Raw genomic sequence first — 72,089 nt, forward strand, 5'->3', positions numbered from 1 at the left:
TGCTTGCATGGAGGAGGATGGTTGATCTTGTGTACTTGGAGGCTCTTCGGGTTCCTTAGGACACACATCCCCGATGGACATGTTCCTTAGCGCGATACATGGAGCCTGTTCTTCACCTATCTCATCAAGATCAACCTGCTCCACTTGAGAGCCGTTAGTTTCATCAAACACAACGTCACAGGAGACTTCAACCAGTCCAGTGGACTTGTTAAAGACCCTATATGCCCTTGTGTTTGAGTCATAACCGAGTAAAAAACCTTCTACAGTTTTAGGAGCAAATTTTGATTTTCTACCTCTTTTAATAAGAATGAAGCATTTGCTACCAAAAACTCTAAAATATGAAATATTGGGCTTTTTACCGGTTAGGAGTTCATATGATGTCTTCTTGAGGATTCGGTGAAGATATAACCGGTTGATGGCGTAGCAGGCGGTGTTGACCGCTTCGGCCCAAAACCGGTCCGGTGTCTTGTACTCATCAAGCATGGTTCTTGCCATGTCCAATAGAGTTCGATTCTTCCTCTCCACTACACCATTTTGTTGTGGCGTGTAGGGAGAAGAGAACTCATGCTTGATGCCCTCTTCCTCAAGGAAGCTTTCAATTTGAGAGTTCTTGAACTCCGTCCCATTGTCGCTTCTTATTTTCTTGATCCTTAAGCCGAACTCATTTTGAGCCCGTCTCAAGAATCCTTTTAAAGTCTCTTGGGTTTGAGATTTTTCCTGTAAAAAGAATACCCAAGTGAAGCGAGAATAATCATCCACAATAACTAGACAGTACTTACTCCCGTCGATGCTTATGTAAGCGATCGGGCCGAATAGATCCATGTGTAGGAGCTCCAGTGGCCTGTCAGTCGTCATTATGTTCTTGTGTGGATGATGAGTGCCAACTTGCTTCCCTGCTTGGCATGCGCTACAAATCCTGTCTTTCTCAAAATGAACATTTGTTAGTCCTAAAATGTGCTCTCCCTTTAGAAGCTTATGAAGATTCTTCATCCCAACATGGGCTAGTCGGCGGTGCCAGAGCCAACCCATGTTAGTCTTAGCAATTAAACATGTGTCGAGCTCAGCTCTATCAAAATCTACTAAGTATAGCTGACCCTCTAACACACCCTTAAATGCTATTGAATCATCACTTCTTCTAAAGACAGTGACACCTATATCAGTAAAAAGACAGTTGTAGCCCATTTGACATAATTGGGAAACAGAAAGCAAGTTGTAATCTAATGAATCAACAAGAAAAACATTGGAAATGGAATGGTCAGGTGAAATAGCAATTTTACCCAAACCTTTGACCAACCCTTGATTTCCATCCCCAAATGTGATAGCTCGTTGGGGGTCTTTGTTTTTCTCATATGAGGAAAACATCCTTTTCTCCCCGGTCATGTGGTTTGTGCACCCGCTGTCGAGTATCCAACTTGAGCCCCCGGATGCATAAACCTACAAAACAAATTTAGTTCTTGACTTTAGGTACCCAAACTGTTTTGGGTCCTTTGGCATTAGATACAAGAACTTTGGGTACCCAAACACAAGTCTTGGAGCCCTTGTGTTTGCCCCCAACAAATTTGGCAACTACCTTGCCGGATTTGCTAGTAAGCACATAAGATGCATCAAAAGTTTTAAATGAAATGGCATGATCATTTGATGTATTAGGAATTTTCTTCTTAGGCAACTTGGCACGGGTTGGTTGCCTAGAACTAGATGTCTCACCATTATACATGAAAGCATGGTTAGGGCCAGAGTGAGACTTCCTAGAATGAATCTTCCTAATTTTGCTCTCAGGATAGCCTGCAGGGTATAAAATGTAACCCTCGTTATCCTGAGGCATGGGAGCTTTGCCCTTAACAAAGTTAGACAAGTTCTTAGGAGGGGCATTAAGTTTGACATTGTCTCCCCTTTGGAAGCCAATGCCATCCTTGATGCCAGGGCGTCTCCCATTATAAAGCATGCTACGAGCAAATTTAAATTTCTCATTTTCTAAGTTGTGCTCGGCAATTTTAGCATCTAGTTTAGCTATATGATCATTTTGTTTTTTAATTAAGGCTAGGTGATCATGGATAGCATCAACATTAATATCTCTACATCTAGTGCAAATAGAAACATGCTCAACATTAGATGTAGAGGGTTTGCAAGATTTAAGTTCTACAACCTTAGCATGCAACATTTCATTCTTGGTTCTAAGGTCGGAAATAGTAGCATTGCAAACATTAAAATCTTTAGCCTTAGCAATTAAATTTTCATTCTCTAATCTAAGGCTAGCAAGAGATGCATTCAATTCATCAATCTTAGCAAGCAAGTCAACGTTATCATCTCTAAGATTGGTAATTGAAACATTACAAACATGTGAATCAACCTTAGCATTTAAAGTAGCATTTTCATTTCTAAGGTTGTCAATCATCTCACGGCAAGTGCTTAGCTCACTAGACAGTTTTTCACATTTTTCAACTTGTAGAGCGTAAGCATTTTTAACCTTAACATGTTTCTTATTCTCCTTGATTAGGAAGTCCTCTTGGGAGTCCAAGAGATCATCCTTTTCATGGATGGCACTAATTAGTTCATTTAATTTTTCCTTTTGTTCCATGTTAAGGTTAGCAAAAAGAATGCGCAAGTTATCCTCCTCATTTTTATCATCATCCTCATCACTAGATGTTTCATATTTAGTGGAGGACCTTGATTTTACCTTCTTTTTGCCGTCCTTGGCCATGAGACACTTGTGGCCGATGTTGGGGAAGAGAAGGCCTTTGGTGACGGCGATGTTGGCGGCGTCCTCGTCGTCGGAGGAGTCGCTTGAGCTTTCGTCGGAGTCCCACTCCCGACAAACATGGGCATCGCCGCCCTTCTTCTTGTAATACTTCTTCTTCTCCTTTCTTCTTCCCTTCTTGTCGTCGCCCCTGTCACTGTCACTAGACATAGGACATTTTGCAATAAAGTGACCGGGCTTACCACACTTGTAGCAAACCTTCTTGGAACGAGGTTTGTAGTCCTTCCCCTTCCGTTGCTTGAGGATTTGCCTAAAGCTTTTGATGATTAGGGCCATCTCCTCATTGTCGAGCTTAGAGGCGTCAATTGGTTGTCTACTTGGTGTAGACTCCTCCTTCTTCTCCTCCGTTGCCTTAAAGGCCACCGGTTGTGCCTCGGAGGTGGAAGGCTCGTCAAGCTCGTTGATCTTCTTGGAGCCCTTAATCATGCATTCAAAACTCACAAAATTCCCGATGACTTCCTCGGGGGTCATTAGTGGATATCTTGGATTACCACGAATTAATTGAACTTGTGTGGGGTTAAGGAAAATAAGAGCTCTTAGAATAACCTTAACCACTTCGTGGTCATCCCATTTTGTGCTCCCGAGGTTGCGCACTTGGTTCACCAGGGTCTTGAGCCGGTTGTACATGTCTTGTGGCTCCTCCCCTTGGCGAAGACGGAAGCGACCGAGCTCCCCCTCGATCGTTTCCCGCTTGGTGATCTTGGTGAGTTCATCACCCTCGTGCGCCGTCTTGAGTAGGTCCCAAATCTCCTTGGCGTTCTTCAATCCTTGTACTTTGTTGTATTCCTCCTTGCTTAGGGAGGCAAGGAGGATGGTTGCGGCTTGGGAGTTGAAGTGCTCGATTTGGGCCACTTCGTCCGTGTCATAGTCCTCATCCCCTATTGATGGTACCTGTACACCATACTCAACAACATCCCATATTCTTTTGTGGAGAGAGGTTAGATGAAATCGCATCAAATTACTCCACATAGCATAATCTTCACCATTAAAAGTTGGTGGTTTGCCTAATGGGACGGAAAGTAAAGGTGTATGTTTAGGAATGCGAGGGTAGCGTAGGGGGATCTTACTATACTTCTTGCGCTCTTGGCGCTTAGAAGTGACGGAGGGCGCATCGGAGTCGGAGGTAGAAGTTGATGAAGTGTCGGTCTCGTAGTAGACCACCTTCCTCATCCTCTTGTGCTTATCGCCTTTCCGATGCGGCTTGTGGGAAGAAGATTTTTCCTTCTTCTCTTTGTGGTGAGAAGAAGATTTCTTCTCCTTCCCTTTGTTGGAGGAGCTCTTCTTCTTCTCCCTCCTTTTGGTGCGGGACTCTTCCGATGAAGTGCTCACGTAGCTTGTAGTGGGCTTTTCGCCGGTCTCCATCTCCTTCTTGGCGTGATCTCCCGACATCACTTCGAGCGGTTAGGCTCTAATGAAGCACCGGGCTCTGATACCAATTGATAGTCGCCTAGAGGGGGGGTGAATAGGGCGAAACTGAAATTTACAAAAATAATCACAACTACAAGCCGGTGTTAGCGTTAGTAATAATAAATGAGTCCGCAAGAGAGGGCGCAAAACAAATCGCAAGCAAATAAAGAGAGTGACACGTGGATTTGTTTTACCGAGGTTCGGTTCTTGCAAACCTACTCCCCGTTGAGGAGGCCACAAAGGCCAGGTCTCTTTCAACCCTTCCCTCTCTCAAACGGTCCCTCGGACCGAGTGAGCTTTCCTTCTTCTCAATCAACTGGGAACAAAACTTCCCCGCAAGGGTCACCACACAATTGGTGCCTCTTGCCTCGGTTACAATTGAGTGTTGATCACAAGAGCAAAAGAGAAAGAAAGAAAGCGATCCAAGCGCAAGAGCTCAAAAGAACACGGCAAATCTCTCTCGCTAGTCACTAAAGGCTTGAGTGGAATTGGAGAGGATTTGATCTCTTTGTATGTGTCTAGAATTGAATGCCTAGCTCTTGTAAGTGGTTAGAAGTTGGAAAACTTGGATGATCATGAATGTGGGGTGGTTGGGGTATTTATAGCCCCAACCACCAAATGTGGCCGTTGGGGAGCCAGTCTGCTCGATGGCGCACCGGACAGTCCGGTGCACACCGGACATGTCCGGTGCCCCTGCCACGTCATCAGTGCCGTTGGAATCTGACCGTTGGAGTTCTGACTTGTGGGCCACCCCTGATGTCCGGTGGCGCACCGGACAGCTCCTGTTCATTGTCCGGTGCGCCAGTATGGGCAAACCTGACGTCTGCGCGCGCTGCGGCGCATTTAATGCCTCTGCAGGTAGCCGTTGGCGCGGGATAGCCGTTGTGCTGGAGTCACACCGGACAGTCCGGTGCACACCGGACATGTCCGGTGAATTATAGCGGACGAGCCGTTGGCTTTTCCCGAAGCTGAAGAGTTCCTGAGGCCGCTTCTCCATGGCGCACCGGACACTGTCCGGTGTACACCGGACAGTCCGGTGAATTATAGCGCGAGAGCCCCTGGAAATTCCCGAAGGTGGCGAGTTCGAGCTGGAGTCCCTGGTGCACCGGACACTGTCCGGTGGTGCACCGGACACTGTCCGGTGGCACACCGGACAGTCCGGTGCGCCCAGACCAGAGGGCCTACGGTTGGCTCTTTGCCCTTTTGTTGAACCCAACACTTGGTCATTTTATTGGCTATGTTGTGAACCTTTGACACCTGTATAACTTATACACTAGAACAAACTAGTTAGTCCAAAGATTTGTGTTGGGCAATTCAACCACCAAAATTATATAGGAACTAAGTGTAAGCCTAATTCCCTTTCAAAAATCATGCATACTAGGTAAATCATATGGTAGGATTGCTAGTTTTTAAATTCATATACTTAAGCAAACCTACATGGCTTAAAATGTTTAGTTAAAGCACGACACATAGCTTTTATATCACTCCATAGTAAATGATGCATTAATTGAAAATTTTGATTTCTACAAAGTGTATCATTTAACTTATATGTGCCAAAGTTTGGATTATGGATAATTTGCCCCTCTTGATATCAAATCAAAGTGCATGTCTCCTACAAGTACTCAAAACTTGTATGCACACCTTTAGGGGGAGGTTACTCTATAATCTAACACTTTGAGACTAACACATTTTCAAGTCTATTTCATGTGATAGTCTCATTGTAAGGAAAATGAAGTCCCCGGAGAAAGACAACAATCTTCCACTGCAAAATCTCCAAGAACTCTCATGTCTCTCAAGCTCGCCATTGATCTTCAATTGGTATCTTTTGAGACTACATTTAGTATCATTTACATGTCTTCTCAAATATTTGATTAGACTATATTTCATATCATATGCTTCCATGTTGCTAAAAATGCATAAGTAGTTAACTCATATTTTGTTACCTATGCATAAGGGAAGTTAGTCTTTTCAAATCATGTCTTGCACCTCTAATTTTCACATGTTTTTCCTAAGTAGAGGATCTCTGTCAGGGGGAGTGTTTCTTCATCTCTAAAGGGGGAGAAAAACTCTTTCTAAAGGAGAATACTCATTTAGGGGGAGTAATCTTTTGAGGAACTCTTTCAAGTGGTATCATTCACATAGTTTAATTTAATATCCTTCTAGTGATATCATTTGATACAATTCTTGATGAGGGCAAGCTTTTATTTACTTCCTACATGCTTTTAATGTCTTCCTTTTCGGTGGTTGATGCCAAAGGGGGAGAAGTTTAGGGACCAAAGTAATGAAAACTATATCAAACACCAAACACCACCAATTTAAAATTTTATATCTACAAATGGCTCTTCAAGTGGTTTTGGTTATTTGGTCCAAAAATAGGAAGTAAGTGAATTATGGAGTTAGGGGGAGGCTTAAGTCCATAATATCACATTGTGGGGACAATCATGCATCTTAGCAAGTAAAATGCATATTTTCATTCAAATACTTGTATTATTTGCTTGCTTTGGTTGTGTTGTCATCAATCACCAAAAAGGGGGAGATTGTAAGGAAAATGGACCCCGGGCCTTTTGGCTAATTGAGTTTTGGTGTTTGATGAACAACACAATCCGTGAACTAATAAGTTTTCTAGTGTTTGTGTTTTGTAGTTCACAGGATGCGAAGAGAATTGGACCAAGGCAATGAGGATGCAACACCTCAAAAGAAGACATAAAAAGATGCATAGGAGTCCAATACTCAAGAACAAAGAAGCCCGAAGAAATCAGCGAAGAAATCCAAGATAAGGGCTGTCAGCCAGCGCCTGGTGGCGCACCGGACATTGGTGTCCGGTGTGCACCGGACTGTCCGGTGAGGCACCGGACAGTCTGCGCAGAGAGGCCTCAGAAAGGCGCTCTCTAGCTGTAGCACCGGACTGTCCGGTGTGCACCGGACTGTTCGGTGTGCCAACGGGCAGAAGGCAACGGTCGGATCCAACGGTCGACTGCTACAGGCGCCAACGGTCGGCTGACGTGGCGTGCACCGGACATCTACTGTTCAGTGTCCGGTGGTGCACCGGACTGTCCGGTGCACCCGACGACAGAAAGCTGCTGCTTTCTGTCCAACGGCTAGTTGAGGGTGTGGAGGCTATAAATACCACCCCAACCGGCCATTCTCATGTGTGGGAGCCCAAGCAACATACCAAGACACATAGTGCATATTTCCAAGAGCTCAAACACCCAAGTGCTTAATAGAATCACTCGGTGATTAGCTTAGGTGCTTTGCGAAGTGCTTAGGTTAGTTAGACCGCTTTAGCGCTTGCTCTAGGTGAATCCTAGTTAGTTGAGTGAGTTTTGTAAAACCACACAACCCCTCGGCTCTTGTGTGAGTCGTTGTAATTGTACCGAGTGGGGCGAGAGTCTTGCGAGACCGTGACAACCGCGTTTGTGTCACGGCCGCCACCGTGTACCGGAGGGAACGAGACCCGCGGCATTTCGGCCGGAAGCTCGATAGTGGAGACGGCGGGGAGCGTCCGAGAGGAGCCGGAAGCGGAGCACCACTTGCGCGTGGAGAAGGCCCGTGGCTCTCTACGGAGTTACTCGACCGTGGTGCTTGGCCCTCGCGTGGGCTTCCCTTTGCGTAGGGGCACCAATGAGGATTAGTCGGGACCTTGCGTGGTTCCGGATACCTCGGTAAAAATACCGGCGTCATCCACGAGAGTTTGCTTCTCTACTTAGCTCTTTACATTCCGCATTTATATTAAGCATTTGAGTTTCAATCTTGTAGTCATACTTATTTAGTGTAGATTGAAACTTAGCCTTTGCGGTAGAGATAGCAACACTTAGACAAAACCTAGCTTGCACATTCTAGTTTGATTATTTGCATAGGTTTTGCTCTAGGGATTTAATTGTGGCCTAGTTTAGTAAAAGTTTTAGAAGTCCTAATTCACCCCCCCTCTTAGGCGTCACCCGTTTCCTACAGTGGATGCGCTAGGAAGCCGTGTTTCCTTGCCGCTTTCATAATAAGGAAATACCTTGATTTTACTGTACTATGGAAATAATGTAGTGTTGATGTTACAAACAAATGGCAACTATAGTATTTCAAAACCATAGTATATAAAAACTTTGTTACTAAATAGGCCCCATGTATCTATCCCTATGCAAAGGGAAAGGGCGGCATGGAATGCCACGACAGTCGGCTGCTCGTCATCATTTCGTGCTAGCCGACGTGGGAGAAATCTCTACTAATCCTTAAGACGGTAGTGTAGACCAGGCACAACCGTGCCCCCCCCGTATCCCGACCGTCCAATCCAATTTCGTCATCACGACCGTCGGATCCCGCTACCGCAGCCGCCCGCTACCGCAGCCGCCCGCTACGCAGCCGCCCGCTACCGCAGCCGCGAGATCCTCGCCGCCCCCGCTGCCTCCCTCCTCGCCCCCGCGACATGCGCGCAACCCTCCACGCAGCGCGCTGCGCGCAGCCGCACCAACCCCCGCCTTCTTCCCCGCGCATCGCGCAGCTGCCAACCCGCGCCCGCGCATCAGCGCGCAAACGCCCCCGCCACATGCGCGCATCTGCCCGCGACATGCGCGCATCCGCCCGCGACCCCGCCCCCGCGCAGCGCGCAGCGCGCAGCCGCCCCTGCCTCCTTCCCCACGCCGCGCAGCCGCCCCAGCCCCCGCCTTCTTCCCCGCGCAGCGCGCGGCCGCCCCCAACCCCGCGCAACGCAGCGCGCAGCCGCAGCCGCCACGCGCGCAGCCGCCACGCGCGCAGCCGGCTCATGCGCAGCCGCCCCCAACCCCGCGCAACGCAGCCCGCAGACGCAGCCGCCACGCGCGCAGCCGCCTCCATCCTAACAACCATGCGAGATCCTCGCCGCCGCATGCGCATGTCTAGATTTGTGTCTGCCGCATGTAAACAACCATGCCCGCACCCGCCTCCACCGGATCCGCGACTGCCCTACAACATATCTGCGCGCTCATGCTTGACCCCCTCTAAATACACGCCCAGGAACTTGCCCCATCCCATTCACCACCTGCAACTCATCTTCTCCCCTACGAGTCTACCTACACATGATTGGTGTGTACTGATGCTACTTGTCCTCAACCGTTCTGATTTATGTTCTTCTTCTCTCTCAAGCGTCAATCGTGTGCAGCAGTGGAATTTGGAGAAGCTGAGGAAGGAGCCGAGGAAGGAGGAGCAATCCCCGCCAAGGAGAACCCGCCCAAGAAAACCTTTTCATTTCAGGTGTGTACTGATGTTACTTGCCCTGGAACGTAGATTCAATTTCACCAAATGGATAAAGATGTAGCAATTCAAATGAAGAGTAAGTCATGTCAAATAGTCAGTATCCATACTTCTTATTGAAATGTTGATGTCCACCCATTCATGTTAGTAGTTGCTCCATTTGAATATAATCCTCCCGTTGTTAGTGGACTACCATGTTCAATGCCACTTTGATTTAAAATGGACGTGTTCTCCAACAGCGTGGAAACACGTAAAATTTTAGGTGTGCAGTGATTAATATGGTTTATGATAGTAATTCTGTTTTTTTCTTTTCAATGTTTAATACTGAAAAGTACTTCACAAGCAGCTTACACATTTGCAAGTAACAACAGCTAACTCATTCTACACTTATGGATTCAGTCCGTCCACTGCTTTTCAGTCTGTTCATAGTCGACAGTAGCAGCTAACAATGTCCACAATTGTGCTGCCATTTCGATTCAGTGTCAGCCATCAATTTTGTTTTTATTAAAAGTACACCTACTATATGCAGGAGTGATATATCTCAGATATAGTATCCGTATAACCTGTACAGTTTACCAAATAATCATGTATGTGGTATAATTTACTCTGCTAATTGTTCAGTTTTAGTCCAGTTATACAACCATGAGGTCATCATTTTGGTCTAACAATGTGCTTCTTCATTGATCTATATATGTGTTCATAAGCTTTACACTTTCTATTGATCATTCCTATCAAATCCCAGTCACTTAGTTGTGTAAAGCAAATGCGGTTTTTTGTTAGGAGTACGGAATTGCTACATGTTTGATATTTTTTCCTATCAGTTTCTCAACTGCTTGATAATTGATCGTGTTATCACTTTGATCATTTTGGGTTTTTTCCAATCTCTACTAATGATACAATGAAGAACCATACAACAATGACTCAGGTTCATCAGACAGTCAGTTCATTATATAATATCTCTAAGTCTAATATAAGTAACCCAAACAAACTGTGATGACCTACTAAAATTCCTGAAGGTAATATATTTGAGTAGGAATTCACCTTATTGCATTTTGAATCGCTATTAAGATTGCTTGAGCCGCTGAACCATACATGGGTTTGGGTTAAGTTTTTTTTAGATAATGGAACAAGGTTCGAGTTGGGTTTGGGTTATGTATTACCATAACTAAAATCAGTTTAATAAAGGCCTACACTAGAGTATAGAGGGTGGGTACCATATGATTTACACAACCTCTTCTTGTGGCCAATTCAAACTTATATTGTTAATGATCTCAGTTCCCATCTCAGTTCCCATCTCAGTCTCCTAGACATGGGCGCAATAAGAAATTCCTTTAGCACCCCCATGGATAATAGTACGACCGTAGTAGTGTGCTTTTGTTCCAAGTGAGAATGTGAAGAAAATTGATGCTAACTGCAGTTGCATGAGGATAAAATCACTCAGAGCTGCACAGAAACCCTTTTCCAAACCTAGCTCCATCACCATAGGCAATCCTGTAAGCAGTCCTAGCTGGAGAAGAGACCATATGATTATGCTGACAATATTGTTAATGATCTTTTGTATATGATAATCATTTGTATGCAAATATTGTGGGCCTGCAACAGATCTTGTGATAATGTAATTAAATGGCACACAAAACTTACTGCTCAATGGGATTGATGGGGCAGGTATTTTATTTTTAGAATAATGAAAGTTCTGACCACAGTGCACGTTTTGTCCTCTTTTTGTAGGTAGGAACAATTTGACAACGACACATCATTATCTGGATATTGTGTTCTTGCTGAAAGATCCTGTTCAACATTCAGACTGTCTTCGATATACTTGCAACCCTTAACAGGTTTGATTTGCTTTCTTCATGCCTGGCCTTCACTGAAATCACATAAACTTTTTGACTTAACTCCATTTTTACTCTCTTTTTGAATCTACTGAAGTTTAGATGTCCTCTTTATATAATAACTTTTGGTCTTCCCATCGGTGAGTTTAGTAAGATATGGTAAAATTTGTAATTAAAATATGACATGAGTTAATTCCATTGTGTGTATTGGGGGTATTTTTGGGGTATAAAATTCTATATGCATGCTTCCTGTATATATAGGTTGATGCTAAACTTGAGATAACATGATAGTGGGAAGGCTTAGCTGGTAGTATACTTTGAGTACGGTGCGCTTGCATCCGTTCCCAACTCTCTTTCTCACTTGCTTCTCTTTCTGCTTCTTTAGCGGGTCTAACATTAAACACAAAGACAAAGACAAAGACCCTTTATTGCTCAGCAAATTTATCGTGCATTGGTGTTTAATAAACAAATATAATCAATGTACTAAACCTTGTTCTGCTTGCCCCCTCTACTCAATTATAAAAATTAAAATTTAAACATTGTTAAAGGATACAAATTTTCGATGGATCCCGTCGTATTGAAGCGTGAAAGAGCTGCAGCGGACCGCCCAAAAAGGATGCCTATGTAAGTTATATTAAATGGTTACACACGATTTATCTATCAAACTTATGACCCTATATTTAATCGAATGGTTAATATAGCTTCAGGTTGTTCGATGACTATCGTGATGAAGATTTTTATGGGCTACCGCGGAAGTACAATATTGTCGCTCGGGTAGAAGTTAAATTTCCTATTGAACCACGTTATCGAGACAACCAACATTTCATTTTGTCTGACATCAACGTAAGACAGCATTTTCATAATTTCCTTTTCATAAATTATATATGACCTTAATACCATTGCCTCTTTAACTATTAAAATAATATTAGGGATCCAAGATCGAGGCCATGACAAGTTCATATGAGACGGTCAAACACTTCGATAGTTTGATCAACGAAAAACATGTTTACAAGATGCACAATGTAGAGTTCAGCATTAATTTAGGTGATCGTTTTCGACATATAAGTGGTCCCATGGAATTGTATCTCACCAGACAAACTGTTGTGGAGCCGTACACTGTTCCATTTCAAATGCCGCCATTCCCAAAACATATATTCTTGAACCTTGCTGCTATTGCCGAACTGCCAAACCGGACATTAGTTGGTAAGAATGTGTATCAATCTCCTACTATTTCTAACACCTTCGCAGAAATCAGTATTAATCGATTTTTCACAATTTTGTAGACATTATGGCTATTGTAGTCCACTTAGATACAGTTCAACACACAATGTGGGGTAATGTCAGGAAGATTGTTGTCATGGATGCTAGGTGGTCTTTACACACTATTAAAGTTTGGGGTGACTTACTAAACAAAAATGCACTCCGCTGGGCGTTGGCTAATGAGAATTATGGCATAATAATTGGGACTTTGTTTCGGCGATTTAGAAGGCAAGGTACAATATTTACCTACGTCTTTTCATGCCCATATATGTCATTAGTAATTTTCGTTTAATGATTGGTAATGATAACTTTAATGTTCTACGCTAGAGTACCTCGAGTCATCTGATTATACAGCAATACACTTCAATCCGTACCATCACAGCACCCATCATTTTGAACGTAAGTATTTGAAAAAAACTCTTAAAATAAAATTTATGATCACATTATAACTTATGAAGTAAAATGTCATATACATGTAATCAAAATGTGGCATTCATTGCAGCTATTCGGAAAGCTTTGATGGAGCGGGGTCACGATCGTCAATTTGCTATTACATTCCTTGAAGAAAAGAGGTGTAGCTAGAGTGCAATTGTAAAGTGCCTTGAGTCTTCGGAACATACAACAATACACTTCCCCATCAAGTTTAGATCTTTTGCCAAATCTGTATTCTATGATACAATAATTGTCATGGTGTTATAATATGACATCAAACTTACATATGTCAAGAGTTGTCAATCCTGTGTGTTCTCCATTTAGGCTACGTTGCCAGGGGAGTTAAAAATAGTATAAAACAGAGATCTGGAACGACAAACTTCATTATGATATGTAAAATTCGTGTGCCATATTTTCAATGTAACACTAATATTTTAACGACGCTATTATACGTAATACTTACTATTATAAAATGCACCGAGGATCGAGGGATCAGCCTGATAGGCAGTCAAGGAGGAGGCGGTAAGTAAGAATGCTGGGAGCAAGCCTGAGGGTTAGGAACAATAATCCAGCCGCACCAGGCATTTAGTTATTATAAGTGGTTCAGTTGTCCTTGTTAATTATGACCCCATATATTATGCTGGTTAATAATGCCCAATTTATTCTCCCTTGATGGCCAATATGGTTAACTCATGTTTAATCTATATATTTGTTGGCCCTCTTGCATTGTTGTTTATATGCTCATATTTCCATGGCACTGTTGTGGTTATGGATCAGATGGGACATAACGCTGGTCACAAACCATTCACAGACATCTCAAACACCATCATTCGAGGTAAAATTTCAATTAGCACGTGTCAATTGATGATTGAATCGTAGTAAGTAGGGGAACATTAATAAGCAAACTTACATTATAGGTGATCAAAATGAATCAAACTCGCTTGGACCAATGGTCGATGCTAAGGAACGTAAGAGGAAGAGGGATAAGGAAAGATATGATGCGATGTCTGTTGAACAAAAGAATGAGAAAAATAAGAACCGTCGAGAAGCACGTCAGCGAAATAAAGCACTATCGATAAAGCCCAATTCATCCAGAGGTGATGAAAAGTTAAATTCCTAATTGTTATACCTACATGCCCCTGAATTACAAAGTTGACATGTACCCTTTTTATATATATAGATATATATGAAGAAGACATTAATACAAATCAGACACGTGAGGCGGTTAACGTTGAAATATTTGCAGATGTGCATCTTGGTTCAGGTACATGACAATTTTACCAGTAATTTTAATATATCATGAAGTTGATTAATGAGTATGTATTAACCCCGTTTTTGGCTTTCACCGTAATTCGCAGTTAGCTTTCCAGATAACTGTAGCACCATTGATTTCACACATTCCGCAACAAACCCTACTAAAAACATTTCACTGGTTGGTAATTCTATCAAACAAAAAATTCAAAGGGCTAGAGAAAGGCGTGCAACATTGTCCGTTGAACAAAGGAACATGATCAATAAGAAGCGTCGGGAAGCGCGTCAACGAAAGAAGGGACAAAATGTCCAGGCAAATGACATTGTCCCAACGATAGACCTTCTGACACCAGGTACATGACTGTTCACTTGACTAAATAGGCAAAAAAACACCTTATTTCATGCGGTTGAACGTAGACATGCCTCATTCCAGGTAGTGTGCATGAAACTGTTAGTGGCAGTGGGGAAACACATCTAGGCGTGGTGGAGTCTATGCATGAACACCATAGGTTATGTAATCAAACACCAAGGCGAAAAGAGGGGAAGTTAGAGTACATAAGGAAACGTAGAGCACTACAAGCTGACACTTTGAATCCGGTATCTCTCGCCATAGAGGACCCAACATATACCTCTGTGGTTGTACACCCAACAGCTTATGCAACAGAACATGATACTATCGGTGACGCTGGGGAAGGGGACGATTGGACACAACCCCATACAACTGCAGAGATCACCAACATTGGTAATTATAATTACTAATCATGCGGAGATGTATCTTGCACGACGTCAATAGTATGTAGCCCAATTAAACTTGTGTTTCCATCAGTACAATGTAGGAATCCATGCCAAGGTGGTACCGTGGCAACAAATGGGAATGCATGCATGTCCGAGCAAGGAAGTGGGGTGGTGCATGGCCAAACGAAACCTAGGGTCATTTCCAATGGTAATTCCTAAAAATATTTATTTTAGATTACAAATTTTCCCCACCTTGAATGTCCTTGACATTTATGTGGCAAAACTTTTCACAATCCAGGTGATGATGATGATGAGGGTATCATATTCGAAGAGGATGATGATGAGAACGAGGGATACTTATTCACTGGCCAATGTAACTATGGTATTTTTTGTTGCGATACAAATGCTTATTTAAATACAAATGTCTTAGTCGTTGTTTTCCACTAAAATATCAGATGAGGGTACTGACGAGGACATCAATATCCATGGTACTCAAGATGAATCTACTGCCACTGATGTGCATGATCCGTACGATAATGTGTACAATAACATCCCTGAAGAAACACATATGTTGAAGCCTGTTCCCGACTGTGGTTATTGCACTGCGAAGAAATTTGAGTATGAGCCACCTGGTTTTTGTTGTCGTGGTGGGAAGGTTGAGCTAGCACCACTGGAGACCCCTCCGCAGCTCAAAAGGTTATGGGATAGTACAGACTCTGATGCTAGGCACTTTCGTGATAACATTAGGTTTTTTAATGGCCATTTCTCTTTCACTTCCTTGTATTGTTGCCTCGATAGTATGACTACTAATGTGAGGGATTCTGGTATATACACGTTCCGGGCTCAAGGCATGATGTACCACAATATCAAGTCATTTGGTAGGGAAGGTGGGGCGGAGCATAAACACATAGAGCTTTACTTTTACGATGATGATCCCAGTCTTGAGCATCGGTACCGTAAGTGTCGTGCAGATCAGCTTCAGAGAGACAAAGAGGTTATTAGACAGATAGTTGGCATACTTCGTGGAAACCCGTACTCCGAGCACCTAAGGAGCATGGGCCATGTTGAGAATCTTGACGACTATTATATTGCATTGAACCTTGACCAGACGTTGAACCAAAAGACGTATAATGCGCCTCTCACTTCAGAGGTGGCCGCTGTCTGGATCGAGGGGAGCAAACGACGAGGCCAGTTCAGTAAGAGTGTTATGTTACATGGGAAGGATAGGTCAAACCACGGGATCCGCTCATACCATGGATGCTATGATGCACTATCATATCCATTGTTCTTCCCTAAAGGTGAGCTTGGATGGCATGCAAATATTCCAAAGGTTGGTGTATCTATGGACGAAGTGGATGCATACCGTGCGATACATAGGGCAAGTAATGCAAATGATGAAGATGCAGGTTAGTTGTTTCTTTGTAATTTATGATTTTTGCACATTGTTATCTATGCTTTCGGCATCACTAAATAATCAACACATGAATATGCAGAATCTCCTATCCATCTATGTGTGTCCGTACGTGACTACTACTGCTACAAATTCCAGATCCGTCCAGGTTTATTCAATCCAATACTTCATGGTAAGCGGCTGTTCCAGCAGTTCGCGGTCGACACGTACATTAAGATTGAGAGCTCCCGTTTAGATTTCATACGTAACAACCAGGAACGGTTAAGGGCAGACCTATACCAAGGCTTAGTGGATAGCATGGTAGATGGAGATATTAGTGCAGAGAAGGTTGGGAAACGAACTGTGCTGTCTCCGTCGTTCATTGGTGGTCCTCGTGACATGAGACGTCGGTACATGGATGCTATGGCTCTGGTGCGAAAGTTTGGTAAACCAGACATCTTTCTTACCATGACATGTAACCCCAACTGGGATGAGATAAGGAGGGAGCTCCTCCCTGATCAGACACCACAGGATCGTCCAGATCTTGTAGTGCGTGTCTTTCATGCGAAACTACAGGAGTTAAAGCATAGGCTGACTAAACAGGATATTCTCGGTAAGGTTCGTGCCTACGTCTATGTCGTGGAGTTTCAGAAGCGAGGTTTGCCACATGCCCATTTTCTACTCATCATGCAGAGGAAGTACAAGCTAACGTGCCCTGAGCAGTACGACCTTTTGATCTCAGCTGAGATCCCATCCAACAAGTATCCTGAACTGCGAAAGATGGTTATCAAGCATATGATGCATGGTCCGTGCGGTTCGCTAAACCCTAACTGCCCATGCACTAAGGGTCGTGCATCATGCAAGAATCAATACCCCCGGCCTTACAGTGAAGCAACCTTGCAAGGGAAGGATTCATACCCTATTTATAGACGCCGTGACGATGGGCGTAAGGAAAAGGTTCGAGGGTGTGAATTGGACAATAGATGGGTTGTCCCTTACAACCCTTACCTCCTTCGCCTCTTCAACTGTCACATCAATGTTGAGGCGTGCGGGAGCATTAAAGCTGTTAAATACCTGTTCAAGTACATATACAAAGGCCATGATCGCGCGTCTGTTGTTATGAGAGATGCGAGCAAGGCAAAAGATGATGTAGATGAGATCAAACAGTATAGAGATGCAAGGTGGGTTACTCCTCCAGAAGCCTTATGGAGGATATACGGATTTGAGCTAAGTCAAATCTCTCCACCTGTGATGCAGCTGCAACTCCATCTTCCAAACATGCACATGGTGACATTTCACGAGCGACAAATGGTCGAGCGAGTCGTCAACCGTAAAGGTGCTGATAGGTCAATGCTCACAGCATATTTTGAGGAGAATAGGATGCACAAGGAGGCTCGAAACATCTTGTATCGTGACTTCCCTAAGTGGTACACTTGGCAGCAGGGCAAGGTGTGGCAAAGGAGGAAACGAAATACGGGAGGAAAGGTTGGTAGAATAGTCTCTGCTCTACCAGCTGAGGGGGAGCGCTTCTATCTTCGGCTTCTCCTAAACCATGTGACTGGTGCTACCTCCTTTGCGGATCTAAGGACAGTAGATGGTGACATACTACCATCTTTTCGTGAGGCAGCACAAAGGAGGGGACTACTTGAAGCTGACGACACAATAGATGAATGTCTCAATGAAGCTGCTCTTTACCAAATGCCATCAGCGCTACGAAGGTTGTTTGCAACAATTCTGGTTTACTGCGAGCCGAACGATGTGGCAGAATTATGGCAGAGACACCTTGACGCAATGTCAGAGGACTATCAGCGTAGTACTCAAAGCAAAACACATGTGCAGCAGATGGTCTTGATTGACATTAGAAATATATTGCAGTCAATGGGGAAAGACATAAATACATTCCCCCTCCCTGCTATCATCGATATATATGACAATTCACATGGTACTGATAGAGAGATTTATGAGGAGGATTGTATCGAGCCAACGACAGAAGACATTGCTTTGAAAGAAACCCTAAACGAGGAGCAGCGGTCTGCCTATGATAAGATTCTATCTGTCGTTGACACCAATAACGGTGGAGTTTTCTTTGTGGATGGGCCTGGTGGGACTGGAAAGACCTATCTGTATAAGGCATTGCTTGCGGCACTGCGCAGTCAGGACAAGATTGCACTTGCAACAGCTACATCTGGGGTTGCCGCATCCATAATGCCTGGGGGGAGGACCGCCCATTCGCGCTTCAAGATACCACTTACTATTGATGATGGTGCAGTGTGTAGCTTCACGAAACAAAGTGGGACAGCAAAGTTACTACAAAAAGCATCGCTCATTATCTGGGACGAGGCATCAATGGCTAAGAGACAAGCAATTGAGGCACTAGACAATAGCATGCGTGATATAATGGGACGGACTGGGGTGCCCTTTGGTGGGAAGACAATTGTCTTTGGCGGAGATTTCAGACAAGTGCTTCCTGTCGTACGCAAGGGGTCAAGGGCTCAAATAGTTGCTGCCTCACTACGAAGTTCTTATCTCTGGGAATCCATGTGCCACCTAAAGCTTGTTCGCAACATGAGGGCACAGAGCGACCCATGGTTTGCGGAATATTTGTTGCGCGTTGGTGGTGGCACTGAGGAAGAGAACAACGATGGGGATGTTCGCCTTCCAGATGAGGTATGTGTGCCATATACTGGTAATGACCACGACCTTGATAGATTGATAGATGACATTTACCCCAAACTAAATGAGAATATGTCTAACACAAGCTACATCACTTCAAGAGCAATATTGACTACTCGGAACGACTGGGTGGATATGATAAATATGAGGATGATCGACCGTTTCCAAGGGGAGCAGATGATGTACCATAGTTTTGACACCGCGATGGATGATCCCAATAACTATTACCCATCAGAATTTCTAAACACCCTCACTCCTAATGGACTACCCCCGCATGTTCTGAAGCTAAAAGTTGGATGCCCAATCATGTTGCTTAGGAATATAGACCCGGGTAACGGACTTTGCAACGGTACACGACTGGTGGTTCGTGGTTTCCAAAAAAACAGTATTGAGGCTGAAATTGTTCTTGGTCAGTACGCTGGAATGCGGATTTTCTTGCCTCGTATACCCCTGTGCCCCTCTGATGACGAGATGTTCCCTTTCCATTTTAAAAGGAAGCAATTTCCGGTAAGACTAAGTTTTGCCATGACCGTTAACAAGGCCCAGGGCCAAACGATTCCTAATGTTGGTGTGTACTTGTTGGAACCAGTGTTCTCTCATGGCCAGCTTTATGTTGCTCTATCAAGGGCCACAGCTCGATCGAAAGTGAAGATACTTGCCATTCCAGTCATTGATGAGAAGAAGAAGAAGAATAACTGGGTGGAAAAGAATTCAACGATAAATGGTGCAACATACACAAAGAATATCGTTTATAAGGAGGTCCTTACATTGTAGCTGATATTGATTAATACATAGCAATTAACAACTTGTAATGCACTTTGTTATTTTATTTTTAATGGGAACATGTATTTTTTCCTTATATATGTTGTTTGTTTTTATGTAACTGTTATGCACTAATATTTCCTCGTATAATTCGTATGTCGTCGCAATATATGGTCATTGTACTATGGACATTTAATTTTTGAGGTTTTACTCATGCCATCAGTCTTGTGAATTGTAGTTTAGGGTCGAAGATCTGATTGTAATGTCTGATATATGGGCATTGTAGTTTATAAAATATCTGATTGTGATGTCTGATAGCTTGTTTCATCTTGTGGTTGTGAGACATTTTGTACTTCCTAAACAAGGACAGATTAAATCCAAACTTAGAATGAGCACTGCATATTACAGTGGTTGTAAGACATGTTGCCTGATGCTGGTTTGCTCTGTGATAATCTTTGGTCTTATCCTTCCAATGAAGCAACAGGCTGGGTCATCAATGATCGAGGTGTTTCATTCACATTTGGACCTTATCTACCATGCACATCAGGTTCATAATGGTTCTGCTTGTATGTTTGGTGTTAGTAAAAATACTCGTCATAGTTCAGTTAGTGAATTCCAAGCTTCCAACTACCCTTTAGTAGTGTGCGAAGAGTGCAAACAGAAAAGCGTTATCCTGATGCTCGTACAATGAACCCATTTGTTTTGTGTTCTTTTCTTTCCAAACAGGGATTGCCCCCCAGAATTCAGGGAAGCTGTCTCAAACCTGATATTTGCTGTTGCTCGGTATCCTGATTTACCTGAACTTTGTGACCTAAGGCACATATTCACAGAGAGATATGGAAATTTTGTTGAGCATTTTGTTAGCCAGGAGGTACGCAATATGATGCTAATATGTTGTTATTGAATTGTCTTATGCTTTTGTGGTCCTCTGCTTTACACACAATATTATTGCAGTTTATTCGGAAACTTGACAGTACAGAGTTCACTAATGAGGAAAGGTTCCAAGTCATGCACAGTGTTGCTGAAGAATTATCCGTCAGTTTTGATGCCAAGTAATTGGAACTCAAGTTATGGGCCTCACTACAAACAGAACATGTAAGTCCTCCACAAATTTATTACCTATTTTTCCAAAACATATTTATTACATGAACTATGATGTAGACACACTAAAATGTCCTTAACTTGAAATCATTTAATGTGTTTTACACTTTCCCTTAGGATATGCCTGAGAAGGGTTCAAGGAAGCCAGCAGAACTAGCAATGCCTTCATACAACCTGTGAATGATGATCCTGAAAAGCAAACTCCAAGTGGTTACAGAAAGCCCAACATCCCTGAACAAACTGATCACTTGGAGAACAAAAATGTGCTTCGACCTGTTTCTGTCAGAAGGAGAACTGCAAAGCTGCCAGCGCCTGTTGATGCTTATGTTGAGGTCCTAACAATGCTTTAAACCACAAGAACAACTCTGCCAGGTTGATGCAGCGTATGCAACCTGAAGCAGCTGAGACTGCTATTGATTGTGGTAATCTCTTTCCTCGAAATGCAAATGGACAGATGCGACACAACAGCGGGCGCGGCGGAGACATGGATGAGGAGGAAAGGATGATGGACAAGCTTTTGATGCACTATACAAAGAAAGGTTCGGATCTGACCAACAATGAAACACATACAGATGCTGTGCATAAGGTTTCCTTGGCTCCTTGCATCCCACGGGTAGAGCTATCTCGCTACCACCTGAATCTGTTGGCCCGAGCAAAGATGCGAAGGTTCATGCTCGATGCACATCACTTCAGCCGGAAGGTCCTAGGAGTGCGCATGTTCTCCCAAAAATGCCAGACTTCGATGAATTGTCTGCTCGGGTCAAGGCTCTGAGGAAGGCTTGAGGTGGCATAACATGATCTCTGGCTTGTGTACACGTTCTTTCAGCTGAAGAGTTGATCCTTGGTTGACAGTTCCCTGCAAGACAACCACACAGAGTCGTGCTTTGATGTGCAGTTCCTATTAGAGATTAAACAAATTTGTATATGAGTTTACTCTTTTTTTGTCTGTTAGACGTTTTTTACAGTGCTCTTGTTATAGGTTTTACTTCAAACCAGGTGTATGTCTAGAATAGGAGCACTGGTTTCAGTTAACATGATATATATAATAGGATTGATAGGGATCCCATTGCTTTTTGTATCTTCTGAGTCTGAATGTTCTGCTACATCAGACAAGTAACTATTCTGGCAAATAAGAAAAAAAGGTATCCAATGCCTGCAAAAATAGAAGGAAATTTAGAATAACTCAAACTAAGATATACGCTGCAACGATTAGAAATACATTAACCAATTTAAGATGCAAGTTTTCTTGATAACTTGTAATGGATACTTAAAATATGCTTGTAGATGTTGCAGAATAACAAAAACTTTTAGTAGTTCATACTCAGAAGTACAAGGCTACAAGATGTAGGTGCAATCAGCAAAACACATCCACGGGTGAAGCAACAGGATGAAAAAAGGATGTCCATACCTTGTTCAGGTAATTTATTTGAGAAACCCCACAAACAATTAAGAAAAAGCCATGTGTATGGATAAGCAGCCTGATTCACCCCATCCAACGTAAGCTTTATGGCAACACCAATGGCTTTGATGCTCACGACCTGCAGAGTCAGGAAAGCTTAGTAACTGAATATTCCTACAGTTAATCTGTACGTCAGCCACTCAAAGCACACTTACCGTTAGCGATCCCATTGAAGAGCAGATACCCAGATATATCAGGATGTTAGTCTAACCGTATCGAGGTTCAAAGAAGAGCACTAGCGCTCCCACAAGAAACAATGCTGTCACCACATATGCTAGAAACCCTACCAACGATCGACACCCCAGGATGGAGAGATTCTGTGAGAACTGCAACTCCAGCGAACTGTCGTGCGCAAGACTGGGTTGCAATGACTCACCTGGTTGAGTAGCTAGGTTCTAGATTTCCTTGACAGAGTTAGGCATATGCTCTTCAGGAGCATGCATGACAACAACAACTGAACCTACTATGCACGACACGCAGCCAAGGACCCTGAGCTTCTCAAGCCGCTCCTTGAGCACAAAGTGCGCCAACACTGAACTGCCCAATTCCAGTAAAAAAAATTCTGTCAAACAAAGAAGATTGCAGGACCCCGTATGTGAGTGAAAGTGTGGAACCAGCTTGTGGTATGGTATTGTAAGGAAATTCACCTTACGCCCCAAGTGGAGTCACGAGTACACCCGGCGCAAATATTGTAAGCAATGAAGTTTGAATACTATGCAAGTGAGGAGAAAAAAAATAAATACATAAATAAATAAAGAAACTATTTTAGACCAGTATTTGAATTCGTGTATTTAGTCCATACGTGAAACTCACAACAAAAACTCGAATTTCAAATTTGAGATCTAAAGAAATTAAAAGAGAAAACAGAAAAAAGAAAAAGAAAAGAAAATGGTGATTCTCGTGCCGGGCCCAAATCAAATCTTGCGGCCCACTTCAGCCTCACCCGCGTCCACTGCGCAGCCCAGAGCCATCCGCGCGCGTCGTGTGCCACTGCCGCTCGGGGGCCGCGCTTCAGCTCCTATGCTGTCACTGGCGACTGGGCCCATGCCGATCCGCTGTGGTCAATACTTTAATATTAAACGCGGGCGTGACGTCATCGTGGCGTCATGAATAACATCATCCCTTGCATTCCGCTGTGGTGCCCGTAGAGTACGGGGTCCCCGTACGCACGCCGCAACTGCCAACCGCGACTTCTCCGCCTTAGCTCGCCTATAAAGCGTCCGCCCGGATGTTCGCCGGCTCTGGGTGCGGCTGTGCTGCGCGTGTTCCTCCCATCACCGGTGGTCACCGCGTTCGTCCCTCTGCAACGAACATCCGGCCAACGATCCAGGCGCGTTCGTCCCTCGGACATCCGGCCAACCAACATCACCGCGTTCGTGAGAGACCCTGGATCGAGTCTGCGTGCCGCCATCGAACTGCTCCCTCCCTCTGCAACGCCGTCGGCCAAGTTCTCTCCATCGACGGTGAGTCCCCCTTCTCGCTCCGTTGCATTTTTTTGGTGGTGCGCGAGACAACGATCCAGGCGCTGTCGGGGAGGGAGACTTGCCGCTGGGAGGCGCGCAGACTCGGGCGGATGGTAGAAGAAGGCTGGGTGCCGACCTGGGAAGACGAAGACAGGGAGTTTGGGGAGAAGAAGGGTTTGCGCCGTTTATCGGGGGCTCGAACGGCGAGCTCGGGTGGTCGCTGCCGTGTCTTTGGCGCTCGGCCGCGGCGGGTTGGCTGGAGAAAGAAAAGAGAGAGAACCGGTGAGGTTGAAGACGCCAGAGCGACCATAGATCCGTAAATGGACGGTGGCGATTGGTTTGAGCCATACCGTTTTAGTGTGTCCATCTAAGCCGTTAAATTCGATCCAGACCGCCCTGGTGGGATCACGGTTCCTTAAAATTCTGAGCCTTCGGATTTACATCGGACGGGTTGAATTGCATACCGGTTCATACCCCTTCGCCATCTAATCTCATCCGCTATAATTAGATCGTGCATGTCACCAGTCGGCTAGGATTAGATATGAAAGTGTAAGTATTTAGCATCTGAGGTCTATACTCTGTAGTATTAGACTATTAGTTAATCAAACCAGATAATACATCTTTATAATGTGACATTTTGCTATGTATGTGAACATAAAGATCCATTCAGTAAGCATCTTGGTCATTGCTTGCATCATATAGTTCATCAGATGACTCCTCTTTCTCTCTCCTACTAGCAGTAGTAGGAACAGTCCAATAGTTCTTTGCACTTTTTAGCTCTTCAATCGTTAGTAAATGCTTCCCTTTCAGATCCAACCAATATAACTTGAAAAGATACTCCCAGCTATTTTTATCATCAAAATCAACACCAACCTAAAAGGGTGAAATAGGATGCCTAAAAGGGGAATCACCGGGTGGGGCTAATTGTCCACTGGACCTATTTGTATTTTATCATATTGATTCCATAGCAATTATGTATGTACAATATATTTAGATGATTAGATGATTTTATTCGCAATGTATGCAGGACTCTTTCTCCTTGATGGATTCTTTAGAGGAAGAAAATGAAGTACGAGTTGATGAAAGTCAATTGGACAAGGATGCAACATTTGATAATGGATCACCTCTAAATACAAATATAGCTGTCCAAGAAGGTATTACAATTGTATGTTAGTTATATCTACTATCACTATTTAATCAGTTCCTTAATCACATTGTTTGAACTAATAGTTGTTCACTTTTATGTCCTCACTAATGTTTGCCATGTACCTTGTTTCAGCTGGTTACATATTATTGAATATATATGTTTGCTATTGCTATACTTGGTTATTTGGCAATCGTGATACCAGATTGAGACATATTTTCAACTTGTTATAGTAGAGACATTTTTATTGATATATCAAGTAAAACATAGTATCAATGATTGTAGGTTTTTGTCTCGCGAGGATGGAAGATCAAGAGAAAAATACTATACTTCCTACCACCCAAAGAGATAATAAACTATCAGTAGATGAATCTTTACTTGTGTGCTTGTCTCATAACAAGCCTAAAAAATCGGTGGCAACTGTAATTGTTCCGAAAGGTATTATATATCTCTACTAATACTGTAGGGATCAATTTGTTTTATATTGTAAGCGATTTTACTTTCATCTCACAACTGTTTTGTTCCTAGATTATATTTGCACGGATGCTGATCTTGCCCTCATCGATTGGATTAAAGAAATCCCTTGTGAACCAAGGGTAGAAGTCGTGCTCATCGATGATGCCTGTGTGGAAAGGAAATGGATAGAATGTCTATTTAAACCGGGCGCATATATAGGTGATGAGGTAATCTATGATTAGTTTTTCATCTGGTGACCCTGGTATGTATAATTTTTTTTACTCACCCTGGTATTTTTAACCATAAATTACCTGCAGGTGATAGACTGTTACATAAATTTAATAAAAACCACACAGCAACTAAAGTGCAGATCTGGAGGTCGTGTACACATAGAAAATGCTTTTCAGTTCAACTTTCTAAAGCGAGACGGTGATGTTAAAACTAAAACAGATGAGCTATATCCAATTGCAGACATGGCACAAATATGTAGTGCTGAACGAAGGGTTTTACTCTACCTAGACCATGATATGGTAAATATTAGTTTGCAATTTAGATGGTTAGTGTTTACATGTATTTTATTTTTATGGAATATTTATAATTATTTTGTAGGTGTTTATTCCGATAAACATCCGAGGAACACACTGGTATCTTGCCGTCATCAATGCAAGAAATATGGAGATACAAGTACTCGATTCACTTGGTACTACATTTGACCGCAATGACCTCACTGACTCGGTGAGTTTGCACAAACTAAACAATTACTAATATTATCTCATTAACTTAGCGCAACATCTGATTCCATGTTTTACAAAAATATAAAGATTAAAGGGCTGCAAAGGCAAATTGATATGGTATCTCAACGTAAAGATTTAAAAGATCACAGGTGGCCAAACCTTCAAGTTGCTTCTTGGCCGCTGAGAGAAATAGATATGGGATATGCAAAGCAGACAGATGGGTATACCATAAATTCTTCTTAACTAATTTCTTCATACAAATGTTAATTTTGACATTTTTATTCATGTATATAATGTAGCTCTTCATGTGGCCTATTTCTTTTGAACTATATCGAGTACTGGACAGGGGATGAGCTATCTGACAGTTTTACCCAGGTATATTATTACTATTATGGCATATATGCACATCTACAGTCTGTGTTACATATAATGCTAAGTAAATTGTTTCTTATTTGCAGGATGACATGTCACATTTTAGAAAAAAATTGGCTGCTATATTACTATCTTCATACATGAACAAAAGAAGGGGATATCCAATATACAAATATGATAAAGAAGTTCATACTGGAAGCCCCTCTGATGTTGAGATATTAGATAGCCCAACAAATCATAAGAAGAGGAAACTACTCCATGTGCTTGATAATAGCGAGGTATTGATGGAAGATGAGGATGGCCCCATTACTCAAGCAGACTTACAAAGGTGGTTTGTTGATGAATGGGATAAAAGAACTCCTACAAAAGTCTCGGCGGATGGGTGCACAGACGACTTTTTAATGAGTGGTCTCTCCACAAAAGACATGCCAGTGACTAAAGCCGATTTAATAGATGTGCTATGTGATTACATTATGGCAATCCAAGACGATAGGACATTAGAGTAAGTGCTTATTGTTTTGTCTATTTTATTTATACCGATTACGTATAGTCTTGATATAGACTTCCGTCATGTCATGCTACATTACAGGATGATATGGGTGCGAAGTTTCAATCCTTTTAAGATAGAAATATCTGTCAAAGACCTGCAGAACATATTAAGTATAAATCTAGATATGACTCTAAAATGTTTTGATATGGCTGTTCGATTGCTTGCCAATAAAGAGTCACGTAGGCCGAAAGGTGAAATCATAAAGAATAGAAAGCATTATATGGACATGCGCTTCTGGGTAAGTTTATTTCCAATCAATAATGTAGCAATATATAGTATCTATCTATATCTAATCCTCATGTGGTCATGTATATATATTAATATTTATCCAGAGAATGATTGGTTTTGGTAAACTGCCAAAGTACCATCAGGACCCTACAGCAGAAGAGTTAACAAAAACACTCGATTGTTGGCCATCAATGAACTATTATATCACGGCTTGTAAATATGTAAGTATGAGTTCATTTCAAATGTATTTATAAAGGGCACTTCTTTGCAATCCTAATGACTGATATTTTATAGGTTCTTATGCCATGGAAATTCAACGGTTGCTACGCCCTTTTCGTAATAGATCATGGTAAAAAACACGTCACTTTTATTGACTTTGCACCTATTCAAGATTGGTGTAAGCATATGCCATACAAGAGGTTCGCTGAAACGATTATCATCGCTTCAAAGAAATATAAGATTGCCTATAGCAAGAAACGTACTGGATGGACAGAGGATATTTTTAAGTGGCAACATACAATTCAACCTGGTGTTCCAATTGACTTAAAAGAGTATTTTCTCCGTACCATCTTCTTAGCAATTTCATTTTTTTCTATGATTTCCATTATATATAACTTAGTTGGCAAAACATTATTTTATAGGCTTAACACCAGCTACCTTATCCTACAAGCTATGGCCATGTGGGGGAATGATAGTCCAATGAAATTTGTTAGGGTGAGTGGAGTACGTTCCTTTCATATTCAAACATACATTCCAATTAAATAATAAAAAATGACGTTTTGTTCTCTTATATGTCTTATGTGTAGGATGCAAAGGTTCTTCGGAGGAACTTTATTATTGAACTGTTAAGTTACGAGGAAAATTCGTGCAGATATGCCATCCCGACAAATATACAACAGAGAGTTAACAATATTATTAAAAAAGATTAGATTAGTGTACAAGGTGTCAACATATTTATTTATGATTAAGCATTATATATTTACTCTTTATAAACTATTTGTGTGATTCCATTTCAATCTATTTGGGTAGACTTATTTATATCGTTCTATATCTATGTTTAACAATTACATATTTTGCCGTCACTATTGTACTCACGCCGCACGTCGTCAGGGCCCTAAGTCTATGAAAAGGTCGCAATTTGTATTCCGTGGCATCGCACGGGCACGTTCCTAGTTTAGAATTATGTCATTATGGGAAGTGAGTTTCGCCGCTTTACCAATATTTTTATAGGCTTAGCAATGCCATCATCAAACATGATGCACACACTGTAATGTCATTTTGTTAATAAATAAAACTGTAATGTCATTTTGTTAATAAATAAAACGAGAAAAGGATTATTAATAAAGAAAAGATCGAATAATTACCTCCGCTACTTCCGTGCAGGTGCACTTAGCTCGTCTTCTCATCGTCGCCGCCCTCGATGCATCCACGAACGCAGGAGCAACGGAGGGGGCGAGGTGCAGCAGCGTGCGGAGGCGGAAGCCACTCGGAGATCGACGGCGTAGGCAAGGCCCTCTTGGGCGTGGAGCACTCGTCCGCGGCGGTCTTTGCACCGGTCAACGGTGTGTCGGGTCCGGTCGGCCGCGACGCGACGGGAGTTGACGACGTCAGCGTAGACCCACCAGTCAGCGGGGCGGGGCGGGTCCCATGCGTCGAGCAGCGTAGACGTCCCCCGTCGCTCCATGGCTCGGCGTCCATGCCGACGACAGTGGGGCTGGACAGCGCCGACGGGAGGCCGTCAGCTCGTTTATGCTGGATAGAAGACGAAGAATGGTGCTGCGGACAGGTCCGTCTGGGAGAGAATGATGGGAAACATAAGTTATTATTTGTTCTCGTTTTATTTAATAACAAAATAACATTATATGGTGTGCGACATGTTTGATAATGACATTTAGACGAATGGCAAAATGGCGAAACTCGCTTTCCTTAATGACATAATTCTAAACTAGATATGTGACCGTGCGTTGCCACGAGGGGAGTGTAGAGAGCGACGTCTAGGCTGCAAATATAATTATTCTTTATTTTAAATATTAAGATATACATGGTCTGTTGGTTAGCATCAAATTTATAGAGCAGAGAGACGTGAGTTCGAGTGCTCGTTTTGTACTTATTTTTTTACAGGCCCTATACGTGGAAAGGGTGAAGACCTGGTAGCACCATGCGTCCATGCGCCTATATTGCCCATATTTTCTTGATGGAGTAGCGTAGATTTCTCTCGGCCTGAGCAAAGTACGGATGGGTGAGATGCCGCGCGGCGAGGGTCAGCGCGCACCCACGCGACCCTTGTCGGCCCATTTGCCCGAAACGTTCGTCCGGTTCCAGTGCCACTCCCGCTGGCGCGTTGCCGCCGAGGCGCCGACGTCCGGCTCCTGGCGCTCACGAGGAGGGCACTGCTCGCCGCCCGCCCGCCTGCCTAGTCGTGGACCACGACTCGTGGCCGAGGTCTGCCGTGTGTAGACAGCCTCCTCCGATCCATCGCTGGGCCCAGGGATGGCCGAAGCATGCAGGTTCAATGGTTGGATCCGTTGGTCGATTGCGTCCTTTCTTTGATCTGTACACCTCATCATGGGTCTGAAACACTGAAACGGCATGTCGACCAGTCGCCGGAGGCGGCACCACGAGTCCACGACGGTGATTCCGAGATTCCGATCGGTCAGCCTTTTTTTCCCCAGAAAGCATCACAAATTTCCCTCCTCTGGTGGACTGAAATTGACTGTTCCACCTGTCAACATGGCCGGTTGTTTATTTTTTTTCTTTATATCTACACTTCTCATACAACTATTAGCGTGTTTGGACTTTGGGGTCAGCGTGGTGAGCTAAGATGGTGATGTTACACAGCTCGACCATGGTGCTAATGTATCACGACACAGACACTGTTATTATAATGTAATAGTATCTCTCACGTCGTCGATTATAGTGTTGATGTCGGCTCTATAGATCATAGTGCCGCGACCGATGACATTGAACTCCAATTTAATGCCACACCTAGTTTCTAGGCAAGGCAACGGTGGATCTTATATGTTTCTCACCTGTCTTCTCTTCCTAATATTTCCAGCCTTATCCGGTCTATTGGTTCAATCTCGAAAGCAACATATTTGAGAGCAACATATCCCCACTTCTTAATTTATACGCGTTAATTTAGTCTATATTATATATTATCGGGTACCATAATTAGGGGTACCCCCAACACTCCTAATCACGGCTGTTAAACACCCTCAGACCAACTGACGGGCGCGGTTCAAGTCAAGGCTTCGTCTACCAAGGGACGCGACCTCGCCCGAGCCTAACCTCGGGCAGGAGTAGTCCCGGACGAATTCACGCCTCGCCCGAGGACCTCCTCAGGCAGCGGGCACACCCTCGGCTCTCCCGAAGCCCGGCTCGGGCAGGCTTCGTTGTGAAACAACCTTGACCAAACCACCTCACCAACCGACCACATCGCAGGCGCATTCAATGCGAGGATCGCCTGACGCCGTATCCTGACACACGCGCCTCAGTCGGCCAGGCCGAAGTGACCGCAGTCACTTTGCCCCCCTTTACTGTCCGATCTGACAGGAAAACAGCGCCGCTCGCCCCGCTCCGACTGCTGTGCCAACCACCCAGGCGAAGCTGACAGCAAGTCACGATCAACCACCGGCCTCGGTCGCAACAGAAAGCTCCGCCTCACCCGACCTTAGGCTCCGGCCTCAGGAGGAGAATTTCTCCGCCTCGCCCGACCTCAGGCTCCGGCCTCGGAAAGAAGTCTCCGTCTCGCCCGACCCCCAGACTCGGCCTCGACCTCGGTCTCGGGAGGAATCGCGTCCTCGCCCGACCTCGGCCTCGGCCTCAAGAGAAGTCCCAGCCTCGCCCGACCTTGGGCTCGGACCGACCGCGCCAACAGGGGTTACATCATTACCCTATCCCTAGCTAGCTCAGGCTACAAGGAACAAGACCAGCGTCCCATCTGGCTTACCCTGGCGACGGGTAATGATGGTGCCCCGCGTGCAACCATGACGCCGGTGGCTCTCAGCTCCTTACGGTAGCAAGGAGACGTCAGCAGGATCCTTGCCGCACCGCCAGCTGTGCTTCCACAGGGCTCAGGCGCTTCTCCGACGGCCACGTTATCATGTACGCAGGGCTCAAGCTCTCCCCCGACAGCCACGTTGGCATGTACATAGGGCTTAGGCATTTCTCTGCCAGACACGTTAGCGCATTGCTATACCCCTCATTGTACATTTGGACCCTCTCCTTGCATCTATAAAAGGGAGGTCCAGGGCCTTCCCGCGAGGAGGAGGGGTTCTCGCGCAGAGGGGACGGCGGGCTAACGGACCGGCTCTCCTCTTCCCTCTCGCGACGCTTGTAACCCCTACTACGAGCGGCACCCCCGGTGCGAGATAATACAAGTCCCCCGTTTGTGTTCCTTCTCGCGCCAACCCATCTAGGCTGGGACACACAGCGACGACAAATTCACTAGTCGGTTCGGAGGACCCCCCCGGGTCCGAAACGCCGACAGTTGGCACGCCAGGTAGGGGTCTGCTGCGTGTTAACAATCACCTTCTCGTTGAGTTCCAGATGGGGAGTCTTCAGCAACCTCTTCAACCCGGGACGGTGCTCCTCTTTGGGAGTCTCGAATTCATGTCCCTCGACGGCAGCTACGACATGGTACTCCTTCCCGCACAGCACTGCAACAATGACGGTCGTCAGCTCGCCCGGCGGCGGCGAACTCAACGACGTCTTCCCCCCGTGGCAGAAGAGGAGCATCTGCGTTTGCCTCGCCACCCTCCTCGCCGCAGGAGGAGAAGGCGGGGCAACCGTGGCCAGGCAGGAGGCAGCACCTCGTCGGCTGTCGCGCCGGAGCAAGTCGACGACACAGGCGCCCCAGCGGGGGACATGCTAGGCGTTGTCCTCGCGCCCGAGACGACGACAGGTGTCGCTTCCCTGCCATACGCCGACGACAAGCGGACTGACGACGCCAGCACCCTTGCGAAGGACCTGCTGGGCGTCACCCTTGTACCTGAGATAATGGTGCGCTCCGACGCGACATCACCTCCGTCTATCGACCAAGAGGTACCGTCCGTTTTCCACCCTGTGCCCTTTCGATTCAGTTTCGATCCACCAAGCGACCCCGCTTCGGTGAGCGCTTTCGTTAGGGCGTATCCTGGTCTCCCGGGATACCATATGTGGTCATCCTGGGACCGACTGACGACCGTCTCAACCTACGGGCCCACGGGTTCGGAGGAAGAGGACGGTCCTGACTCCGGTTGGGACTTCTCCGGACTACATGATTCCGGTGCCATGCGAGACTTCATGACCGCATGTGACTACTGCCTCTCTGGTTGCTCTGATGATGGCCATAGCCTTGTCAACAAGGGTTATGGCCCGAGTCGCGAATGTTTTCACGTCGATCTGGGGGATCTCGACGAAGGCAACCACCTTGGTATGCCGGAGAATGACCCAGGGCCTGTGTCTCGCGTTGACATCCCGCGGGAGCTAGCTGTGGTCCCAGTCCTTGCGGGGGGTCAGGACACACAGCTCGAGCAAATCTGCGAGATGCAGGCCAAGCTCGACGAGGAAGCAGGGCGACTTGTGCAGCTCCGACAAAACATCGAGTAGGAGTGGGCAGGTTAGGCACTCGCCGGAGGAATGTGTCATCGGCCCCAGGAAGTCCAGCGCCGTATTATTGACAATGCTAGGGCAGCAATGCCCCCGGCCGTCAGCGAGACCGGCCAGAACCTGGCAGCAGCAGCGATGCTGCTCCGAACGATGCCGGAGCCATCCACCACCGAGGGGCGGCGTATCCAGGGCGAGCTCAAGAATCTCCTGGAGCATGCCGCGGTTCGACAAGCCGAAAGCTCTGCCTCCCAAAGGCGAGGGTGCCCCTCGGAGCATCGCGCAACACCCTCCTGACACGTGTCCCGACACATGCGGGAGGCCTCAGTTCACACCGAGCGTACACGGGACGGGACGCCTGCCGCCCCGGACCGCCTCGGCAACGCGCAACACCGCCACGACCGTCGATCCCGCCTCGACAAGAAGGTGCGCCGAGGCTACCATCCCAGGCACGGAGGATGCTATGACAGTGGGGAGGATCGGAGCCCTTCGCCCGAGCCACCCGGTCCGCAAGCCTTCAGCCAGGCCATACGACGAGCGCCGTTCCCGAACCGGTTCTGAGCCCCGACTACTATCACCAAGTACTCGGGGGGAGACGAGGCCAGAGCTGTGGCTTGCGAACTACCGGCTGGCCTGCCAGCTGGGGGGGATGGACGACGACAACCTCATCATCTGCAACCTTCCCCTGTTTCTCTCCGACGCCGCCCGGGCCTGGCTGGAGCATCTGCCTCCTGCGCAGATCTCCAACTGGGACGACTTGGTCGAGGCTTTCGCTGGGAACTTCCAAGGCACGTACGTGCGCCCTGGAAACTTTTGGGATCTCCGAAGCTGCCGCCAGCAGCCAGGGGAGTCCCTACGAGAGTACATCCGACGGTTTTCGAAGCAGTGCACCGAGCTGCCCAACATCACCGACTCGGACGTCATCGGCGCGTTCCTCGCCGGCACCACTTGCCGCGACCTAGTGAGCAAACTGGGGCGCAAGACTCTCACCAAGGCAAGCGAGTTGATGGACATCGCCACCAAGTTCGCCTCTGGTCAGGAGGCGGTCGAAGCCATCTTCCGGAAAGACAAGCAGCCTCAGGAGAGGCCGCAGGAAGACGTCCCCGAGGCGTTCGCCCAGCGGGGCGCGAAGAAGAAGGCCAAGAAGAAGTCGTAAGCAAAGCGCGACGCCGCTGACACAGATCTTGTCGCTGCCGCCGAGCACAGGAACCCTCGAAAGCCTCCTGGAGGGGCTAACCTGTTTGACAAGATGCTCAAGGAGTCGTGCCCCCTATCATCAGGGTCCTGTCAAGCACACCCTTGAGGAATGCGTCATGCTTCGGCGCTACTTCCATAAGGCCGGACCCCCCGTGGGAGATGGCAAGGGCCAAGACAACGACAAAAAGGAGGGCAACCAGGAGGAGGAGTTCCCCGAGGTCCACGGTTGTTTCATGATCTATGGTGGGCAAGTGGTGAACGCCTCGGCTCGGCACCGCAAGCAGGAGCGCTGGGAGGTCTGTTCGGTCAAGGTGGTGGTGCCAGTCTACCTAGACTGGTCCGACAAGCCCATCACCTTCGACCGAGGCGACCACCCCGACTGCGTGTCGAGCCCTGGAAGGTACTCGCTCGTTGTCGACCCTATCATCGGCAACGTCCGGCTCACCAAGGTCCTCATGGACGGAGGCAGCAGCCTCAACATCATCTACGCCGAGACCCTTGAGCTCTTGGGGATCGGTTTGTCCACGATCCGGGCCGGTGCAGCGCCCTTCCACGGGATCGTCCCCGGAAAGCGCGTCCTGCCCCTCGGGCAAATCGATTTGCCCGTCTGCTTCGGGACTCCCTCCAACTTTTGAAAGGAAACCCTCATGTTCGAGGTGGTCGGGTTCCGAGGAACCTACCACGCTGTGTTGGGAAGGCCGTGCTATGCCAAGTTCATGGCCGTCCCCAACTACACGTATCTCAAGCTCAAGATGCCGGGCCCCAACGGGGTCATCACCGTCGGATCCACGTACTGTCATGCGTACGAATGCGACGTGGAGTGCGTGGAGTACGTTGAGGCCCTCGCCGAGTCCGAGGCCCTCATCACCGACCTAGAGCGCCTCTCTAAGGAGGCGCCCGATGCGAAGCGACACGCCGGCAACTTCGAGCCAGCTGAGGCGGTCAAATCCGTCCCTCTCAACCTCAGCAACGACGATGGCAAGCAAGTCCGGATCGGCTCCGAGCTCGACCCCAAATAGGAAGCAGTGCTCGTCGACTTTCTCCGCGCTAACGCCGAAGTTTTCACGTGGAGTCCCTTGGACATGCCCGGCATACCGAGGGATGTCGCCGAGCACTCACTGGACATCTGAGCTGGGGCCCGACCCGTGAAGCAGCATCTGCGCTGTTTCGACGAAGAAAAGCGCAGAGCCATCGGCGAGGAGGTTCACAAGCTGATGGCCGTAGGGTTCATCAAAGAGGTATTCCATCCCGAATGATTAGCTAACCCTATGCTTGTGAGAAAGAAAGGTGGGAAATGGAGGATGTGCGTTGACTACACCGAGCTGAACAAAGCATGTCCGAAGGTTCCCTACCCTCTGCCTTGCATCGACCAAATTGTGGACTCCACCGCTGGGTGCGAAACCCTGTCATTCCTCGACGCCTATTCAGGTTATCACCAAATCAAGATGAAAGAATCCGATCAGCTCACGACTTCTTTCATCACACCTTTTGGCATGTATTGTTATACTACTATGCCATTTGGCTTGAGGAATGCAGGGGCCACATACCAAAGATGCATGAACCACATGTTCGGAGAGCACATCGGCCGAACGGTCGAGGATTACGTCAATGACATCGTTGTCAAGACAAGGAAAGCCTCCAACCTCCTCTCTGACCTTGAGACGACGTTCAAGTGTCTGAGAGCGAAAGGCGTGAAACTCAATCCCGAGAAGTGTGTCTTCGGAGTCCCCCGAGGCATGCTCCTAGGGTTCATCGTCTCTGAGCGAGGCATCGAAGCCAACCCGGAGAAGATCGCGGCTATCACCAATATGGGGTCGATCAAAGATTTGAAAGGAGTATAGAGGGTCATGGGATGCCTTGCGGCCCTGAGCCGCTTCATCTCGCGCCTCGGCGAAAAAGGCTTGCCACTGTACCGCCTCTTAAGGAAGGCCGAGCGCTTCACTTGGACTCCTGAGGCCGAGGAAGCCCTCGACAACTTAAAGGTGCTCCTTACAAATGCGCCCATCTTGGTGCCCCCCGCTGTGGGAGAAGCCCTCTTGATCTATGTAGCCGCGACCACTCAGGTGGCCAGCGCCGCGATCGTAGTCGAGAGACAAGAAGACGAGCATGCATTGCTCGTCCAAAGGCCAGTCTATTTCATCAGCGAAGTGCTATCCGAGACCAAGATCCGCTACCCACAAATTCAGAAACTACTGTACGCAGTAATTCTGACACAACGAAAGTTGCGACACTACTTCGAGTCTCATCCGATCACTGTGGTGTCATCCTTCCCCCTGGGGGAGATCATCCAGTGCCGTGAGGCCTCGGGTAGGATATCAAAGTGGGCAGTGGAACTCATGGGCGAAACACTATCATTCGCCCCTCGGGAGGCCATAAAATCCCAGGTCTTGGCAGACTTCCTGGCTGAATGGACCGACACGCAGTTGCCAACAGCTCCGATCCAGGCCGAGCTATGGACCATGTACTTCGATGGGTCACTCATGAAGACAGGAGCAGTCACTGGCTTACTCTTCGTTTCACCCCTCAGAAAGCATCTTCGCTACGTCATACGCCTCCATTTTCCGGCATCAAACAACGTGGCCGAGTACGAGGCTCTAGTTAACGGGCTGCGCATTGCCGTCGAGCTAGGGGTCCGGCGCCTCGATGCTCGTGGCGACTCGCAACTTGTCATCGACCAAGTCATGAAGAACTCCCACTGCCGCGACTGAAGGATGGAGGCCTACTGCGACGAAGTTCGGTGCCTGGAAGACAAATTCTATGGGCTGGAGCTCAACCACATCGCCCGACGGTACAACGAGACTGCGGATGAGCTGGCAAAGATAGCCTCGGGGCGGACGACAGTTCCCCTAGACGTCTTCTCCAGAGACCTACATCAACAATCAGTCAAGATCGACGACATGCCCGAGCCCGAGGAGGCCTCGACCCAGCCCGAGGTACCCTCGGCCGTCGAGGAGGAGGCCTTGCGCGTCGAGGGGAACAGAATGGGGTCACACCAGATCCGAACTGGCAGACCCCATACATGGAATATCTCCTCCGAGGAGAGCTTCCCCTCGACAAGGCCAAAGCTCGGCGACTAGCGCGGCGCGCCAAGTCTTTCGTCTTGCTGGGTGATGAAAAGGAGCTCTACCACCGCAGCCCCTCGGGCATCCTTCAATGATGCATATCCATCGCCCAAGGACAAGAGCTGTTGCAAGAAATACACTCGGGGGCTTGCGGTCACCACGCAGCACCTCGAGCCCTCGTGGGAAACGCCTTCCGACAAGGTTTCTACTGGCCAACCGCGGTGGCCGACGCCACTAGGATTGTACGCTCCTGCCAAGGATGCCAATTCTACGCGAGGCAGACGCACCTGCCCGCTCAGGCCCTACAGACAATACCCATCACCTGGCCGTTTGCAGTATGGGGTCTGGACCTCGTCAGTCCCTTGCAGAAGGCACCCAGGGGCTTCTCGCACCTGCTGGTCGCCATCGACAAATTTTCCAAGTGGATCGAGGTCCGACCCTTGACCAGCATCAGGTTCGAGCAGGCGGTGGCGTTTTTCACCAACATCATCCATCGATTCGGTGTCCCAAACTGCATCATCACCGACAATGGCACGCAGTTCACCAGGCAAAAGTTCCTGGACTTTTGCGAGGACCACCACATCCGTGTGGACTGGGCCGCCGTGGCTCACCCCATGACGAATGGGCAGGTGGAGCGTGCCAACGGTATGATTTTGCAGGGACTTAAACCAAGGATCTACAACGACCTCAACAAATTTGGCAAGCGGTGGATGAAAGAGCTACCCTCAGTGGTCTGGAGTCTAAGGACGACGCCGAGCCGGGCCACGGGGTTCTCGCCATTTTTTCTAGTCTATGGGGCCGAGGCCGTCCTCCCCACGGACTTAGAATACGGTTCCCTGAGGACCAGGGCGTACGACGACCAAAGTAACCAGACCAATCGAGAGGACTCGCTAGACCAGCTCGAAGAGGCTTGGGACGTTGCCTTACTACATTCAGCACGGTACCAGCAGTCGCTGCGACGCTACCACGCCCGAAGCGTTCGGCCCCGAGGCTTCCAAGTGGGAGACTTGGTGCTTCGTCTGCGACAAGACGCCCGAGGGCGCCACAAGCTCACTCCTCCCTGGGAAGGGCCCTTCATCATCGCAAGATTTTGAAGCCCGGAACATACAAGCTGGCCAACGGCCAAGGCGAGGTCTACAACAACGCTTGGAACATCCAACAGCTACGTAGCTTCTACCCTTAAGATGTTTTAAGTCGTTCATGTACCTCGTTTTCTTTACATACATAAAGTCTAACCGTCAAGGAAGGGTCGACCTTGCCTCAGCAAAGCCCGACCCTCCCTCGAGGGCTAGAAGGGGGGAACCCCTCTGCGTCAAAATTTTCCTCGAAATTTTTTTTCTACCAAAACGACCTTTTGTGCTTTCGACTTCTGTATCGATAGCGGGATCCTGAAAACGACCAGAGTACACGTAAGCGGCAAGGCCGACCGAGCCAAGCAACTCCTACGCCTCCAGGATATGGATACCTCACTCATCACCTTCCGCGAGAAGTAACTCACACTCGGATAAGCGATCCTGCTACCGAACAAGTCCAAACACTCGGGTAGAAAACGACTTTCGTGCCTTCTCGACTGTATCGATAACAGAATCCTACGACCAAATGAGAGTGCACATAAGCGGCAAGGCCGACCGAGCCGAGGAACTCCTACGCCTCCGGGATACGGATACCTCACTCATCACCTTCCGCGAAAAGTAACTCTCGCTTGGATAAACGATTCTGCTACCGACAGACAAGTCGTGATGCTCGAAACGAGAGGAAAGAAAACACAGCTTTTTAACACGACGATAAAGTGTTTAGGCTTCGGCGGCCGCGAAAAACATGCGCATACTACAGTCAAACTGTTCCTGCAGGTTCAGGCATCGGCAGGGGGAGCAGCAGCACCCTCGGCGTTGTTTCCACCCTCGGCGGAACCTGGCCCGGCCTCAGACGGCGACCCGAGCGAAAGGATCTCCACCCAAGGGAGGATGCTAGCATTGCGCCCGCGGATGTCTTGGCCAAGCTCCAGCCGCCGCTGCCACATCTTCCTTGGCCTGGGAAGCCACCAGCTCCTGGGCCGACGAAGCCTCTTTTCGAGCCGACTCCGCCTCTGTCTGCGCCCACACCGCTGCCTCCGGCTCTGAATCATCGCAGAGCAGCCGAGGGTTCTAAAAACTGAGCAAGAGAGGCCTAGAGCGGCAAGGCCGACCGACCGAGGGACTCCTACGCCTCTAGGATACGGATGCCTCACTCGTCACCTTCCGCGAAAGGCAACTCACGCTCGGTCAAGTGGTTCGGCTAGCCAACAAGCAAGTCCCAGACTCCCAGTGCTTGAAATGAGGAAGAAACGTAGCTTTATACTCGAATACCCAAATGTTCAGGCCTCGACAGCCACAAAGAACAAACACATATACTCGGGGTAACTATGCTATAGAGACTTAGACGTCGGCAGAACCCTCGGCGGTTCTCCCGACCTACGACAAATGTCTAAGTACTTGAAGCAGTTACATTTTGCTCAGGCAAAAACCCAGTATATTCCCCTACAAGTGGGACTCCGGTTCCATTCCCGCGGGTATGAACAACCTCCACACCGGAGGGCCTGCGGGATAACAAACTCCGGGTGGCTCGCCGACGACCGCTCCAGCAGCGGCGACAACGACCTCCGTCTCGGGCGGCAAGACAGCTGCGGCGAGGGCCTCAGGGCAAACGCTGCAGCGGAAAGGTCCTCGCCCACGAAGGACAAGAACCAGCCATTAAAGCCAAAGAGCCGGAGGTCTAGAGTACTGGTGGCGCTAGTGGTCTCGTCGGCAGAGACAACCTCCTCCGGCTGCCGCCGCCGCGGCACCGACGGCAGCGACCACCTGCCCACCAACACCGCACCGGCGTACGGCGTCCGCCCCAAAGCGCACCGGCAGATCCTCACTCCCGTCCTTGCCACAAGAACGAGAACGGGGCCGTCCCAGAACACGAATGCCGCCCTCGCGGCGTACGACGTGTTGGGCGACCCCCCAACAGTTGGCGGCGCAGCGAGGACCAGCGGTGGGGGGTGGCACCGGAAGCAGCGCCAGAGCCGCTCAGGCCGGGGAGCCAGACGCGCGGCAGCTGCCAGCGCCACAGACGGCGAACGCCCTTCTCCCTAGATCACTGAGGGAAGGAGCAGGCCGCTGCCTACGCGGAGGCAGGCCCCGACTTGGCGCGCCCTCCTTAGCACGGATGATGAACATCCTTGAAGCTGAGGGCGGGGCAGAGGCCGCAGCCCGACTTGCTTCTCCCCACCACGAAGCTGGTGGTCATCATCCGTAATGACCATTGGTGAGGGACTGCAGCCGGGCTGCGTGATGAAAATCCTTGAAGCCGAGCGATGGCTGAAGGGTGTCAACCCCCACGAGGTCGTGCTCCTCCAACGGCGGCAAGAAGAAGGCGACGCCGGTGCGCCCCATCTGGGGGCTCGAAAGGTGGAAGGGCGCGATGCATGAGGGGAGAACGAAGGCATGGCTACTGCCCGGGGGATCGCCCCCCTTATAAAGGCGGCTCTCTTCACTCGCATCCCCAAGCGTCACGAGCGAAGTCTCCACTGACGTGCTCCAGGGTTCCTCCCCCTACGACACGGGGCTGGGTCCCACACGTCATACGAGCTAATCCGAAGCGCGAAGAAGGCGAACCGCCACGCGCGAGGCATGTAACCGTCCCGCGGTTACAAGCGCTCTCCCATCTTCGCAGAAACCAGTGGTCGTAAGGGTGGACTGCCATGTGACAGGCATCCAACCGCACCACAACTATGCACCCTTTCGGCTTCGTCGCATCCGACGGTCCTGCATGGAAGCCCGAGCCCACATGTCATGCAACCGGCGCGCCGGTTACGACATGCAAGAAGCTGCACCGCCACTCGCGCCAATGCTGCGCCGTCTCGGCTGCGGAACTAGTACCGCGACTTGAGGTAGCCCTGCGCATGACCCGACAGTGCCAATTAAAGGCGACGACCACGGGTTAGTCGATTGCAGGGACAGGCGTGGCGGTCGGCATGGCCCAAAAGTGGGCCGGCAGTAATGGCAGCAGCAGACGAGCGGGAGCAACGGTCAAATCGCCTGCAGGCTCGTGTCCCCTCCTGAAGCGACATGAAAGCCCTCTCCCACGACGTGAAGACGACGCACCTGTGTCCCGTTCCTCGAACGGCTCGCACGCGCAACGGGCGCCACGCGAATCGCCCATCCCGTCGCATTAACTCCCTGGCAGAGCAAGTGACACCTCTGGCGGGCGAGGCGGGCGTCGTTTCACCTCCGCCATGGTGACCGCGTCAAAAAAGGTGCGCCATCTTATTTAAATTCATATCATTCCCCTCCTCCTCTCTCTCTCTCCCTCGCTACAGGGACCGGGAAAGGGGATGATTCGGAAAGGATCCTTCTCGGCAAAGGAAGCGGGCCCCGAGCCCTCCTACTGATCAGGGGTTCGAAGGCTGGCCCCTTAGAAGGGTTCGACAACCGCCTCAGAGCACTCAGGCTCCAAGCCCATTACTGATCAGGGGTTCGAAGGCTGGCCCCTCGGAAGGGTTCGACAGCCGCCCCAGAGCACTCGGGCTCCACGCCCATTACTGATCAGGGGTTCGAAGGCTGGCCCCTCGGAAGGGTTCGACAGCCGCCTCAGAGCACTCGGGCTCCAAGCCCATTACTGATCAGGGGTTCGAAGGCTGACCCCTCGGAAGGGTTCGACAGCCGCCCCAGAGCACTCGGGCTCTGCGCCCATTACTGATCAGGGGTTCGAAGGCTGGCCCCTCGGAAGGGTTCGACAGTCGCCCCAGAGCACGCAGAGTGAGGGATGACTCTGGGTACGTCCGATACATGGCCGAGGCTCGGGCTACGCTCCCGAGGTACCCTAGCACATTTCCGAGACCGGCGGGAACGATTTGTAACGGAATCCCACCAGAGGGAGGCATCGAGCCCTCGGACCCTGTCGAAGGGGTCCGGGTCCGGCGAATCACCCACAGGTACTTTTGGACTGCGCCTCTGGGCCACCAGCCGACCCCTAACGAACGGGGCACGGGCGTCCACTCGGATCACCCGTTAGCAGCTCACTGGAAACACCATGTTCGGCGCCCTTCGAGGGCAACATGGCGCTTTCCCCCCTCCTCCTTGCGGAATGGCGACGCAGGGGCATATGATAAAAAGTCGAGAAAGTCCTTGATCGTCCTCTCGCTCCGTGCAGAGGCTCGGGGGCTGCTCTCGCACCCGGCTACGGCCAAACTGTTGACAGCGTCGACAAACCAGCTTGAAAACTCGGAACCTGACCATGCACCCGAGCTACGGCCAGGCCGCATGAGGGAACGACCAGACCGGCCGAGGCACCACGAAAAGCATTAAGACCTCAAAGGAGTCAAACCACTCCTCCGAGGCCTCGGGGGCTACACCCGGCGGGTGCGCTCGCGCGCACCCACCAGAACAAAGTAAAACCGAGAAAGGCCGGTCCCCTCACCAGAAATGTGGCAAAAAGCCTCCAAGCGAGTACCAACACTCCCTTCGAGGCTCGGGGGCTACTGTCGGGCACCATAATTAGGGGTACCCCCAACACTCCTAATCACGGCTGGTAAACACCCTCAGACCAACTGACGGGCGCGGTTCAAGTCAAGGCTTCGTCTACCCAAGGGACGCGACCTCGCCCGAGCCCAGCCTCGGGCAGGAGCAGTAGTCCTGGACGAATTCACGCCTCGCCCGAGGACCTCCTCAGGCAGCGGGCACACCCTCGGCTCTCCCGAAGCTCGGCTCGGGCAGGCTTCATTGTGAAGCAACCTGGACCAAACCGCCTCACCAACCGACCACATCGCAGGCGCATTCAATGCGAGGATCGCCTGACGCCGTATCTTGACACACGCGCCTCAGTCGGCCAGGCCGAAGTGACCGCAGTCACTTCGCCCCCCTTTACTGTCCGATGTGATAGGAAAACAGCGCCGCTCGCCCTGCTTCGACTGCTAAGCCAACCACCCAGGCAAAGCTGACAACAAGTCACGATCAACCATCGAGTTCGGCCTCGGGCGCAACAAGAAGCTCCGCCTCACCCGACCTCAGGCTCCGGCCTCAGAAGGAGGTCTCCGCCTCGCCCGACCTCAGGCTCCGGCCTCGGAAGGAAGTCTCCGCCTCGCCTGACCCCCGGACTCGGCCTCGACCTCAGTCTCGGGAGGAATCGCGTCCTCGCCCGACCCCAGCCTCGGCCTCAGGAGAAGTCCCCGCCTCGCCCGACCTTGGGCTCGGACCGACCGCGCCAACAGGGGATACATCATTACTCTATCCCTAGCTAGCTCAGGCTACAAGGAACAAGACCGGCGTCCCATCTGGCTTACCCCGGCGACGGGTAATGATGGTGCCCCGCATGTAACCATGACGCCGGTGGCTCTCAGCCTCTTACGACAGCAAGGAGACTTCAGCAGGATCCTTGCCGCACCACCAGCTGTGCTTCCATAGGGCTCAGGCGCTTCTCCGACGACCACGTTATCATGTACGCAGGGCTCAAGCTCTCCCCCGACAGCCACGTTGGCATGTACATAGGGCTTAGGCATTTCTCTGCCAGACACGTTAGCGCATTGCTACACCCCCCATTGTACATCTGGACCCTCTCCTTGCATCTATAAAAGGGAGGTCCAGGGCCTTCCCACGAGGAGGAGGGGTTCTCACGCAGAGGGGACGGCGGGCTGATGGACCGGCTCTCTTCTTCCCTCTCGCAATGCTTGTAACCCCTACTACGAGCGGCACCCCCGGTGCGAGATAATACAAGTCCCCCGTTTGTGTTCCTTCTCGCGCCAACCCATCTGGGCTGGGACACACAGCGACGACAAATTCACTAGTCGGTTTGGAGGACCCCCAGGTCCGAAACGCCGACATATATATACTTTGCAACCCTAGTTTTTAGGTAGAAATGCATTGAAACAGTTTTGATCTTGGTGTATAAACAAATTTGTTTAGAGTATCTCCAAGAAACTCTTTATTTTTTCCTCTCTATTTAACTCTACGTTTATGTTTTCATGAAGATTACACTCTATGTGTAGCATCTCATTCTATCAAACTATCTATCTAGTTTTGCTAGCGAGATGGCTAGCCAAATTTGGCTAATGAGAGAGAGAGAGAGAGCCAATTTAAAGAGTCAGATAGTTTGGCGAGTCATATAGTACTCTGTTGGAGAGTTATTTTGCTGTTGAGTAGCCAAAATTTGGCTTAGTGAGCCATTTAACTAGTCTCTTGGAGATGCTTTTAGTTAGACCGGTTACGTTTACAAACACATGTTTAACTTTTGTCCTCGGTTTATGTGTGTACGTATTGATGCATGTGTTATATGATTAGGTTATAATACTAATTATGATATTTAGGTTTAATGACAAATTTGGTTCTTGCCTGTAGGTTTTATTTTGTTATTTATAATGTTAAAGATTTAAGTTTAGGTTTAGTTTATTTAATTATCATTGGTTATATGTCTATATTAATGCTTTAGATTGATAGAGAAGTTAAAGAGACTTGTTTTCTTGTAACCTATATTTTTATAGATGTACAATATGCGCAGCAAAAGAAGTGCAAAAATGGAACGAATCTACAGATTTATACCCGAACACTTCTATATATGTGATAATGTGATGTACTAGCCTAGGTATTTCAATTGAGACATCCAATCACAATTGCCCATTACTTTTATACACTTGTGTCATTTTAATATAAGTAGTTAATTACAAACATTTTATTTGTAGGTGATCCTGTAAAAATCAAATACTTGTAGCCACAAAAACTTGGTTAAGTGTTAGTGCAATAGAACCAAGTGGCTAAGGACCGAGCTCTTGTGAAACACAATGGTCAGAAAGAAAGACAACACAAAAGACACAGTGATTTATCCCGTGGTTCGGCCAAGTATAACACTTGCCTACTCCACGTTGTGGCGTCCCAATGGACGAGGGTTGCACTCAACCCCTTTCAAGTGATCCAATGATCAACTTGAATACCACGGTGTTTTCCTTTCTTATACTTTCTCCCGCTCGCGAGGAATCTCCACAACTTGGAGCCTCTCGCCCTTACAATTGATGATCACAAAGAAGCACGGAAGTAAGGAAGGGGAGAGCAACACACACAAGACTCAAAACAGGAGCACAATCACACACACAGGCCACAACTTGAGCTCAAAACACAACGCGAGGAGTTCTCTACTCAAATGGAGCTCAAGTCACTATCTCAAAGAATCGAATGCGTGAGAATGAAGTCTTGGTGCTTAAGGATGATCAAAGAATGCTTGGGTAGCTCATCCATGCACCTAGGGGTCCCTTTTATAGCCCCAAGGCAGCTAGGAGCCGTTGGATGCAATCTTGGAAGGCCAAAGTTGCCTTCTGTCGGGTGGTGCACCGGACAGTCCGGTGGTGCACCGAACAGTCTGGTGCACCACCGGACAGTCACTGTAGCATGTCCGGTGCGGATCTCCTTCCTAATTTGGCGCAACCGACCGTTGCAACTCCGGCGTCGGTTGGCGCACCGGACAGTCCGGTGCCCCTTCCGATCGTTGGTGAGGGCCACGTGTCGCCCGCAGATCACGCTACCGACCGTTGCGCAGTTGACCGTTGGCTCACCGGATAGTCCAGTGAATTTTAGTCGTACGTCGTTGAACTTTTCCCGAGAGCGACGACTTCACCGTGGACGACCCACCGGATAGTCCGGTGCACCACCGGACGGTCCGGTGATTTATAGCCGTACGCCGCCGTCGAGTCCCGAGAGTGGCCTGTTCACCGAGACTGGTCTGGCGCACCGAACACTGTTCGGTGCACCACCGGACAGTCCGGTGCACCCAGACCAAGCTGCAACTGGCTGTACACAGCCAACTCTTTCCAATCTTTTTTCTCTTGTTTCTAGCACTTAGACATAATACATTAGTACCCAAATCATATGTACTAAGTCTAGAAACATACCGTCTTGTTGATTTGCACTTCATTCTTCATTTGGCATATAATAACTCACTTAATATGTGTTGGACACTTAATCACCAAAATATACTAGAAATGGCCCACGGGCACATTTCCCTTTCAATCTCCCCCTTTTTGGTGATTTATGCCAACACATCAAAAAGCAATAAAATAGAAGTACAACATCAATGCAATTGAGAACAAATATTGTCTTTTACAAGATTTGGCATATTTGGATCGTTCTTTGCCACCACTTGGTTTGTTTTTGCAAATCAAATTCATTTTCCTATCTCTAAGTCAAACTCACTTGTTTGGGCATATAGAGAGATAATCCAAGAGAGAAAATGATCAAGATCCAAAAACTCCCCCTTTTTCCCATAATCATAAATTCTCCCCATAAGAGACCAAATTTTGACAATAAGAGCATTTTGACAAATCAAAAGTTCTAACTCTACTATTTTCAAAATTCTCAAGTGGGTAGCTGATCCATTTGCTTTGGCCTTAATTTCTCCCCCTTTGGCATTAAGCACCAAAACGGGATCATTATTGGCCCTTTAACCCCATTGCCTCACCAAAATTGTCAATTAAGAGCAAAAAGACAATAAGAGCATAGATATGAACTTGGAGTTTATTACCCTCTCATCGGAGTGCAGTGGAAGTCTTGCATGGTCCAAGTTCACCTTTCCCTTTCAATTTTGAGACTAAATCACGTAAACTCAAACACACTGTCAGTTTCAAAGGGTCAAGTTGTAGCACATCTCCCCCTAAATATGTGCATCACTCACACATGGACTTGTGAGGTCCAGGGATCCCTTGTACAACTTGAGCATCATACATAAGCAACAAATCACATAAATGTGTAAAGTAATATGATCAAAGGCATAAAACACATGTATGCTATAGATCAATCCAAGTTACGCGAATCTAATACATTTAGCTCACTACGCAGCCTGCAAAAGGTCTTCTCATCTAAAGGCTCGGTAAAGATATCAGCTAGCTGGTTCTTGGTGCTAACATAAAACACTTCGATATCTCCCTTTTGCTGATGGTCTCTCAAAAAGTGATGTCGGATGTCTATGTGCTTAGTGCGGCTGTGTTCAACAGGATTATCTGCCATACGGATTGCACTCTCATTATCACATAGGAGTGGGACTTTGCTCAGATTGTAGCCAAAGTCCCGGAGGGTTTGCCTCATCCAAAGTAGTTGCGTGCAACACTGTCCTGCGGCAACATACTCGGCCTCAGCGGTGGATAGGGAAATGAAGGTTTGTTTCTTAGAACTCCAAGACACCAGGGACCTTCCTAGGAATTGGCACGTCCATGATGTACTCTTCCTATCAACCTTGCATCCAGCATAATCGGAGTCTGAGTATCCAATCAAGTCAAAGGTAGACCCCTTTGGATACCAAATCCCAAAGCAAGGCGTAGCAACTAAATATCAAAGAATTCGCTTAACGGCCACAAGGTGACACTCCCTTGGGTCGGATTGAAATCTAGCACACATGCATACGCTTAGCATAATATCCGGTCTACTAGCACATAAATAAAGTAAAGACCTTATCATAGACCGGTATGCCTTTTGATCAACAGACTTACCTCCTTTGTTGAGGTCGACATGTCCGTCGGTTCCCATTGGTGTCTTTGCGGGCTTGGCGTCCTTCATCCCAAACCGCTTGAGAAGATCTTGCATATAATTCGTTTGTGAGATGAAGGTGTGAAAGCTCTCTTGTGGGTTTTGGTGTTTGGATGACAACTCAATTAAAGGACTAACAAGTGTGCTAAGTGTTGAATAGGTGCTTTATGTAAAGCTAACAGGGTTCAACACAAGTGAACAAGTGTGATGGTCCAAGGACTAAATGATGGATAGATAATGGGCATCACAAGTATGATGGACATTGCATAAAGTGAGACTCGGGTGCGTAGCTCGGAGACAACTGATCAAGCCAAGGATGGAGGCAAGAAGAGCTTTGAGGTACCAAGTGCACGGGAGAAGGTCAAAGAGGCTGAGGAACCCAAAGCCAAGGGTGAAGAAGAAGACTTGCAAAGTCAAGGGTGATCGAGTTGAGAAGAGCTATGGCACATCAAGGATCACTACATAAGGATGTGACTTATAACCAATGAGGAAACATCTCTAGTTATGTGGTGTAAGTCATAAGGCTCAAGACCAAGCTCTAAGAAGGAGATCAAGGTCACTAGAACGAGAACAAATGTCAAAAACAGAACTGGAAGCAGCCCAAAAGAGCTAAGTGCACTCTGACCTTTAGTTTGGGTTGTTCCTATGTTTGGAGATATTCTATGTGACCTTTGTAGGATGTTGGAGCTCAGAAATGTTAGTCTAGATCAAGTTAAGCTGACTTGATGATTTAGGAGTCCAACATCAATCTTTAGCATGTCAAATGATAGAGAGGTGAAAATCCAAGAGAAGGTATGTTTCTAGACTTAGTACATTGGTTTTTGTGTACTAACATATTTGTCTAAGTATTAGAAACAGAGAAAAGAAGAAAAGAAAAGAGGTGCAAAAGGCTTGGCTGTGTACAGCCAAGACTCAGCTCAGTCTGGCACACCGGACTGTCCGGTGGTGCACCAGACAGTGTCCGGTGCGCCAGGCTGAACTCTGGTGAACAGGCCGCTCTCGGGAGAAGTCGGCGGCGTACGGCTATAATTCACCGGACTGTCTGGTGGTGCATCGGACAGTGTCCGGTGAGTCGACTGCGGCGAAGTCACCGATCTCGGGAGAAGTCTAGCGACGTACGGCTATAATTCACCGGACTGTCCGGTGAGCCAACGGTCGGCTGGGCCAACGGTCGGCCACGCAATCCGCGTGTGACGCGTGGCCGAGCCAACGGTCAGATGGGGGCACCAGACAGTGTCCGGTGCGCCAACGGCTCCAAGCCTGCAATGGTCGACTGCACCAATTTTGGAAGGAAATCGGGCACCGGACAGTGTCCAGTGGTGCACCGGACTGTCCGGTGCGCCAACCGACAGAAGGCAAGGATTGCTTTCCTGGATTGCTCTCAACGGCTCCTAGGCCCCTTGTGCCTATAAAAGGGACCTCTAGGCGCCTCAAGCCATGTACAAGTGCAGCCAACAAGAGTAGACATCACTCTGATCAATTCTCTCTCTCCCTCTCGTGTATATCTCTCTAGTTTGTGTAGAGGCAAAGCTATAAGCCTCTAGAGAGTGGAGAAGTGCTGCTAAGAGCTAGAGCATAGTCTTGAGCATATTGTTACTCTGTCGGAGTGCTGTCAAGAAGATTGTAAGCAGCCACGACTCTGTTGTAACTACCTCAACATAGTGGAAGGCTCTATCTGTCTGACTGACAGATCTGAGCAAACGGAGGAAGGAGTTGAAATAGACTCCAAGCCTAGGTGTGGCTAACTCCAACGAGGACTAGGCAAGCATTTCAGGCTTGGCCGAACCTCGGGATAAATCCCTGTGTCCACGTGCTCTGCTCTGTGTTGTGTGTTGATTCCCTGTCTTATTCAGTTCTTACATCTGCACTTCACTGCTTACTTGTTGTACTAGCTTTTTCTGAAGTGCAGGATATTCTTAAGACAGGAACTTCAATTCCGCTGTAACCTACTCGAAGGGTTCTTCACTCCACTGCGATCCTGTCTTCGAGTAGAGTAAGATTTAAGTTTTAAAGTGATAATTTTTATTCTCCTATTCACCCCCCTCTAGGCGACATCCAGATCCTGTTCCCGGGCCAAAGGGAACTTTCAATTGGTATCAGAGCTAGGCCTCTCCACTGTGGGCTTAGCCGTCCGGAGATGACGATGTCGTCACAAGAGGTAACTGTAGAACTTTATTTAGGCGATGGCTCTAATTACAAGTCTTGGTCTGTCTCTATTTATAATGCTTTAATGAGTATTGATCCTGATTTGAGACAGGTCTTTAGTAGAAGTATTTTTTCCTCTAATGTTAGTAAAAATCCTTCTAATGATGAACTAAGATGTCTATCTCTAAATCACCATGCTTGCAACATCTTAGTTGATTCTCTTTCTAGAGACGCCTATTTTGCTATCATGAGTAGTGATAGTGACTTATTTGTTGATGCTCATGATCTATGGACTAAACTTAAGTTGAAATTTTTTAAGTCCATATGCACTTCCTCTGCTCCCTTTATTTCTGGTGATACTAACTTGTCCAAGGGAGAAGAACAAGAACGATGGCAACCAAACGATGAATCCACCTCATCAACAGGTTTGTCTTCCACTTGTAATAAATGTCTTATTGCTAACAATGATGGTGGAGACAAAAGCAATGATGAGGAAGAATATGAGGATGAGGAGTCTACATCATCACAAGGTACATTTTCCTGTTTTGCTTCCACTGATAATAATGTCAGGGAAAATGAGACCGATGATGTGGAAGAAGAGGAGATTCGCCATTTCTACATCCATCTCAACAAAGAGGACAAAGCACTCTTGGTTAAGCTGTTGAGAAGGAACAAGGAACAAGGCGAGACGCTTCTCAGGCTAGAGGAGTCTCTCATCAAAACCAACAACAGCCTGGAGAAGATGACCAAAGAACATGATAAGCTAAAGTACTCTCATGGGAATTTGGTCCAACGGTATGAATCTATTTTAATTGAGCAAAGAAATAATCATGATGTTTTATCTAGTGTTGCTCAACTTAAAATGGAAAATGCCATGCTTGTGAGGCAAGTAGAAATTCTAAATTTAGAAAAGCTTGCTCTAGGTGAAGAGTATGATATGTTGTCATATTCTCATAATAAACTAGTTGATGACCATATCATGCTTGATATTGCTCATGAAGTAGTAATTACTAGTTTTAACTCATGTGAACCTCATTCTTGTACATGTGCACATTTAGATAATTTATCACCATGTGCTAACCCCTGTTGTTCAAAAGGAAGCCAATGTTTGAATAAGCATCAAGCTGCAGGGTCACAAAAGAAATTATGTGGGAACAAGAAGCAAAGACAACTAAGGAGAAGATGCATTGCTCAACCTTCTCAAGATATCCACGGGCGCGTGGTGAAGAAGCTTGAGAAGGGAGAAACTGCAGCAAGTGTTAAGCTACATAAGAAGGATGTTCCTAAAGATGAAGAAATCAACATGAGCTTGGAAAAAGGTAAAGATTCAATTAATCATGTTGTTTGCACTGACCATTTCTCTATGTCATCCAAGAACAAAAAGAGAAAAGGGAAAAGGGGGTGCTTTAAGTGCAATAAGGCAGGACACCTCATTGCGTCGTGTCCATACAACGACAAGGGAGAAGGGATAAGGAGATGCTTCGGATGCAATGACAAGAGCCACACGATCACTTCTTGTCCGCTAATGATGAACCAAGCATGTGCATTCTCCAAGATGACTCTCACCAAGAAAAAGGACAAACAGCAAGCGTCATGTCAGGGTGAGCGACGCTTCTGCTACAAGTGTGGTGAGCAGGGTCATCTATCCAAGGTATGTAATAAAGGTGAGGTTCCTAAGCAAGTAAATTTGTCTCAATCTTATTCGCTTAGAAGACCCAAATCATACCCTTGTGCTAGATCAATCATGAGATCACCTAGGACTAGCACAAATGCTATTTGGGTTCCAAAGGCTTTTTTGGATGATCGATATGGACCCATCCCAAGATGGGTACCAAACTGTGCCAACTAGACAATACAGGTGCCTTGAGATGGACTGGAGACCATGGGAGAGCTTAAGACAATTATCTCAAACTTTATGCTTAAGCTGTTAACTGTTTTGGTGTTTATTCATTAACCCAAGGTTGAATTATTGTGAGACACTAATCCCGTGTTCATCTCAAGTGAAATAAGTTGAATAGGTCCTTAATCATTATTGGTGAATACCAACTCCATGTTGTGCCTCTAATGCACCCTTTTGAGCTATAAGGTGCATGAGCAAAAGGAGCCCTCAATTAGTGACAACTGGTGCTCTCATGGCAATTCAGGAAAAGGCAAAGGTATGGAGAATGGAACTATGCAATTTCATTGAATATCTTGAAGTTCCATTGATTGTGACCACAGCTATGTTCTTGCCTCTGAATTGGTAGTATCTTGGCTTAAGTGCTCCTTACTTTAAAATGTTGTTTCTTTTGGCGTACCTAAGGAACCTTCTTAATTATGATGTGCTTAGACATTGCGCTTTATATATGATCGTGTTGTTTTTCAATTGGTATATGTGGTGCAATAATTGTCATGTATGAAGCATGTCTAGGTTGCTTGTAAAATGTTATACTTCTTGAGGCATGCATTGTTGTATTAAGTCAACCTTTCATTTGGTATTCAATTGGTATCTCTTTGTGATGAAATTGAGAGTATGCCTTGACCAAGATATGTTGTGATCCCCTCTAGTTCTGAGAAAGCTAGAATGTGCAAAGTGCAAGTCATTCAAATACTTGATGCACAACTTTAGGGGGAGCACACATAACTTGTGTCTTTTGAGACTAATTATTTCTTGAGTGATCTTGTATAGTCTCAAGGTGGAGAAGGGGAGATGAGCAAGAAATGGAGCAATCAGGACTTGGGTACCTCCGTAAGTCAAGTAGTTGGTATCTTAAGTCGTGAGTAATTGCATATTTTTAGATTGCTCATGCTCTATAATATTTGGTGATACTGGATGCTTATCCTTAAATATCATAGAGCTATGATAATAAATGATCTTTCAATTGGTAGCCGTGATAGTTTGCTTCAATTGACATCTTCTGGTAATCACTAGAATAGAAGCTTCATCTTGTGCCAATACTATAACTTGCTCTAAGATTGGCGTCTTAGCAACAAGAAAAGGTTAGGATAAAGGGATCAGGCACAAGTGTGGAGAAGCTCCCAAGAGACTAATACTTTCAAGGTGGGAAGTACACCACAACAGGGTAAAGGTACAAAAGGAAGTATTGATCTTTTTGTGTATATGTACCTTAACTTTCCTCCAAATGTTTGTGGTGCATATGTTGATTGAGTAAGGGGGAGTTTTGATAGTGTGTTTTTCCTCCTTATCACCCTGCTGTCCCTTGACATCATCCTATGTTCTTGCTTGAATATGGTTTTGGTGTTTGATGTCAAAGGGGGAGAATTTGTGCATTAAAGCTTATCTCAACCTGAGAGGAAAGCTTATTCCAAGGGGTGATGTGTTAGTGAAAGGGAAATGTGCCCTTGGGCCATTTCTAAGTATTTTGGTGATTGAGTGCCAACACAAGTGCTTAAATGTGAATCTATACCCATGGATGGATAAAGTGCAAATCAATAGTAAAGGTATGTTTCTAAGCCTTAGTACATTGTTTTGAAGACTAATGTATTGTGTCTAAGTGCTTGAAACAGGAGAAATCGAGTCAGAGAAAAGTTGGCTGTGTACAGCCAAAAGGCTGTTCGGTCTGGAGCACCGGACTGTTCGGTGGTGCACCGGACAGTGTCCGGTGCGCCAGACTGACTCGGGCGAACTGGCCGCTCTCGGGAATTTACCGGCGACGTACGGCTATAATTCACCGGACTGTCCGGTGTGCACTGGACTGTCCGGTGAGCCAACGGTCGGCCGGGCCAACGGTTGGCCGCGCGATCTGCGCGGGACACGTGGCCGAGCCAACGGCTAGAAGGGGGCACCGGACTGTCCGGTGTGCACCGGACATGTCCGGTGCGCCAACGGCTCTCTGGCGGCCAACGGTCGGCTGTGCCGTTTAAGGAAAGAAATCGGGCACCGGACAGTGTCCGGTGTGCACCGGACTGTCCGGTGCACCAGTCGACAGAAGGCAAGATCAGCCTTCCAGATTTGCTCTCAACGGCTCCTAGCTGCCTTGGGGCTATAAAAGGGACCCCTAGGCGCATGGAGGAGTACACAAAGAATTCCTACAACATTCCTAAGCACCAAGACATCGATTCCGCGCATTTGGTTCATTGTGATAGCATCTAGAGCTCTTGTTGAGTTGTGAACTCATTGAGTGGTGTTGCGAGCTCTTGTTGCGACTTGTGTGCGTGCTGTTGCTCTGATTTTGAGTCTTGTGTGCGTTGCTAGTTCCTCCCTTACTCCGTATTTCTTTGTGAATCTCAAGTGTAAGGGCGAGAGGCTCCAAGTTGTGGAGATTCCTCGCAAACGGGATATTGAAAGGCAAAGCAAAACACCGTGGTATTCAAGTTGGTCTTTGGACCGCTTGAGAGGGGTTGATTGCAACCCTCGTCCGTTGGGACGCCACAACGTGGAGTAGGCAAGCGTTGGTCTTGGCCGAACCACGGGATAAACCACTGTGTCATCTCTGTGTTTGATCTCTTGTGGTATTGTGTTTTGTTGAGACTCCTCTCTAGCCACTTGGCGATTATTGTGCTAACACTTAACAAGTTTTTGTGGCTATAAGTTTAAGTTTCACAGGATCACCTATTCACCCCCCCCCCTCTAGGTGCTCTCAATTGGTATCGGAGCCGTTCTCTTCACAAAGGGACTAACCGCCTGAAGAGATGGATCCTAAAGGGAAGGGAATCGTGATCAACGACAAGGAGAAGGAGTTCTTCGTCAACGAGCCAAGGGATGACAAGTCCAACGACTCGGGCTCGGGCCACAGACACAAAGATGGGAAGAAGAAGAAGACAAGACGCATCAAGGAGATCGTCTACTATGACAGCGATGAGTCTACTTCCTCCCAAAACGACGACGACCACAACAAATACGAGAGAAAGAAACCGGTCAATTCGAACTTTTCTTTTGATTACTCTCGTATTCCTCAAAGTACTAATGCTCATTTATTATCTATTCCACTTGGTAAACCTCCTCATTTTGATGGAGAGGACTACGGATTTTGGAGTCACAAAATGTGTAGTCACTTGTTCTCTCTCCATCCTAGCATATGGGAGATTGTAGAAAGTGGAATGCACTTTGATAGTATGGATAGTCCCATGTTTATTAATGAACAGATTCATAAAAATGCACAAGCTACTACTGTGTTGCTAGCCTCTTTGTGCAGGGACGAGTACCATAAGGTGAGCGGCTTGGACAATGCCAAGCAGATCTGGGACACCCTCAAGATCTCTCATGAGGGGAATGATGTCACCTTGCTCACCAAGATGGAGTTGGTGGAGGGCGAGCTTGGACGGTTCGCAATGATAAGGGGCGAGGAGCCAACTCAAACATACAACCGGCTCAAGACCCTTATCAACAAAATAAGGAGCTACGGAAGCACGCGATGGACGAATCACGACATCGTCCGCCTAATGCTAAGGTCCTTTACCGTTCTTGATCCTCATTTGGTGAACAATATTCGTGAAAATCCTAGGTACACCAAGATGTCGCCCGAAGAAGTTCTGGGGAAGTTCGTAAGCGGGCGAATGATGATCAAGGAGGCAAGATATGTGGACGACGCGTTGAACGGTCCTATTCATGAGCCTCAACCCATTGCTCTCAAGGCAACGAGGAGCAAGGAGGCGCTACCGAGCAAGGTGGCGCAAGTTGAGGCGGCCGGGCTAAATAATGAGGAGATGGCCCTCATCATTAAGCGCTTCAAGACGGCGCTTAAAGGTCGCAAGGGACAACCAAGCAAGACCAAGACAAAGGAGAAGCGCTCGTGCTTCAAATGTGGTAAGATTGGTCATTTCATTGCTAACTGTCCCAATAATGAAAGTGACCAGGAAAAGGGGAACAAAAGGGAGAAGAAGAAGCATTACAAGAAGGCCAAGGGCGAGGCACATATCGGAAAGGAGTGGGATTCGGATTGCTCCTCCTCCAACTCCGACAATGAAGGACTCGCCGCCACCACCTTCAACAAGTCATCCCTCTTCCCCAACGAGCGTCACACTTGCCTCATGGCAAGGGAGAAGAAAGTAAGCACTCATGATACTAGTACTTATGCTTCTTCAAGTGAGGATGAGTCTAGTGATGATGATGAGATAGATTACTCATGCTTATTCAATGGATTAGATAGATCTAAAATTAATAAGATTAATGAGTTGATTGATGCTTTGAATGACAAGAATAGATTACTAGAAAAACAAGAGGATCTTTTATATGAGGAGCATGATAAATTTGTTAGTGCACAAAATTCTCTTGCTCTAGAAATTAAAAGGAATGAAATGCTCTCTAGTGAATTATCTACTTGTCATGAATCCATCTCTAAATTAAAAAGTGTTAATGATGATTTGAATGCTAAGTTAGAAATAGCTAGTAAATCAACATCTTGTGTAGAAATTGTTGAAACTTGCAATAGGTGTAAAGATTTTGACATTGATGCTTGTAGTGAACACCTAGTTTCAATTTCCAAACTTAATGATGAATTGGCTAGTCTTAATGCTCAACTTAAGACTAGCAAGAGTAATTTTGATAAGCTAAAATTTGCAAGGGATGCCTACACAATTGGTAGACACCCCTCAATTAAGGATGGACTTGGCTACAAGAAGGAAGCCAAGAACTTGACAAGCCATAAGGCTCCCATCTCCGCCAAGGAGAAAGGGAAGGCCCCTATGGCTAGTAGTGTGCAAAAGAACCATGCCTTTATGTACCATGATAGGAGACAATCTAGAAATGCTTATAGGAGATGTAACACATATGATGCTTTTGATTCTCATGACATGTTTGCTTCTAGTTCTTCTTATGTGCATGATAGAAATGTTGGTAGGAGAAATGTTGTTCATAATATGCCTAGGAGAAATGTTGTTAATGTTCCTAGGAAAGTAATGAATGAACCCTCTACAATTTATCATGCTTTAAATGCTTCCTTTGCTATTTGTAGAAAGGATAGGAAAATAGTTGCTAGGAAGTTAGGGGCAAAATGCAAGGGAGACAAAACTTGCATTTGGGTCCCTAAGGATATTTGCACTAACCTTGTAGGACCCAACATGAGTTGGGTACCTAAGACCCAAGCCTAAATTTGCCTTGCAGGTTTATGCATCTGGGGGTTCAAGCTGGATTATCGACAGCGGATGCACAAACCATATGACGGGGGAGAAGAAGATGTTCACCTCCTACGTCAAGAATAAGGATTCCCAAGATTCAATTATATTCGGTGATGGGAATCAAGGCAAGGTAAAAGGGTTAGGTAAAATTGCAATTTCTAATGAGCACTCTATCTCCAATGTGTTTTTAGTTGAGTCTCTTGGTTACAATTTGCTATCTGTAAGTCAACTATGCAATATGGGATATAATTGTCTTTTTACAAATGTAGATGTGTCTGTCTTTAGAAGAAGTGATGGTTCACTAGCCTTTAAGGGTGTATTAGACGGCAAGCTTTACTTAGTTGATTTTGCAAAAGAAGAGGCCGGTCTAGATGCATGCTTAATTGCTAAGACTAGCATGGGCTGGTTGTGGCATCGCTGCTTAGCACATGTGGGGATGAAGAACCTTCACAAGCTTCTAAAGGGAGAACACGTGATAGGTTTGACTAACGTACAATTCGAAAAAGATAGACCTTGTGCAGCTTGTCAGGCAGGTAAACAGGTGGGAGGAGCGCATCACAGCAAGAATGTGATGACCACATCAAGACCCCTCGAGCTGCTACATATGGACCTCTTCGGACCCGTCGCCTATCTAAGCATAGGAGGAAGTAAGTATGGTTTAGTTATTGTTGATGACTTTTCCCGCTTCACTTGGGTGTTCTTTTTGCAGGATAAGTCTGAAACCCAAGGGACCCTCAAGCGCTTCCTCAGGAGAGCTCAAAATGAGTTTGAGCTCAAGGTGAAGAAGATAAGGAGCGACAACGGGTCCGAGTTCAAGAACCTTCAAGTGGAGGAGTTCCTTGAGGAGGAAGGGATCAAGCACGAGTTCTCCGCTCCCTACACACCACAACAAAATGGTGTGGTAGAGAGGAAGAACAGGACGCTAATCGATATGGTGAGGACGATGCTTGGAGAATTCAAGACCCCCGAGCGTTTTTGGTCGGAAGCCGTGAACACGGCTTGCCACGCCATCAACAGGGTCTACCTTCATCGCCTCCTCAAGAAGACTTCGTATGAGCTACTAACCAGTAACAAACCCAATGTATCTTACTTTCGTGTATTTGGGAGCAGGTGCTACATTCTAGTGAAGAAGGGTAGAAATTCTAAATTTGCTCCCAAAGCTGTAGAAGGGTTTTTGTTAGGTTATGACTCAAATACAAAGGCGTATAGAGTCTTCAACAAATCATCGGGTTTGGTTGAAGTCTCTAGCGACGTTGTATTTGATGAGACTAATGGCTCTCCAAGAGAGCAAGTTGTTGATTATGATGATGTAGATGAAGAAGATGTTCCGACGGCCGCTATACGAACCATGGCGATTGGAGAAGTGCGGCCACAGGAACAAGATGAACGAGATCAACCTTCTTCCTCAACAACGGTGCATCCCCCAACTCAAGACAATGAACAGGTTCATCAAAAGGAGGCGTGTGATCAAGGGGGAGCACAAGATGATCACGTGATGGAGGAAGAAGTGCAACCGGCACCTCCAACCCAAGTTTGAGCGGTGATTCAAAGGGATCATCCCGTCGACCAAATTTTGGGTTACATTAGCAAGGGAGTAACTACTCGATCTCGATTAGTTAATTTTTGTGAGCATTACTCCTTTGTCTCTTCTATTGAGCCTTTCAGGGTAGAGGAGGCCTTGCTAGATCCGGATTGGGTATTGGCCATGCAGGAGGAACTCAACAACTTCAAGCGAATGAAGTTTGGACACTGGTGCCTCGTCCCAAGCAAAATGTTGTGGGAACCAAGTGGGTGTTCCGCAACAAACAGGACGAGCACGGGGTGGTGACGAGGAACAAGGCTCGACTTGTGGCAAAAGGTTATGCCCAAGTCGCAGGTTTGGACTTTGAGGAGACGTTTGCTCCTGTGGCTAGGCTAGAATCAATTCGTATCTTGCTAGCATATGCCGCTCACCATTCTTTCAGGTTGTACCAAATGGATGTGAAGAGCGCTTTCCTCAATGGGCCAATCAAGGAGGAGGTGTACGTGGAGCAACCCCCTGGCTTCGAGGATGAACAGTACCCCGACCACGTGTGTAAGCTCTCTAAGGTGCTCTATGGACTTAAGCAAGCCCCAAGAGCATGGTATGAATGCCTTAGAGACTTTTTAATTGCTAATGCTTTCAAGGTTGGGAAAGCCGATCCAACTCTTTTCACTAAGACTTGTGACGGTGATCTTTTTGTGTGCCAAATTTATGTCGATGACATAATATTTGGTTCTACTAATAAAAAGTCTTGTGAAGAGTTTAGCAGGGTGATGACGCAGAAATTCGAGATGTCTATGATGGGCGAGTTGAACTACTTCCTTGGGTTCCAAGTGAAGCAACTCAAGGATGGCACCTTCATCTCTCAAACGAAGTACACGCAAGACTTGCTGAAGCGGTTTGGGATGAAGGACGCCAAGCCCGCAAATACTCCGATGGGGACCGACGGACACACCGACCTCAACAAAGGAGGTAAGTCCGTTGATCAAAAGGCATACCGGTCTATGATTGGGTCTTTACTTTATTTATGTGCAAGTAGACCGGATATTATGCTTAGTGTATGCATGTGTGCTAGATTTCAATCCGATCCTAAGGAATGTCACTTAGTGGCAGTGAAGCGAATCCTTAGATATTTAGTTGCTACGCCTTGCTTCGGGATCTGGTATCCAAAGGGGTCTACCTTTGACTTAATTGGATATTCAGATTCCGACTATGCTGGATGTAAGGTCGATAGGAAGAGTACATCGGGGACGTGCCAATTCTTAGGAAGGTCCCTGGTGTCATGGAATTCTAAGAAACAAACCTCCGTTGCCCTATCCACCGCTGAGGCCGAGTATGTTGCCGCAGGACAGTGTTGCGCGCAACTACTTTGGATGAGGCAAACCCTCAGGGACTTTGGCTACAATCTGAGCAAAGTCCCACTCCTATGTGATAATGAGAGTGCTATCCGCATGGCGGAAAATCCTGTTGAGCACAGCCGCACAAAGCACATAGACATCCGGCATCACTTTTTGAGAGACCACCAGCAAAAGGGAGATATCGAAGTGTTTCATGTTAGCACCGAGAACCAGCTAGCCGATATCTTTACCAAGCCTCTAGATGAGAAGACCTTTTGCAGGTTGCGTAGTGAGCTAAATGTCTTAGATTCGCGGAACTTGGATTGATTTATAGCATACTTGTGTTTATGCCTTTGATCATGTTCCTTATGCATATTGTCGCTTAATAATGGTGCTCAAGTTGTACAAACACTCCCTGGACCTCACAAGTCCGTTGCAAAGTGATGCACATGTTTAGGGGGAGATGTGTTACAACTTGACCCTTTGAGACTAACCATATGCTTGAGTTTGCTTGTTTTAGTCTCGAAGGAGAATTAAAAGGGAAAAGGTGGACTTGGACCATGCAAGACTTCCACTGCACTCCGATGAAAAGAGTAACTTTTCCAAGTTCATCTTTTAACTCTTATTGCCTATTTGCTCTTAATTGAAGATTTTGGTGAGGCAATGGGGTTAAAGGGCCAAGATTGATCCCGTTTTGGTGCTTGATGCCAAAGGGGGAGAAAATAAAGGCCAAAGTGATAAATGGATCAGCTACCACTTGAGAGATTTTGAAAATAGTAGAATAGAGTTTTTTTTTGTTTTGTCAAAACTCTTTTATTGTCTCTCTTGTCAAAAGTTGGCTTCTTGTGGGGAAGAAATGTTGATTATGGGGAAAAGGGGGAGTTTTTGGAATCCTGAATCAAATACTCCTGAAATGACTCTCTTTATGACTTAACATGTGTGTTTGACTTAGAGATAGAAATTTGAGTTTTGATTTGCAAAAACAAACCAAGTGGTGGCAAAGGATGATCCATATATGCCAAAATTGAATCAAAATAAATTTGAGTTTTATTTGAAGTGATATTGCACTTGTTCTAGTTGCTTTATGTTGTGTTGGCATAAATCACCAAAAAGGGGGAGATTGAAAGGGAAATGTGCCCTTAGGCCATTTCTAAGTATTTTGGTGATTGAGTGCCAACACAAGTGCTTAAATGTGAATCTATACCCATGGATGGATAAAGTGCAAATCAAGAGTAAAGGTATGTTTCTAAGCCTTAGTACATTGTTTTGAAGACTAATGTATTGTGTCTAAGTGCTTGAAACAGGAGAAATCGAGTCAGAGAAAAGTTGGTTGTGTACAGCCAAAAGGTTGTTCGGTCTGGAGCACCGGACTGTCCGGTGGTGCACCGGACAGTGTCCGGTGCGCCAGACTGACTCGGGCGAACTGGCCGCTCTCGGGAATTTACCGGCGACGTACGGCTATAATTCACCGGACTGTCCGGTGTGCACCGGACTGTCCGGTGAGCCAACGGTCGGCCGGGCCAACGGTTGGCCGCGCGATCTGCGCGGGACACGTGGCCGAGCCAACGGCTAGAAGGGGGCACCGGACTGTCCGGTGTGCACCGGACATGTCCGGTGCGCCAACGGCTCTCTGGCGGCCAACGGTCGGCTGTGCCGTTTAAGGAAAGAAATCGGGCACCGGACAGTGTCCGGTGTGCACCGGACTGTCCGGTGCACCAGTCGACAGAAGGCAAGATCAGCCTTCCAGATTTGCTCTCAACGGCTCCTAGCTGCCTTGGGGCTATAAAAGGGACCCCTAGGCGCATGGAGGAGTACACAAAGAATTCCTACAACATTCCTAAGCACCAAGACATCGATTCCGCGCATTTGGTTCATTGTGATAGCATCTAGAGCTCTTGTTGAGTTGTGAACTCATTGAGTGGTGTTGCGAGCTCTTGTTGCGACTTGTGTGCGTGCTGTTGCTCTGATTTTGAGTCTTGTGTGCGTTGCTAGTTCCTCCCTTACTCCGTATTTCTTTGTGAATCTCAAGTGTAAGGGCGAGAGGCTCCAAGTTGTGGAGATTCCTCGCAAACGGGATATTGAAAGGCAAAGCAAAACACCGTGGTATTCAAGTTGGTCTTTGGACCGCTTGAGAGGGGTTGATTGCAACCCTCGTCCGTTGGGACGCCACAACGTGGAGTAGGCAAGCGTTGGTCTTGGCCGAACCACGGGATAAACCACTGTGTCATCTCTGTGTTTGATCTCTTGTGGTATTGTGTTTTGTTGAGACTCCTCTCTAGCCACTTGGCGATTATTGTGCTAACACTTAACAAGTTTTTGTGGCTATAAGTTTAAGTTTCACAGGATCACCTATTCACCCCCCCCCTCTAGGTGCTCTCAGTTAGTTTGAGCATTGTTAGTGTGTAATTGTGTTCATGTGCTTCTTGCAGTATTATATGTGTTGCATCATACGGACTAGTGTTTCCGCTGCTATGAATTAATTGGCATCTTCATTCTGTAATAGATATTCATATGGGTAATGGTGCATGTAGTTAATTGGTTAATGGTGCTTTAAGATTGTTTTAAATTGGTATCTGAGGTTAAATTGGTATCTGAGGTTAAATTGGTATCTTAATGGTGAATAGTGGTAGGATGATATTCCTGTGATATATCCACTCAAGTGAATGGTGTGTGATATATCCACTCAAGTGAATGGTGTTTAATTCTGATTCTGTGCATTTGTGTGTTATACGCATCATGGTTTGATCCTTGACACAATGCATCCCACAGGTGCTAAGGTGTAGCAATGCTTCGATTTAGCCTAAGTATGTGCATTTTGGCATTTAAGGCCAAAGCTAAGATTTTAATGTAAGCACATATTTAGGGGGAGCAATCTACAATCTTAGAACTCAAACTTTGTGCTTTAAATTTCACTCTTATGTAAGCTTTAATTGTGTTGCCATCAATCACCAAAAAGGGGGAGATTGAAAGCTCTCTTGTGGGTTTTGGTGTTTGGATGACAACTCAATTAAAGGACTAACAAGTGTGCTAAGTGTTGAACAGGTGCTTTATGTAAAGCTAACAGGGTTCAACACAAGTGAACAAGTGTGATGGTCCAAGGACTAAATGATGGATAGATAATGGGCATCACAAGTATGATGGACATTGCATAAAGTGAGACTCGGGTGCGTAGCTCGAAGACAACTGATCAAGCCAAGGATGGAGGCAAGAAGAGCTTCGAGGTACCAAGTGCACGGGAGAAGGTCAAAGAGGCTGAGGAACCTAAAGCCAAGGGTGAAGAAGAAGACTTGCAAAGTCAAGGGTGATCGAGTTGAGAAGAGCTATGGCACATCAAGGATCACTACATAAGGATGTGACTTACAACCAATGAGGAAACATCTCTAGTTATGTGGTGTAAGTCATAAGGCTCAAGACCAAGCTCTAAGAAGGAGATCAAGGTCACTAGAACGAGAACAAATGTCAAAAACAGAACTGGAAGCAGCCCAAAAGAGCTAAGTGCACTCTGACCTTTAGTTTGGGTTGTTCCTATGTTTGGAGATATTCTATGTGACCTTTGCAGGATGTTGGAGCTCAGAAATGTTAGTCTAGATCAAGTTAAGCTGACTTGATGATTTAGGAGTCCAACATCAATCTTTAGCATGTCAAATGATAGAGAGGTGAAAATCCAAGAGAAGGTATGTTTCTAGACTTAGTACATTGGTTTTTGTGTACTAACATATTTGTCTAAGTATTAGAAACAGAGAAAAGAAGAAAAGAAAAGAGGTGAAAAAGGCTTGGCTGTGTACAGCCAAGACTCAGCTCAGTCTGGCACACCGGACTGTCCGGTGGTGCACCAGACAGTGTCCGGTGGTGCACCGAACAGTGTCCGGTGCGCCAGGCTGAACTCTGGTGAACAGGCCGCTCTCGAGAGAAGTCGGCGGCGTACGGCTATAATTCACCGGACTGTCCGGTGGTGCATCGGACAGTGTCCAGTGAGTCGACTGCGGCGAAGTCACCGATCTCAGGAGAAGTCTGGCGACGTACGGCTATAATTCACCGGACTGTCCGGTGAGCCAACGGTCGGCTGGGCCAATGGTCGGCCACGCAATCCGCGTGTGACGCGTGGCCGAGCCAACGGTCAGATGGGGGCACTGGACAGTGTCCGGTGCGCCAACGGCTCCAAGCCTGCAACGGTCGACTGCACCAATTTTGGAAGGAAATCGGGCACCGGACAGTGTCCGGTGGTGCACCGGACTGTGCGGTGCGCCAACCGACAGAAGGCAAGGATTGCTTTCCTGGATTGCTCTCAACGGCTCCTAGGCCCCTTGTGCCTATAAAAGTGTAACACCCCGTCCAATCCCTGGACCAGCGGTACTTACTCCTGGCAGCTCTCTAGGATCATATATTGTCCCCACAGACCAACACGAGTCTTTTGTGCGCACTTTGTCCTCACTCATGCGCACCCGAGAAAACTTCCCGGTTGGTCACCCATCCCAAATTGCTCCAAGCCAAGCACGCTTAACTTGGAGGTGCTTTCGAGATAGGCTTCCGAAAAAGAAGATGCACCTTGTTGGTATGATTACACTATTAATTCTATTAAGCCTTGGGCCAGGAAATCACCATCCTAGGGGCCAGGATATCACAAAAAGGGACCTCTAGGCGCCTCAAGCCATGTACAAGTGCAGCCAACAAGAGTAGACATCACTCTGATCAATTCTCTCTCTCCCTCTCGTGTATATCTCTCTAGTTTGTGTAGAGGCAAAGCTATAAGCCTCTAGAGAGTGGAGAAGTGCTGCTAAGAGCTAGAGCATAGTCTTGAGCATATTGTTACTCTGCCGGAGTGCTGTCAAGAAGATTGTAAGCAGCCGCGGCTCTGTTGTAACTACCTCAACATAGTGGAAGGCTCTATCTGTCTGACTGACAGATCTGAGCAAACGGAGGAAGGAGTTGAAATAGACTCCAAGCCCAGGTGTGGCTAACTCCAACGAGGACTAGGCAAGCATTTCAGGCTTGGCCGAACCTCGGGATAAATCCCTGTGTCCACGTGCTCTGCTCTATGTTGTGTGTTGATTCCCTGTCTTATTCAGTTCTTACATCTGCACTTCACTGCTTACTTGTGGTACTAGCTTTTTCTGAAGTGCAGGATATTCTTAAGACAGGAACTTCAATTCCACTGTAACATACTCGAAGGGTTCTTCACTCCACTGCGATCCTGTCTTCGAGTAGAGTAAGATTTAAGTTTTAAAGTGATAATTTTTATTCGCCTATTCACCCCCCTCTAGGCGACATCCAGATCCTGTTCCCGGGCCAAAGGGAACTTTCAAGGTGTCATCCTTGAGTTGCTTCAGTTGGAACCCAAGGAAGTAGTTCAACTCGCCCATCATTGACATTTCAAATTTCTGAGTCATCACCCTGCTAAACTCTTCACAAGACTTTTGATTAGTAGAACCAAATATTATGTCATCGACATAAATTTGGCACACAAAAAGATCACCGTTACAAGTCTTAGTGAAAAGAGTAGGATCGGCTTTCCCAACCTTGAAAGAATTAGCAATTAAGAAATCTCTAAGGCATTCATACCATGCTCTTGGGGCTTGCTTAAGTCCATAGAGCGCCTTAGAGAGCTTACACACATGGTCGGGGTACCTATCATCCTTAAAGCCATGGGGTTGTTCCACATACACCTCCTCCTTGATTGGCCCGTTGAGGAAAGCGCTCTTCACATCCATTTGAAACAACCTGAAAGAGTGGTGAGCGGCATAGGCTAATAATATTCTAATGGACTCTAGCCTAGCCACAGGAGCAAAAGTCTCCTCGAAATCCAAACCTGCGACTTGGGCATAACCTTTTGCCACAAGTCGAGCCTTGTTTCTTGTCACCACTCCGTGCTCGTCTTGCTTCTAGCGGAACACCCACTTGGTTCCCACAACGTTTTGCTTTGGACGTGGCACCAGGGTCCAAACTTCATTTCTCTTGAAGTTGTTGAGCTCTTCCTGCATGGACAACACCCAGTCCGGATCTAGCAAGGCCTCTTCTACCCTGAAAGGCTCAATAGAAGAGACAAACGAGTAATGCTCACAAAAATTAGCTAATATTGAGCGAGTGGTTACTCCCTTGCTTATATCACCCAAAATCTGGTCGACGGGATGATTCCTTTGAATCGTCGCTCGGACTTGAGTTGGAGGGGCCAGTGGTGCTTCTTCCTCCATAACTTGTTCTTCTTGTGCTCCCCTTGATCACACGCCTCTTCTTGAGGAGCATGTTCATCATCTTGAGTTAGGGGATGCACCATGGTTGAGGAAGAAGGTTGATCTTGTTCTGGTTGTTCCTGTGGTCACACATCTCCAATCGCCATGGTGCGTATTGCGGCCGTTGGAACATCATCTTCATCTACATCATCAAGATCAACTTGCTCTCTTGGAGAGCCATTAGTCTCATCAAATACAACATCGCTAGGGACTTCAACCAAACCCGATGATTTGTTGAAGACTCTATACGCCTTTGTATTTGAGTCATAACCTAGTAAAAACCCTTCTACAGCTTTGGGAGCAAATTTAGAATTTCTACCTTTTTCACTAGAATGTAACATTTACTCCCAAATACACGAAAGTATGAGACGTTGGGTTTGTTACCAGTCAGAAGTTCATACGAGGTCTTCTTGAGGAGGCGATGGAGATAGAGTCGGTTTATGGCGTGGCAAGCTGTGTTCACAGCTTCCGACCAAAACAGCTCGAGCGTCTTGAACTCTCCAAGCATCGTCCTCGCCATGTCAATGAGCGTCCTGTTCTTCCTCTCTACCACACTGTTTTGCTATGGTGTGTAGGGAGCGGAGAACTCGTGCTTGATCCCTTCCTCCTCAAGGTACTCCTCCACTTGAAGATTCTTGAACTCGGACCCTTTGTCGCTTCTAATCTTTTTCACCTTGAGCTCAAATTCGTTTTAAGCTCGCCTTAGAAAGTGCTTGAGGGTCCCTTGGGTTTTTGTTTTGTCCTGCAAAAAGAATACCCAAGTGAAGCGGGAAAAATCATCAACAATAACAAGACCATACTTACTTCCCCCGATGCTAAGGTAGGCGACGGGTCCGAAGAGGTCCATATGTAATAGCTCCAGGGGTCTTGATGTTGTCATCACATTTTTGTTGTGATGAGTGCTCCCCACTTGTTTTCCTGCCTGACATGCTGCACAAGGTCTATCTTTTTCAAAACACACATTTGTCAGTCCTAACACATGTTCTCCCTTTAGAAGTTTATGGAGGTTCTTCATCCCAACAAGTGCTAGACGGTGATGCCATAGCCAGCCATGCTAGTCTTAGCTATTAAACATGCATCTAGATCGGCCTCCTCTTTCAAAAAATCAACTAAGTAGAGTTTGCTGTCTAATACACCCTTAAATGCTAATGAACCATCACTCCTTCTAAAGACAGAAACATCAACATTTGTAAATAAACAATTGTAGCCCATGTGGCACAATTGACTAACAGACATGAGATTATAGCCTAGCGACTCTACTAAAAATACATTAGAGATAGAGTGCTCATTTGTGATGGCTATCTTGCCCAAGCCTTTGACCTTGCCTTGGTTCCCGTCTCCAAAGATAATCGTATCCTGGGAATCCTTGTTCTTGACGTAGGAGGTGAACATCTTCTTCTCCCCCGTCATGTGGTTTGTGCATCCGCTGTCGATAATCCAGCTTGAGCCACGGATGCATAAACCTGCAAGACAATTTACGCTTGGGTTTTAGGTACCCAACTCTTGTTGGGTCCTAAAAGGTTAGTCACAATATCCTTTGGGACCCAAATGCAAGTCTTGTCTCCCTTGCATTTGGCCCCCAACTTCCTAGCAACCACTTTCTTATTTTTACATGAAAGTGCGAAAACAGTATTGCAAGCATGGAAAACAGTAGCAGATACATTATGCATTTTCCTAGGCACATGATGAAAAACATTTCCCTTCCTAGGCCTACTTCTACCATGTATAAAAGTAGAACTTGAAGCAATCAGAGCATGTGAATTATAAGCATCATAACTCCTATTGTAATGAGCATTCCTAGAAAATTTTCTATCATAAATGAACGCATGGTTCCTTTGAATGCTACTAGCCATAGGGGCCTTCCCTTTCTCCTTGTTGGGAATGGGAGCCCTTTGGCTTGTTAAGTTCTTGGCTTCCTTGCGAAAGCCAAGCCCATCCTTAATTGAGGGGTGTCTACCAACCGTGTAGGCATCCCTAGCAAATTTTAACTTATCAAAGTCACTTTTGCAAGTCTTAAGTTGAGCATTAAGACTTGCCACTTCATCATTCAACTTTGTAATAGCAATAAGATGTTCATTACAAGCATTAACATCAAAATCCTTGCATCTATTGCATATTACAACATGTTCTACACATGAACTAGATTTATTAGCTACTTCTAGCTTAGCATTTAATTCATCATTAACACTCTTTAAGCTAGAAATAGACTCATGGCAAGTAGATATTTCAGAAGATAGAATTTCATTCCTTTTAGTTTCTAAAGCAAGAGATTTTTGTACACTAACAAATTTATCATGCTCTTCATACAAAATGTCTTCTTGCTTCTCTAAAAGTCTATCCTTTTCATTTAAGGCATCAATTAATTCATTAATTTTCTCTACCTTTGCTCTATCTAAGCCCTTAAATAAATCAGTATAATCTACTTCATCATCACTAGATTCATCATCGCTTGAAGTAGTATACTTAGGAGTTTCTCAAACGCTTACTTTTTTCTCCTTTGCCATGAGGCAGGTGTGGCATTCGTTGGGGAAGAGAGAGGACTTGTTGAAGGCTGAGGCAGCGAGTCCTTCGTCGTCGGAATCAGAAGATGAGCAGTCCGAGTCCCATTCCTTCCCGATGTGTGCCTCGCCCTTTGCCTTCCTATAGCTCTTCTTCTTCTCTTTCTTCCCGCCCTTTCCTTGTTCTTGGTCACTAGAGTTATCGGGACAGTTTGCTATAAAATGACCAGTCTTACCACACTTGAAGCAGGAGCGCTTTCCCTTCGCTTTGTTCTTGTTAGGGTACTCCTTGCGTCCTTTCAATGCAGTCTTGAAGCGCTTAATGATTAGGGCCATCTCATCCTCGTTTAGCCCGGCCGCCTCAACTTGTGCCACCTTGCTAGGTAGCGTCTCCCTGCTGCTTGTTGCTTTGAGTGCAACGGGTTGAGGCTCGTAGACGGATAGAGGGCCATTGAGAGCATCATCCACGTATCGCGCTTCTTTCACCATCATCCGCCCGCTCACAAACTTCCCAAGAATCTCCTCGGGAGTCATCTTTGTGTACCTGGGATTTTCACGGATGAGGTTCACAAGATGAGGATCAATAACAGTGAAAGACCTGAGCATAAGTCGGGCGACGTCGTGGTCCGTCCATCTCGTGCTTCCAAAGCTCCTGATCTTGTTGACCAGGGTCTTGAGCCTGTTGTACATTTGCGTTGGCTCCTCTCCCCTGATCATGGCAAACCTTCCTAGCTCGCCTTCCACCAACTCTATTTTGGTGACCATGGTGGCGTCGTTCCCCTCATGCGAGATCTTGAGGGTGTCCCATATTTGCTTGGCGTTGTCCAAGCCGCTCACCTTGTTGTATTCATCCCTGCACAATGATGCTAACAAGACAGTGGTAGCTTGTGCATTCTTATGAATTTGTTCGTTAATGAATACAGGGTTATCCGTACTATCAAATTGCATTCCATTCTTAACTATCTCCCAAATACTAGGAGAGAGAGAGAGAGAGAGAAAAGGTGACTGCGCATTTTGTGACTCCAAAAAGCGTAGTCCTCTCCATCAAAGTGTGGAGGTTTACCAAGAGGAATAGAAAGCAAATGGGCATTGGAATTATACGGAATACGAGAATAATCAAATGAAAATTTTGAGTTAACCAGTTTCTTTTTCTCGTCGTAGTCGTCGTCTCTTGGGGAAGAAGAAGACTCGTCGCTGTCGTAGTAGACGATCTTCTTGATGCGCCTCTTCTTCTTCCTGTCCTTCTTCTTATGACTTGAGCCAGAGTCGGTGGGCTTGTCGTCCCTCGGCTCGTTGAAGATGGACTCTTTCTCCTTATCATTGACCACCATCCCCTTTCCCTTAGGATCCATCTCTTCAGGCGATTAGTCCCTTTCGTGAAGAGAACGGCTCTAATACCAATTGAGAGCACCTAGAGGGGGGTGAATAGGTGATCCTGTAAAAATCAAATACTTGTAGCCACAAAAACTTGGTTAAGTGTTAGTGCAATAGAACCAAGTGGCTAAGGACCGAGCTCTTGTGAAACACAATGGTCAGAAAGAAAGACAACACAAAAGACACAGTGATTTATCCCATTGTTCGGCCAAGTATAACACTTGCCTACTCCACGTTGTGGCGTCCCAATGGACGAGGGTTGCACTCAACCCCTTTCAAGTGATCCAATGATCAACTTGAATACCATGGTGTTTTCCTTTCTTATACTTTCTCCCGCTCGCGAGGAATCTCCACAACTTGGAGCCTCTCGCCCTTACAATTGATGATCACAAAGAAGCACGGAAGTAAGGAAGGGGAGAGCAACACACACAAGACTCAAAATAGGAGCACAATCACACACACAGGCCACAACTTGAGCTCAAAACACAACGCGAGGAGTTCTCTACTCAAATGGAGCTCAAGTCACTATCTCAAAGAATCGAATGCCTGAGAATGAAGTCTTGGTGCTTAAGGATGATCAAAGAATGCTTGGGTAGCTCATCCATGCGCCTAGGGGTCCCTTTTATAGCCCCAAGGCAGCTAGGAGCCGTTGGAGGCAATCTTGGAAGGCTAAAGTTGCCTTCTGTCGGGTGGTGCACCGGACAGTCCGGTGCACCACCGGACAGTCACTGTAGCATGTCCGGTGCGGATCACCTTCCTAATTTGGCGCAGCCAACCATTGCAACTCCGGCGTCGGTTGGCGCACCGGACACTGTCCGGTGCACACCGGACAGTCCGGTGCCCCTTCCGACTGTTGGTGTGGGCCACGTGTCGCTCGCAGATCACGCTGCCAACCGTTGCGCAGTTGACCGTTGGCTCACCGGACAGTCCGGTGCCTCACCGGACAGTCCGGTGAATTTTAGCCATACGCCGTTGAACTTTTCCCGAGAGCGACGACTTCACCGCGGACGACCCACCGGACAGTCCGGTGCACCACCGGACGGTCCGGTGATTTATAGCCGTACGTCGCCGTCGAGTCCCGAGAGTGGCCTATTCACCGAGACTGGTCTGGCGCACCGGACACTGTCCGGTGCACCCAGGCCGAGCTGCAGTTGGCTGTACACAGCCAACTCTTTCCAATCTATTTTCTCCTGTTTCTAGCACTTAGACATAATACATTAGTACCCAAATCAAATGTACTAAGTCTAGAAACATACCTTCTTGTTGATTTGCACTTCATTCTTCATTTGGCATATAATAACTCACTTAATATGTGTTGGACACTTAATCACCAAAATATACTAGAAATGGCCCAAGGGCACATTTCCCTTTCACTAAGCAAGAGCCCAACTTCACCCCAACAACTAGCAATAAGAGAATAATACTAGAAATACAACAATGCTAAGACAATACTTCAAATACTTGCTAAACAAATACACAATGTAAAATGCTTGAATTAAGTGCGGAATGTAAAGCAAGGTTTAGAAGACTCCTCCAAATTTTCCCGAGGTATCGAACAGTCGACACTCTCCCCTAGTCATCGTTGGAGCACCCATACAAGGGTATCGCTCCCCCTTGGTCCTCGCAAGAACCAAGTGCTCACTATGAGATGATCCTTTGCCACTCAGGCGCGGTAGATCTCTCACGACCGCTTACAATCTTGAGCCGGGCCACCAACAAGATCTCCAAGGTGATCACCGAGCTCCCAACGCCACCAAGCCGTCTAGGTGATGCCGATCACCAAGAGTAACAAGCCATAGACTTTCACTTGACCAAGAGAAGCCTAATGCATGCGGTGTGTGCTCTAGGTGGCTCTCGCTAGCACTAATGAGGTCCAAATGTGGGATTAAGATTCTCTAATCACCTCACTAGGCTTTGTGGTGCTTGCAATGTTCTACCAATGTGTAGGAGTAAATGTGTGCAGCAAGACAATCAATATGGTGGGTGGAGGGGGTATAAATAGCCCTCACCCAGCAACTAGTCGTTGCTAGAATTCTGCTGCGCATGGGCGCACCGGACAGTCCGGTGCGCCATAGGTGTGCCAACGGTGCGCCAACGGTCATCTCCAACTGCTAGTTCTAACAGCTAGCCGTTGGGCAGATGGCACACCGGACAGTGAACAGTCACTGTCCGGTGCGCACCGGACAGTTCGGTGTGCTGCCCGGTGTGCCGCTATAATTCAACTTCTAGACTGCGCTCTCGGGTTTCTGCGTAGGGCAAACGTCTTCCCCGGGCCAGCCTGGCCCCACTTGACACAGGGTGCACTGGATAGTCCGGTGCCCCAGAGTCAGAAACCCTAAGT

The 72,089-nt window shown here is 47.0% G+C and overlaps 1 long non-coding RNA gene across 2 annotated transcripts; it reads right to left on the reverse strand.

The window, feature by feature from the left end:
* Positions 1-20,841: 20,841 nt before the first annotated feature.
* LOC103651031 (uncharacterized) lies at positions 20,842-29,014 on the reverse strand. Of its 2 annotated transcripts, none has more exons than XR_002268169.2 (3): positions 28,586-29,014; positions 21,089-22,353; positions 20,842-21,004 (listed from the first exon to the last, which is right to left on the reverse strand). It is a non-coding gene; the product is annotated as an uncharacterized lncRNA (long non-coding RNA). The 2 variants fall into 2 exon arrangements; XR_564537.3 differs by lacking the exon at positions 28,586-29,014 and adding an exon at positions 22,430-26,741.
* Positions 29,015-72,089: the final 43,075 nt, after the last annotated feature.

This window comes from Zea mays, chromosome 3, assembly GCF_902167145.1.
Source record: "Zea mays cultivar B73 chromosome 3, Zm-B73-REFERENCE-NAM-5.0, whole genome shotgun sequence".
NCBI classification, from domain to species: Eukaryota; Viridiplantae; Streptophyta; class Magnoliopsida; order Poales; family Poaceae; genus Zea; species Zea mays.